Consider the following 72,089-nt stretch of genomic DNA (forward strand, 5'->3'; position numbering starts at 1 on the left):
AATGAGAGATATTGTGTCTGTGGTGTCTGGGAGAGAGGAGGGTGAGCGTGCTGTTGTGGATGTGAGTGATAGAGAATGTGTGAGTGAGCGTGTGGATGATGTGTCTGAGTGTAGTCGTGGCGTGGAGAGAAGAGGATGAGTAAAGTCCGAGCAGGTCCAATCGCAAGACAAAGTGGTTGGACAATATCGGACTCTGGCAGTGGCAGCCACACATCTGAGTCTGAGAGTCTGCACTCAGTGGGAGTCCCACTAGCCAAAAAACAAAGAGGGCCGAAATTCACGGAGGCTGAGAACGTAGCACTGGTGGCTGCTGTTAGCACAGAAAAATTTGTGTTATTCAACACGACAGTGGGCACCCAGGAGAAGATGGCCGCCTGGAGCCGGGTGAGGGAGAAAGTGTCCCAAGTTGGAAGTGGCACAGCGGACAGGACAGTTCTCAGCATCAGGCATCGGTGAGTAAATATTTCATTATGATATCATCATCAATGTGTTGGCAAAGACATATTGCAAAGCATAATCTATGCTTGTCTTGGTCTATGACAATACCATTCTATAACCTTTATTGTTTGTTACACATATGTCCTTTACATCTTAGATTTGTAATTACATCTAGTGTTTACCGATGTATCCGTGGTTTCGCCCCTAAAGCAAATGCTCCATAAGTGGGGAACCACCTTTCTTGCAAAAAAATAGTGGACTTGCTCATCTGCATAACTACCGGTAATTATGTATGCGTGACATGAGGATACACATATGAGGGGGCAATTTTTTTGTATTCTGACCCCTATAACTTTCTTAGTTCTCCTTATACGGTCCTGTATGATGCACCCCGGTCTGTAGTTTTTGACAGTACCATTTTTGTTTTAAAAGGGGTACTCTGGTTGAAAACTTTTTTTTTTTTTTTCTTAAATCAACTGGTGCCAGAAAGTTGATCATATTCCATAAACCTTACAGTACGTATTAAGTTGCTGCTGAATTCTACATAGGAAATTCATTAATATTTGTAACCCAGAGCTCTCTGCTGATATCACGAGCACAGTGCTCTCTGATGACATCTCTTTCCATTTTAAGAACTGTCCAGAGTAGGAGAAAATCTTAATAGCAAACATATGCTGTTCTGGACAGTTCCTAAAATGGACAGAGATGTCAGCAGAGAGCACTGTGCTTGTGATGTTAGCAGAGAGCTCTGTGTTTGAAAAAGAAAATAATTTCCTCTTTAGCAGCTAATAAGTACTGGAAGGAATAATATTTTGTTTTTTATTAAAATGTACACATCTGCCTAATTTTCTGGCACCAGTTGATTTAAAAAAAAGCACCCTTTTAATGTGACATTTTTTATGTATTTTTTATTTTTTTTTCAAGTCAGGAGTTGCAGTTAGTTACTACAACTACCATCATGCCCTCATACATGTGGCTCATCAGCTGCTCCAAATGAAATTCCAACTCCCAGCATGTTGGACTATACTAGTATATAGTCCATAGGTCAGTGTTTCCCAACCAGGGGTGCCTCCAGCTGTTGCAAAACTACAACTCCCAGCATGTTGGGAGTTGTAGTTTTGCAACAGCTGGAGGCACCCCTGGTTGGGAAACACTGACCTATGGACTATATACTAGTATAGTCCAACATGCTCAGATTTGTAGTTTTAAAACAGCTGGAGGCACCCCTGGTTGGTAAACACTGCTATAGTATATTTTGCCATTTTCCGGGACTTGAAGGATTGGTTTGATAAACTAGTAAAGATAAAGAGGATAAGTCTGACTATATCTGTGTAGTGTGGTATAAATGCAGAAATATGAGCATTCAAGCAAAAGAACAAAATTCTTTCTCAACAAAACTGTTTATTGTCATAAAACGGAAATGGTATGATAAACTTGAATAAACTATTTTATGTAAAACACAAACAGGTACTATGACTGCAGGGCATCAGTAGTCAAAAAAATAAAAAAGCAGCAGCAGAGGAGGAACATCAACTTCAAGAACTGGGAGCTGGAGTTGAAGAAGCACCTCCTGCCAGAGGCTCAGACATCCGAGGCAGAGAGATCTGGTGAGTAAAATGATATATATATATATATATATATATATATATATATATATATATATATATACACATACATGATTAATTATGTATTACAATAATATTAATTGATAAAACAACAAGAAAATAAAAATAAAAAATAACTATTTGAACTTATACAATAACTGTATTACTATATATTTGTATCCCCCCCCCCTAGCTCAATACTGATTCTTAAAGGGGTACTCCAGTGAAAACCTTTTTTTTCTTTTAAATCAACTGGAGGCAGAAAGTTAAACATATTTGTAAATTACTTCTATTAAAAAAATCTTAATCCTTCCAGTACTTATTAGCTGCTGAATGCTACAGAGGAAATTCCTTTCTTTTTGGAACACTGATGACATCACGAACACAGTGCTCTCTGCAGACATCTCTGTCCATTTTAGCAACCATGCATAGCAGATGTATGCTAAGGGCAGCATGGTGGCTCAGTGGTTAGCACTTCTTTGCAGTGCTGGGGCCTTGGGTTCAAATCCCACTAAGGACAAAAATAAATAAAGTGTTATAAGTGATAAGTGTTATAATAACGTCAGCAGAGAGAACTGTGGTCGTGATGTCATCAGAGAGCATTCCAAAAAGAAAAGAATTTCCTCTGTAGTATTTAGCAGCTAAGTACAGGAAGGATTAAGATTTTTTAATAGAAGTAATTTATAAATATGTTTAACTTTCTGCCACCAGTTGATTTAAAAGAAAAAAGGTTTTCACCGGAGTACCCCTTTAAAGCATTTATGCTATTTGTAATGTTGGGACATGCAGATGTCAGGGAATCTAGTCTACCCTGTTGTTGTCCTATACAGTAACCCCCCGACATGCGATGGCCCCGACATATGATCAAATCGACATATGATGGCCTCTTAGAGGCCATCGCATGTCGATGTCAGCATCGACATACGATGCTTTTATATGTCGGGGCCATCGCATTAACTGCTATCCGACAGTGCAAAATGCTTAAGCTGCTGTCGGATAGCAGTTTAAGCATCCCGGACAGGATCACTTGCCTATCCCCGCTGCTCCGGGTCCACTTCACGATCCTCCGGCGTCTTCTGTATCTTCTCCAGGGTCCGGGCCTCGCTTTCCGGTGTCGCTATTACGTCGTTACGCACGCCGTCCCGGCTCAACAACGTAATAACGTCACCAGAAAGCGAGGCCCGGACCCTGCAGAAGATGCAGAAGAAGCCGGAGGATCGTGAAGTGGACCCGGAGCAGCGGGACAGCATCGGGAACGGTGAGGATGCGGTCCGGAGTGGCGGGGAAGGTACAGCTTCCTATACTTTACATTGCACGGATCCCTCAACATACGATGGATTCGACAAACGATGGGTCGTTTGGAAAGAATTACCATCGTATGTTGAGGGACCACTGTACTATCAGACCAAATAATGAAGTAGAGCAGGCCCCCATAGAGATTAATTAAATAATTAACATAGAGCATATCAGACAAAATGGCTGAACTGAACAGCATATACAGTGGTCCCTCAACATACGATGGTAATCCGTTCCAAATGAACCATTGTTTGTTGAAACCATCGTATGTTGAGGGATCCGTGCAATGTAAAGTATAGGACAGTGGTCTACAACCTGCGGACCTCCAGATGTTGCAAAACTACAACACCCAGCATGCCCTGACAGCCAATTGTTGTCCGGGCACTGCAGGGAGTTGTAGTCTTGCAACATCTGGAGATCCGCAGGTTGAAGACCACTGGTATTGGAGGTTATACTCTCCTTTACCCGCCACTACGTACCGTCACCGCTTTTTACCGCTGCCCTGGATGTCACCTGCCATCGCTGTCGCTGTGTCCCCGACGCTCCGGCAAGGCCTCTGCTTCCTCGGCATCCTCGCTCGCCGCCATTACGCCGCTATGCAAGCCGCTCCTATTGGATGACAGGATGGCGTGCACAGCGACGTGATGACAACGATGGAGAGCGCTGACGATGCAGGGGATCCTGAAGAGGACGCGCCGGAGCCCCGAGGACAGGTAAGCTATGTTGAGAAATGGTCACATGATTGAAAGCCCGGAAGTAGAGTGATCTACGGCCACCCCTTTCCTTAAGAATAAGATGGCAGCGAGTCAAAGGAATGAGACACACTGTAATGTCATCTTTTGACATGTCCACACAACTCGTAAATTTGTACTTTCTAATTCTATATTGATAGCAATGTGGATATTATGTAAATTACTCAGCTAACCATGCTTTTTATCACAATAGGCAATTTAGCTATTTGCAATGGTGTATATTTGTGGTGTATAATGGTGTATAACATTTATAGGGTTAGATGACAAATATACACCAGTACAATAACTTAATTATTATATTGTTAAGCCTTAGGGAGAGTATTTTGTGTATCATGTAATGATCAACAACACAACTGCTTTCAGTCACTTGATTTTTATTTTAAAATACCTTTTTTTTATTTTTATTATTATTATTATTTTTTAGATCAACAAGGCCAGGCTTCATTAAGGAGTCACCATGACAGTTCCCCACCATCACCTGTCCTGTCACAATTGGAGAGCCGGAGGGCCGTTGAGGCAGATGATAATGTGCCAGTACCTGAGGAGGACATGGGCCAACCCCTGAGCTCAGCTGCCTGTTCACCAGCTATCCCCAGTCCACTATCTCCAACCCCAGCACCCGCATCTGTCCCAATGGACACCTACCTTAGGGTACTCCAAGAAAGGGACAGGTTGTCCAGGGAGACGAGGCACCTTGCACGGGAGATGCAACGCTTGAATAGGGCCATGCACCGACTTCACCGTCGGCAGGCTGACGACTTCCAAGTGATGTTGGCCCGGGTCAGCCAGCAGCACCTTCAGGCCACAGCACAGCTAAGGGTGGACCTCCTGATGGCAATATCAGGAATCAGCCAATCACCTCCATTGGCTGACACCAGCAGCAGCAACAACAGGGCACCTTCACAAACCTAAAAGATTAAAGAATCATTATTTTTAGGCTGGTTGACAGTTTTGTTATGTTAGAAATGTTGGCAATGTTCAGGTTTATTGTATTACCTCTGTATTCTATTACCAAAGTTTCATGTTGACTTGTATATTGTAACCTCATACAAAATGGTGCCAAATCCTTCCTACAATATAAACATGCAATTGGTATGATTATGCTGGCTGATTGTAGACAGCAGGCATACAAGGCAAAAAATGATGATTACAGTTGTTATTTATTGCTACATTTGCATTCAAGGCCTTTGCCATCAAAATATTAAAAAAATTGTAGGTAAGAAAAAATTCATCTCCTGTTGTGGTGTCTACATGATTGATGATAACTTTGATAGCAGAACACAGATTCCACCAGTGCATGAAATGTGTATTGCAATAGTACCTCTAATTTATTATTATTATTTACCTCAACAGTTGGAGAGGTGGGGTCCTGAGGCATTGTGAACCTGGGTGTAATGTCCATTTATTTATTTTTGCATTTTCCCGTTTCAGGCCCTGTTCAGACATTGTTTTTCATGCATTATATGTTTTCTGTGCTTTTCTTCCAGGTGTGGAAGAGTTAAGCCTTTCACACATGTGTTAGGCGAGTGTGTTAGGCGAGGATAGGGGATAAGATGTCTGATCGCTGGGGGTCCCAGCAGTGGGCCCCCACGATCAGACATCTTATTCCCTATCCTTTGGATAGGGGATCAAATGTTTTTGCCCGGAATACCCCTTTAAGGTACTAAAGCTATACTTTTATTACACTGTGACTTTTAATATGCTGCTGGGATCTGTGCTCCATTTAATAGAGGTCACTTAAGTGTCAGATGCATTGTAAAGCACTACTGTCATTTAAGGGGTACTCCGGCGCCTAGACATCTTATTCCCTATCCAAAGGATAGGGGATAAGATGCCTGATAGCGGGGGTCCCGCCGCTGGGGACCCCTGTGATCTTGCACGCTGCACCCCAGTTAAAATCAGTCCCCGGAGACTGATTTTAACTGGGGTGCCGCATGCAAGATGAGGGGGGTCCCCAGCGGCGGGACCCCCGCGATCAGGCATCTTATCCCCTATCCTTTGGATAGGGGATAAGATGTCTAAGTGCCGGAGTACCCCTTTAAGAAAAAAAAATTGTCATTTACTTACCACTGATTTGCTGATCTCCTTTACCACATAAATGGACGTCCTTGTTGTATCCACAAAAATGTCCACTAAATGTCCACTAAATCCTAAAAGAAGGAGGGAAAGATATAAATTAAATAGAAATTATTAGCATTCTAAATGTAATGTTAGGAGGCTAAGAAGAAAATTGACAGACCACTAACCTGTTTGATGGTGCTGTTCACTTTCTTAACTTTTTCAAACAACTGATAACACAACGGGATCCAACATTCCAATTTGTAACCAAGAACTTCAACTTTTAACTTGAACTGTAGAACTCATAACTAATTGGTGTCAAAGCTTAGGGCAGGGTATCCCAGCTTGGGCATGTTTACTTTAAGAAAAGTCATCTGCTCCATGAGCTGAGGGGCCAGCTGTGAACGCTGTGGGCAGAGAATATTGCCAGTGACTGAAAATACCCGTTCACTTTGCACAGAGGTTGGGGGGCAGGATAGGAGCTCCTGGGCCACCATGGAGAGAGCAGGCCAAATTGCCCTCCTTTCATCCCAGTACTTGAGACTATCCGCTGTAGGTGCCAGATGGGGTTCAGACAAATAACTTTTTACAGTCTCTGCAACCTTATCTCTGGGTATCCTTGAGGGTTGTCTGTTGTGTCCGACCAAGGTTTGCAAAGTTTCTGCCCAAAAGTCAGCAGCTCTTGATGAGTGTCCAGCAGTGTTTGTGATGGGTGATGATGATGACATAGCAGGCTCATCCTCCTCTTCTTCATCATCATCATCATCCTCATCGTCCCTCTCTGACGGCACAACCAAGTGTCTTTGCCTGTCACACACCCTGTTGATTAATTTCTCTCTCCAGCTTGTTAGGGAATTGGCTTGGAGTGCCATTTTGCCCTTAATTTGGGGGTCACACATGGTGGCAAGCATCAATTCAGGGCAAGCATCAGTGAGCTCTGGGATCCTCCGGTTTAATTGTCCATGCAGTCTTCTGACAAGTGTGGCAACATCAGGTACTATGTATCCTCCAGGCAAGTTTTCTCTATGGTTGAGGATGGCATCCATTTTGTTAACAAGATGGGTAAAGAGGGGGATGACTTGAGCCAAGCTTGCATTTTCTTGATTTAGGTTTTCTGTGGCTGCACGAAAGGGGCTTAGTACAGTCACCACCTGAGCTATTATTTTCCACTCCTCCCTGCTAAGTGGTCTGGTCACACCGATGACCTGCTCATGTGACATTGCATGTATTGCTTTTTGTTGCTCCAGAATTCTTTCAAGCATGTCCAATGTAGAATTCCACCTGGTGCTTACATCCTGCTTCAGGCGGTGTTGAGGAAGACCTGCCTTAATCTGCTCCTGCCTGAAAATGTGACTGTCCTTCACACTTCTATGAAAATGGCCTGCAATTTTCCTACAGGAGTCTAACACTTCAGAGAGCTTTGTATTGCTCTCAGTGGTGTCATCTATACCAGCCTTTACTACAAGATGGAGGACATGGGCGGAGCATCGGACACCAACAAATTTGCCATCCCGCAGTGCTTTTAACATATTGGCTGCCCCATCAGTGACCACAAACCCCATCTTTACCTGTGTATTTGCCTGCTCCCCAAGCCACTCTGCCACCATTTTCTGTAATGCACGGTTTATGTTATGCGAGCTGTGCTGCTCATCTAAAACCTCTGCATGCAGTAGGAATGAGCAGTGCCCCTGATTTTGGTTTTTCTACAACACCAGCTCCTGTGTTTCTTGGCCCTGATGTAATTTGGGCTGGTTCCATTACAATGGGCTGCCACCAGTGTGCTGTTAGTGATAAGAAGGCATGCTGCCCACTGGGAGCACTCCACAAGTCTGTGGTGAAATGTAAACACTGTCCTGTGGCTCTGCCTAGCTCCTGTTTTATTAACTCCACACAAGATTAATGTAAGGAGGGTACTATACTGCGACTAAATGTGGTACGGGATGGAATTACACACTGGGGTGCAACTGCCTGCATTAGACGTTTAAACGGTTCCCCCTCCACCATGTTAAAAGGAGCTCCCCCGACGGCTATGAGCTCGCCAATGAGGCGGGTAATTTTACGGGACTGCTGTCTTGAAATCCCCCTGGAATGAAATCCACTAAATTGATCCAAGGTGGGCTGTTTTGCTTGACTGGAGTCAACAGCTTCCCCTCTGTGCCCCTTGTCCAGGTTATCTGGGCTGATGGTAGCACTGGAACTAGCAATACTTGCCCTTTTTTTTACTGGGTGGAGGTGACAACAACCCACTGTCTTCTCTTAACAGGACTGGCTTGTGGTGTGTGCGCAAATGGTGATTCATGCCAGAATTAGTCAGATGCCCTATAACTCTACCACGACTGACTTCCCTGCCACATAGCTTACATTTAGCTGATCTACCATCACAACTATAGAAAAATGCTCCCAAACTTTAGATTTCCGGCTGGAACTGGAACCGGGTTGTGCAGATGGGGCATTTTGCGGGAGGCAATAGCTTTTGGAAGATGGAGGCCTTGTACTGGCGACGGTGGCACTACTTGAATGGGAGGGTGGTGTATCCATTACAACTAAAGAGCCAGAGGATGATGGGGGTGATGATGATTCTGGAAGGTCAGTTGTAAATAGGAGTTGCGATACAGGACTTTGATATTGTTCAGGACTGGACACATCATGAATGAAATCAAGGGGTACCTCCTCTTCTATGCTTCCAATGTCTACACCTTGAAGAGGCGTACTTAACTGCATTATGTCCATGTCTGATTGTGAACCCTGCTTCTTGTTTCCCTCTCCTTCTTGGTGTCTAACAGATTGCGAGACATTAAGGGCCACAGTAGCAGCACTGTTACGCCGAGCGCTCCGGGTCCCCGCTCCTCCCCGGAGCGCTCGCTTCACTCCCTCCGCTGCAGCGCTCCGGTCACGTCCTCTGACCCGGGGCGCTGCGATCCTGCTGCCAGCCGGGATGCGATTCGCGATGCGGGTAGCGCCCGCTCGCGATGCGCACCCCGGCTCCCCTACCTGACTCGCTCCCCGTCTGTTCTGTCCCGGCGCGCGCGGCCCCGCTCCCTAGGGCGCGCGCGCGCCGGGTCTCTGCGATTTAAAGGGCCACTGCGCCGCTGATTGGCGCAGTGGTTCCAATTAGGGTTTTCACCTGTGCACTTCCCTATATTACCTCACTTCCCTTGCACTCCCTTGCCGGATCTTGTTGCCTTAGTGCCAGTGAAAGCGTTCCTTGTGTGTTCCTTGCCTGTGTTTCCAGACCTTCTGCCGTTGCCCCTGACTACGATCCTTGCTGCCTGCCCCGACCTTCTGCTACGTCCGACCTTGCTTCTGCCTACTCCCTTGTACCGCGCCTATCTTCAGCAGCCAGAGAGGTGAGCCGTTGCTAGTGGATACGACCTGGTCACTACCGCCGCAGCAAGACCATCCCGCTTTGCGGCGGGCTCTGGTGAAAACCAGTAGTGGCTTAGAACCGGTCCACTAGCACGGTCCACGCCAATCCCTCTCTGGCACAGAGGGTCCACTACCTGCCAGCCGGCATCGTGACAAGCACTAGTGGTGGCTGTCTTATTTTTGGCCACTTGATGAAGCATGGGACTTTGCTGCAGGCCTTGCTGCTGATCCTCTTTTGTAAAAAAGTGCAGGTGTTACCTTAGCTTGTTTGCCTGTTGTCTCTGTGCCAGAAGCCAAGTTATCATCAGGTAAACCGTCCATTTCTGCAAATCCAGTGACTCACTCCACACACTGCAACTGTAACACCACCAGCCAAAGTCTCACAGGACTACCTCACAACTGAATAAAACAGCCTTACTGTCTGCAATACAGTAGGGATCAAATGGAATAAGTTAATTGGCTAAAAGTTACCATATGGTACCATGTGACAATGAACTCCGATCATGTGACCTCCCAAGGACCAATTAAAAGAATGTAGAATTATTTCTTTACTTTCGTTTACAGACAACGAATGCATTCGTTATTCCCCGAATGATTCGTTATTTAACGAATGCATTCGTTATTCACCGCATGATTCGTTATTTAACGAATGCATTCGTTATTCACCGCATGCATTCATTGTTCACCGAACGCATTCGTTGTTTGCCTGTTCGTATTTTCGGGGCTTTTCGGAGATGCTCAAGGTATGTTTTCGTGCATTCGGATCGCTCCAAATGTACGAAAACGGTAATATTCGTTAAATATAACATTTGTGCCGAACCGAATTGCACATGTCTATAATGTAATATATGTACACAGTGAACCCAGCAGAATAGTGCATACAGCTCTGGAGTGAGATTGGGTGTGTATGTGCTCCTGTGACTTCCAGCAGATATTCAGAGAAGCAGACTTTCCATCAGCCCCTCCTCATGTGTGTGGCAGACACCTGCTTAGGTTTTCCTGCTATGGAACCTCGGGAATCCAGGGCTTCATCTTCCATCCCCTTACCCGGCTGGCGGGGGGATGTGAGGGACCATGCAAGGCCAGTAGTCAGGACATTGGAAAGGAGGACATTCAGCTTCTGCGCCAGTTTTCGTGGAGTGAGCCATACTCCGATTTCTTGACGAATGAATTTTAGCAGTTCCTCCCCTGTGTGACTCCGTTTCGCCAAGGCAAAGCAGGTGAAGAACAGGGTGACACCTCCTTGCACTACACACATGGTACGATGAAGGGCCACTGAGATTTGTACGTGCAGTGGAGGTCAAGGACTCGGTGAAGGATGAGGAGGCGGAGTCGCACACTGTCACAGGACCAACTGCCTGAGAGCGAGCGCATGGAGGAGGAAGCGGTGTGACTTGTCCAAGTTGCTGTTGTGTCTGTGCAGGAACCACATTTACCCAGTGGCCCGTAAAAAACATGTATTTTCCCTGCCCGTAGTTACAGCTCCACACGTCGGCGCTGCCGTGCACTTTTGAACACACCGACAGGCTCAAGGACTGGCACACCTTCTCTTGAACAAAATTCTGCAGGGCTGGTACTGCCTTCTTCACAAAGAAATGACGGCTTGGGACTCTCCACCTCGGCTCGGCACAAGCCATCAATTCTCTGAAAGGTGCAGTCCAGCACTTGAAATGGGAGGGACTGCAGCACCAGCAACTTGGAAAGGAGGACATTCAGCTTCTGTGGCCTAGGATGAGTGGGCGCATACTGTTGTCTCTTGGACATGTCTTCGCCTATGGATTGTTGGAGTAATGGCTGACTACAAGTAGGAGGAGCAGAAGCATCTGGAGCGACAGAAGGAGGGTATGACACACAGCTCCCTTCGCCTGAGGTGGTGGACCTTTGGCTGGCTGAAAGAGGGAGTGGCGTGCCACTGGGTGATGCGGCAGGCTGGACCACCACATCTGAGCCACGGTTGTCCCAGGCCGCTTTATGGTGGCGCATCAGATGTTGACGCAGGGCTGTGGTGCCAACATTGCTACCCTGACACATCTTGCATGTGGCTGTGTTAACTTCCTCCGGATATTTGATGAAAAACTGCCAGACCGCCGAGTATCTGATTTTACCACCAAGGTAGGCTGCCGCGAAGCAGGTGGCCTATCCCTGGCACATTTGGCTCCTGAATTTCCACTTCTGAATTTCCAACCATGCTACCACCTTGCTGGCTCATCTGCTGCCTCACGGGCAGCCTGCAACCCTCTTCTGCTGATGATGATGAAGCCCCCTCTGCACCCGGCTTCCAAGTGCGATTCGCTTCATCATCATCGAGTTCTGTCTGCACGTCACTGATGTCCTCCTCAGGTTCCTCAACAGTGTATGATTCAGGACCCTGAATGCTAGAAACACCACCTCCCACGTCGCACTACTCATCAATAATTGCCTGCCTAGCGTAGGAAGTGGCAGATGCCTCCTCCACTTCTTGGCTGGGCAGTAGCTGCTGACTGTCGTCTAATACATCTTCCTGACTGAATAGTGGAGCTGAATCCACTGCGTAAGATAATTCTTTAGGGGAGGGAACAGCATAGGACAGAGGCAATTTGGGGACAGGGACTGCTCCCGGATCTGAGAGTTGTGGGGGTATCAGATGTTACTTGACGTGATGAAGTGGATGACCGCGTCAACCAATCAACGACGACAGATGGGTTGTCGGTAGAGACACGACCGGTAGCTGATACCGGGAGCTCAGGCCTCTCGCTACGACTCCTGCTGCTACTCGCCCCTAGTTGGCTGCGACCTCTGCCTGATAAATTTAGGCCTCTGCCATTCCTCTGAGCACATCCTGGCACTTCTCTGCCTGACATACTTAGGGCATATACAAGGGGAGTAAAATACGCTTCACTACACGCCTTTCACTGTATGTCGACTTGTTGCAGATTAACAGGCTCAAAAAAGTACACTACTTAGAGGTAGCTATGTGGTATGCACATATGACAGGAAAAAAAGGCTCTATAGTACACTTGGAAAACGTATTTTCGTAACACACCAGCCGGTTGTTACTATTCCCTAGCCTTTCACTGTATGTAGGTTTGTTTCAGATTAACAGGTACAAAAAAAGCACACTACTTATTTTTAGGTATGAGGCACACTGGTTTTGATGAATCTACCCCATAGAGGGAGATTTATCAAAACCTGTCCAGAGGAAAAGTTTCTGAGTTGCCCATAGCAACCAATCAGATAGCTTCTTTCATTTTTCAGAGGCTTTTCCAAAAATGAAAGAAGCAATCTGATTGGTTGCTATTGGCAACTCAGCAGCTTTTCCAGGAAAGTAAAGTTTAACCACAACACTGTAACACCCCGGGACTCGAAGCAGTGGTGGTCTCCCATTCCACTGTGCTGTTGAGATGGTCCTGCTTATCTTACTGTTTAAATGTATGCGCATATTCGCGAATATTGAGCCCTCCCTTCTTTAATGGTATAGGGAACTATGACTAGTGCATTAACTCTGTGATTTTTGCCTATTTAAACTAATAGGCCCATTTGTGGTCTATGGGGATCTCACAACATGTAAAACAGTAAGATAAGCAGGACTGTCTCAGCAGCACAGTTGAATGGGAGACCACCACTGGTTCAAGTCCTGGGGTGTTAAAGTGTTGTGGTTAAACTTTCCTGGAAAAGTTTCTGAGTTGCCCATAGCAACCAATCAGATTGCTTCCTTCTTTTTTCAGAGGCCTTTTCAAAAAAGAAAGAAGCAATCTGATTGATTGCTATGGGCAACTTCACAACTCTTCCTCTACACCGGTTTTGATGAACCTCCCCATTGAGGAAGATTTTTATCAAAACCTGTCCAGAGGAAAAGTTTCTGAGTTTCCGATAGCAACCAATCAGATTTCTTCTTTCAATTTTCAGAAATAAAAGAAGCAATCTGATTGGTTGCTATGGGCAACTCAGCAGCTTTCCAGGAAAGTAAAGTTTAACCACAACACTGTAACACTGTCCCACCCCAGGACTCAATCAAGTGGTGGTCTCCCATTCCACTGTGCTGCCAAGACAGTCCTGCTTATCTTACTGTTTAACATGTCATGAGATCCCCATAGACCACAATGGGCCTATTGATTTCAATGTGCAAAAAATCACAGAGTTAATGCACTAGTCACAGTTCACTGGAGGGCTCAATATTCCCGAATATGCGCATAAATTTTTGCATATGCGGAAAAAAGCAAATATAACGAATATGCGAGGAATATTCGTGAAATATCGTGAATTCAACTATGGCCTATGCCGCTCATCACTAGATCTAAGGAATGTGAACCAGTTGGTGGCTGGTTCTCGTCCCTTTTTTTAGATGTAAGTTTAGTCAAACCACAAACAGATCAAGGAGTTAGTTGCGGATCATAAAGGGATACTCCGGTGGAAAGCTATTCTTTTTTTAAATCAACTGGTGCCAAAATGTGTAACAGCTGTTGTCACCTTCTATCTCTCAATTCAGTCTCAGGGGGTTCAAGACTCAAACACACAACCTCTGCACTGCAAGGTGGCTGCTCTAACCACTAGGCTGTGGGACTCAAACTGTAACTGTGTTTGTGGCAAGCCTGGGCGGTCGCTCGGTCTTTGGTTCCAGTCCCTCGTGTGGGCCTTCTCTTTTTATCAAACAGGCCAAGACCACGACCGCGGTCGCAAAGTCTTGTTTCCAGGTAGCTCCCTTGGGCTTGTGGTTAGAGCTGCTGCTTTGGAGTGCAGAGGTTGTGAGTTCAGGTCCACACTCCATTACCCTGCTATCTGTTGGGCTTGCTGCACTCACTGGACCTCTCTGAATTAAATCATGGGAGCAGAGCAAGCCTGACAGGTAGAGTGTGGAAATGGAGCATGCAGAGGAAAGTGTGTTTGGGTAAAGTGGCTAACAGTCATGGATCCAGGTGTCAGAGAAACATATATGGTGCAGGTGAGTTGGTCATGCGGACGTGAGTGTTCCTGAGTGGGCAAGGGTGATGATTGTAGGGGTGTTGTTTGAAGGGCTGGAGGTAACACCAGCATATTAGTGTTAAAATCAAAATTTCCATTTTCACGTCTCACTTTAAAAAAAGTACGTCAATCACCTGTGGGGTATTAAGGCTCGCTGTACTTCTTGTAACGTTCCTTGAGGGGTTTAGTTTCCCAAATAGTATGCCATATGTTTTTTTTTGTTTTTTCTGTTCTGGCACCATGGGAGCTTTCTAAATGTGACATGCCCCCCAAAAATTATCAATGGAAATCTAATTGATCAACCCATGGAGGACTCAAAATCATGGTGGAAAACCACACTACAGGCTGATCCAACTTTGATGCAATGTCCTTAAAACAAGTCAAAATGAGGATCAGTAGTGTGTGAGACCTCCACGTGCCTGTTTGACCTCCCTACAACGCCTGGGCATGCTCCTGATGAGGTGGCGGATGGTCTGTTGAGGGATGTCCTCCCAGACCTGGACTAAAGCATCCACCAACTCCTATACAGTCTGTGGTGCCAACAGTGGTGGAGCAGCATATGTTGGCGCAGAGCCGTGGTGCTAACATTGGGACCCTGGCCACGCTTCACTTTCTGCCGACACATCTTGCATGTGGCTTTGTTAACCTCCTCCGGACGCTTGATGAAAAACTGCCACAACGCCGAGTAGCTGATTTTCCCACCAACAGTCCGCCCTAATTGACTGCCGCCGTCTCCAGGAACCCCTGTTCTATTACCTAACGGCAAGGTAGGCTGCAAGCAAAGCGGGTAGTCTACCCCGGGCACATTTGGCTCCAGAATTTCCACTTCTGCCACCATGCTGATTGCCAACCATTAGAGATGAGCGAATCAAAGCAGACAAACCCGAATTCTTTACGAATTTCATGATTTATTCAATTCGCAACAAAAGCGAATATTTTTTGGTGCAAATCGCTTAATTAAACTCCATTTTACAGCGTTCCAGGCTCCAGAAAACCTAAAATGGCGGATCCACATGTCATTACATGGGGCAGGGGATGCTGGGAAGGCGGGAAGGCAGGGCGGGAAGGGAGGTAGGCGGGATGACCCTGAATCGAATGCGGGATGCAGGCTATCAGCATTCATTGACCCCTGTGATGTCACAGCCCTACATAATCGGTAGCCATCTTGCGGCTGCTCATTTCATGCCATATACACTGCAGAGATAGGACGGACTGCGTGTTTGTGTGTGTTACACAGAGACGCTGAATTGTACCACAGCGTTCCACTGCCAAATGCTAGTTACATCAGCGTTGTGCACAGAGAGAAGTGCAGTGCTTGTTGTCACTGAGAAGGATTTTGATGCCAGCCATTAAGCTCCCAATCACTTCATTAAGCATTTTATCAGAGGGGCAGATAGCTTTTCGTTGCCTCATACATATAAACAAGCTGCCTGAACTTCATGAACCTTATCACAGGAGGCAGGAAAGAAACAGTTCACTCCAATCTTAACACCCTGTGACAGAGTGCAATTTAGGCTTTAATCCACGTTTATTTTTATTTTTTTTGTGGTGCTGCACTGTTGTGTCCTGCTGCTGTGCAAAAATACGTTATTTCAGCGGACTGTAGTGCATTTGTCTGCCCTCATACGTGCATACCAAATACCTACATCAAAGCAGTGTACTATTTTGTATCTGTAAATCTGTAACAAGTCTAGATACTGGCAAAGTCCTGGCAAAAGTAATCACCCAATGTAAGTAATGCAAGGCCCAAGCCCAAAAGCATCAATAAGCTAAGTAGTTCCTGAAACACACAGTCAGGAGCAGGCATCAGCAGTACCCAAGATACTTTCATAACCCCTTACATTGCACGATCAATTTTTAAATTTCAATTAAGCAGGTATGTAGCTAGTGCAAACATCCAAAAATTAAAGGCCCAAGGCCAGAAGTATCATTGATGCAAGTAGTTCCTGAAAGAAACAGAATCAGTCATGAGCAGGCATTCGCAGTACCCAAGAGGGTTTTTATAACCCCTTACATTTAAAGATCAATGTTGACATTTGCATTAAGCATGTATTTAGCCACTGCTAAACATCCCAAAATACACATGGAAAGCGTATTTTCATAAATCAACTGCCAGTGATTAGTTTTTCCTGGCCTTTCACTGTATGTAGAGGTAAGAAAATCTAGTAGAATTTTTAAAAATGAATTTTACTTGTCAGTTGTGGTATAACAGCATACATAGGACGAGACCACCCACTCAGGAACGCTCACTTTCATATCAGCAACTCACCTGCACCGTATATGCTTCTCTGACACCTGGATCCATGACTGTTAGCCACTTCTCCCAAAAACACTTTCCTCTGCATCCTCACTCTACCTGTCAGGCTTGCTCTGCTCCCACAATTTAATTCAGACAGATCTGAGGAGCAGAGCACGCACAACAGATAGCAGAGCTATAGAGTGTGGACTTGAACTCACAACCTCAGCACTCCTAAGCAGCAGCTCTAACCACTAACCAGTGTGAGCTGCAGGCAAGGCAAGGCAAGGCAAGGCAAGGCAAGGCAAGGCAAGGCAAGGCAAGGCAAGGCAAGGCAAGGCAAGGCAAGGCAAGGCAAGGCAAGGCAAGGCAAGGCAAGGCAAGGCAAGGCAAGGCAAGGCAAGGCAAGGCAAGGCAAGGCAAGGCAAGACCTAGCGACCGTGGTCTTGGCTTGTTTTGACAAAAAGAGAAAGCCCACACGGGGGACTGGAACCAAAGACCGAGCTACCGCTCAGGCTTGTCCTATATAGTCACACAGCCTAGTGGTTAAAGCAGCCACCTTGCAGTGCAGAGGTTGTGTTTTTGAGTCCTGTGAAGCCCCTGGGACTGAATTGGAGAGATAGAAGGTGACAACAGCTGTTATACTCTTTGGCACCAGTTGATTTAAAAAAAATAGCTTTCCATCGGAATATCCCTTTACAATCTTCAACTAACTCATTGATCTTTTTGTGGTTTGACAAAACTTACATCTAAAAAGTGGGATGAGAACCAGCCACAAACTGGTTCACATTCCTTAGATCCCTGACTCATATAGATTTGACTAGGATAGTACAGGTAATGCCATTTCCTCAGTCTTCTACCATGGGGTTGAAACCCATGATGCCTGCATTCAACCAATGTAGCAGACATCAGGGGATTCGAACCCATGAGCTTTGCGCTGCAAAATAGCAATGCTAACCAGTGGGCTGTCAGGGCTTTCAACAAGGCAAGCTGAGAGCTAGATTGGTCTTAGGTTCGAGTAACCCCTTCCCCCTCTGTGCAGTTTCTCTGTTTGCCAAAACGGGCCAAAACCTTGTTCAGAGGGAATGGATTGTTGCACCAGAGGTTGATGGACTAAGGTGAGGAGCATGTCAAGAAGAGCACATGGTGGTCCAGTGTCTTCGGAGTGTATGAAGTTGAGGTAAGTTGTTGGGGGGGGGATTGTGAAAGGTGTAGGTAGAAGTGGAGGCAGGTGCACTCCTTTCAGCCAAAAGTGATGTTGAGTCTGCTGAGGTGAGTAGAGCAGTGGGATTTGGCATAAGGTTGAAAAAGGCAGGCTTTAATTATTTTGTTAATATTTATATATCAAGAAAAGTGGATCCACTACCAACCACAATTGTCTGCAGCCCTTCAAGCCACACCCCCCCAATCCAAACCGTTGCACCATCAGCATCCCCCACTCTCCCACACCATTTACACTTCTCAAACACCTGGATCTGTCACCATCAGCTGCTTCTCCCAAAAATGCCTTCCTCCGCATACTCCATTTCCACATTCCATCCATCAGGCTTGCTCCTCTCCCACGATCTAATTTGGAGAGATTGGGCAAGCAGAGCAGGCCCGACAGATAGTATGGCAACGGAGTAGTATTGACTTGACCTCACAGCCTCTGCGCTCCAAGGCAGCAGCCCTAACCACTAGCCCGTAGGAGCTGCCTGGATAACATGACATAACATGACATAACATGACATAACATGACATAACATGACATAACATGACATAACATGACATAACATGACATAACATGACATGACATAGCGACCGTGGTCTTGGCCTGTTTTAACACAAAGATAAAGCCCACAGAGGAGGACTGGAGTAAAAGACAGAGCTACTACTCAGGCGTGCTAAAGCTACAGTTTGAGTCCCACAGCCTAGTGGTTAGAGGAGACAACTTGGAGCACAGAGATTGTGAGTTCAAGTCCTGTGAGATCCCAACAAATAGTCTGCTGGTTACACTAGTCTGTAGAATGTATAATACAATACATACCCAGCAATCTATTCCTAACTGTCTGTGCTACATACCATAACAACATTTTTATTCCCAGACTCTGCCCAGCAGCAGTATCAGTAAACCATATATTGCCTGAATGACACAGCCTGGAGTTGGCTAAAGCATGAAGAGACCATTGAAATGTATGATTTTTTTAATTTAAATTTAAGATTTTGAAATTTAAATTAATGATTTTGAAATTTAAATTTTAACTCCCAAGTTTTAGTGTCCCGGACCCCAGAGGGCCAAATCTAACAAGCCCCCACAGGGCTCATGTGGCCATGAGATGTAGGCGCAATGTCTCCATAGCCCTGACCAGCCATTGTTTCCAACACTTTGCGCCAAGGCAAACCATGTGAAGAACTGCGTGACACCGCCATACCCTGTACACATGGTATGCTGAAGGACCACTGAGACTTGTCCGGGCAGTGGAAGCTGAGGACATGGTGGAGGATGAGGAGGTGGAGTCAAACACTGTCACAGGACCAACGGGTTGACAGAGTGGAGCAGGAAGCAGCATGAGTACACAAGAGGGGTTAACAACCCCTAAAAGTAAAAGGTGAATGTTGAAATCTCTATTGAAGATGCATGTTAGGTAGTGCTACCCTCCAAAAATGTAAGGCCCAAGCTCAGAAGCATCAGTAAGCCAAGTAGTTCCTGAAAGACACAGTCAGGAAAAGGCATCAGCAGAACACAAGAGGATTATATAACCCCTAAGACTGAAAGATCAATGTTGAAATCTTAATTAAGCATGTATGTAAGCTAGTGCAAAACATCCATAAATTTAAGGCCCAAGCTCTGAAGCATCAGTAAGCCAAGTAGTTCCTGAAAGAAACAGGAGCAGTCAGGAGCAGGCATCAGAAGTACCTAAGAGGGTTTCATAACCCCTTACATTGAAATATCAATGTTGAAATTTATATTAAGCATGTTTTTAGCTCGTGCTAAACATCCAAAAATGTAAGGCCCAAGCCCAGAAGCATCAATAAGCTAAGTAGTTCCTGAAACACACAGTCAGGAGCAGGCATCAGCAGTACCCAAGAGGCTTTCATAACCCCTTACATTGCACGATCAATTTTGAAATTTCAATTAAGCATGTATGTAGCTAGTGCAAACATCCAAAAATTAAAGGCCCAAGGCCAGAAGTATCAGTGAGGCAAGTAGTTCCTGAAAGACACAGGATCAGTCAGGAGCAGGCATTCGCAGTACCCAAGAGGGTTTTATAACCCCTTACATTTAAAGATCAATGTTGAAATTTGCATTAAGCATGTATTTAGTCACTGCTAAACATCCAAAAATTAAAGGCCCAAGGCCAGAAGCATCAGTGAGGCAAGTAGTTCCTAAAAGACACAGGATCAGTCAGGAGCAGGCATTCGCAGTACCGAAGAGGGTTTCATAACCCTAATTGATAACCCAAGAGGGTTTCATAACCATAATTGTGAAGTGTTGGTGGAGAAGCATGGTCAATCTATTCTGAGGCATCTGACATTGGTGGGTGGAAATCCTGGCTGATCTATGCCTGATTCATCTGCACAAAGGTCTCTCCACATTTTTCGTGGACAGACGAGTTCGCCTTGGGGTGACTGTGGCCCCGGCGGCACTAAACACCCGCTCTGATGTCACACTACTGGCCGCGCAGGACAGCTTTTCCAGAGCAAACCCTGCTAGTAGTGGCCATAAATCAAGTTTGGCTGCCCAGAAGTCCAGCGGATCTTCAAGGTTTGTTGGCATGGCCATGTTAAGGTATGTCACCACCTGCTGCTTCAGGTCCTGCTCCATGTCTACCTGCTGCTGAGAAGTTGCTTCACTATGCGGATGAAGAAAGCTACTCATCAGTGACTGTAGACTTAGGCTGTTTATAATGGAGCTTGTACTGCTCCTGCCACCCCTCCCCTCCCCAGCAGCCATGGCAGTGGAAGGTGAGCGCAGAGGGCCCCCCGAGTCAGACCTGAGAGTGGATGGACCATGTCGCCGATAGGCATCGGCCAAGTGACTACGTAGTATCTTTCTGTAGTAGGTCAGTTTGTCCTCCCTCTCAGTGGGTGTAAAAAAGGCCCCCATTCTGTGAGGGTAGCGAGGGTCCAATAAGGTGGAGAGCCAGAAGTCATCCTGCTGACGAATTATGACAATTCGGGGGTCAGAACGCAAGCAACTCCCTGCCTCCATCTCCACTGCATACTGCCACGGTGTGTCTGGGTCCTCTGTCTCGCCTTCCTCATAATAACCCTTTAGCTCCTAAACACTGCCCATGTCATCAAACCTAAACTGTGCTCCACTTTGCCCCACATTCTCCTCCTCCAGTTCAGCCCCCACAGGGCTCATGTAACCATGAGATGTAGACACAACGTCTCCATTGCCGTGACCAGCCATCGTTTCAATAATTTGTTGTAGGCAATGAAGGAGGGGAATTACATTGATCATCCCGTGATCCAGGCAACTTACAAATAATGTGGCTTACTCAAAGGGCCTCAGCAAACGGCAGGTGTCATGTATGAGCTGCCACTGGTACACATTGAAGTTACACAGGGGAGTACCCCTGCTTGGATCATCAAGAAATCGGTGATGGCTTTTCTTTGTTCGTATAGTCTGTCCAACATATGGAGGGTGGAATTCCAACGTGTGGCAATGTCACAAATAAGACTATGTTGTGGGATACCGTTCTGACGCTGCAGCTCAAGGAGGGTGTGCTTTGCGGTGTACGAGTGGCTGAAGTGCATGCAGAGTTTCCTTGCCATTGTTAGGATGTCTTGCAAATGGGGTGAAGACTTCAGGAAGTGCTTGACAACCAGATTCAACACGTGTGCCATGCAGGGAGCATGTTTCACACTTCCTTGTCGCAGCACGGACATGATGTTCTTCCCGTTGTCGGTCACCATGGTTCCCATTTCCAGTTTTCGTGGAGTAAACCATACTCCGATTTCTTGCCGAATTAATTTTAGCAATTTCTCCCCTGTGTGACTCTGTTCGCCAAGGCAAAGCATGCCAAGAACAGCGTGACACCGCCGTGCCCTATACACATGGTACGATGAAGGGCCACTGAGATTTGTACGTGCAGTGGAGGCCAAGGACTCGGTGGAGGATGAGGAGGCGGAGTCGCACACTGTCACAGGACAAACTGCCTGAGAGCGAGAGCGTGGAGGAGGAAGCGGTGTGACCTTTCCAAGTTGCTGTTGTGGCTGTAAAGGAACCACATTTACACAGTGGGCCGTAAAAGACATGCATTGTCCCTGCCCGTAGTTACAGCTCCACACGTCGGCGCTGCCTTGCACTTTTGAACAAACCGACAGGCTCAAGGACTGGCACACCTTCTCTTGTACAAAATTAAGCAGGGCTGGTACTGCCTTCTTCGCAAAGAAATGACGGCTTGGGACTCTCCACCTCGGCTCGGCACAAGCCATCAATTCTCTGAAAGGTGCAGAGTCCACCACTTGAAATGGGAGGGACTGTAGCACCAGCAACTTGGAAAGGAGGACATTCAGCTTCTGCGCCAGTTTTCGTGAAGTGAGCCATACTCCGATTTCTTGACGAATGAATTTTAGCAGTTCCTCCCCTGTGTGACTCCGTTCACCAAGGCAAAGCAGGTGAAGAACAGGGTGACACCGCCTTGCCCTACACACATGGTACGATGAAGGGCCACTGAGATTTGTACGTGCAGTGGAGGTCGAGGACTCGGTGAAGGATGAGGAGGCGGAGTTCCACACTGTCACAGAACAAACTGCCTGAGAGCGAGAGCATGGAGGAGGAAGCGGTGTGACTTGTCAAAGTTGCTGTTGTGGCTGTAAAGGAACCACATTTACCCAGTGGCCTGTAAAAGACATGTATTTTCCCTGCCCATAGTTACAGCTCCACACGTCGGTGCTGCCGTGCACTTTTGAACACACCGACAGGCTCAAGGACTGGCCCACCTTCTCTTGAACAAAATTATGCAGGGCTGGTACTGCCTTCTTCACAAAGAAATGACGGCTTGGGACTCTCCACCTCGGCTCGGCACAAGCCATCAATTCTCTGAAAGGTGCAGTCCACCACTTGAAATGGGAGGGACTGCAGCACCAGCAACTTGGAAAGGAGGACATTCAGCTTCTGTGGCATTGGATGAGTGGGCGAATACTGTTGTCTCTTGGACATGGCTTCACCTATGCATTGTTGGAGTAATGGCTGACTACAAGTATGAGGAGCAGAAACATCTGGAGCGACAGAAGGAGGGTATGACACACAGCTCCCTTCGCCTGAGGTGGTGGACCTTTGGCTGGCTGAAAGAGGGAATGGCGTGCCACTGGGTGATGCGGCAGGCTGGACCACCACATCTGAGCCACGGTTGTCCCAGGCCGCTTTATGGTGGCGCATCATATGTTGACACAGGGATGTCGTGCCAACATTGCTACCCTGACATATCTTGCATGTGGCTGTGTTAACCTCCTCCGGATATTTGATGAAAAACTGCCAGACCGCCGAGTATTTGATTTTACCACCAACAGTGCGCAATAATCGACTGCTACTGCCGCCGTCTCCAGGAACCCCTGTTCCACTACCTCCCTGGAAGGTAGGCTGCCGCGAAGCAGGTGGCCTACCCCGGGCACATTTGGCTCCTGAATTTCCTCTTCTGAATTTCCAACCACGTTACCACCTTGCTGGCTCATCTGCTGCCTCAGGGGCAACCTGCAACCCTCTTCTGCTGATGGTGCGATCGGCTTCATCATCATCGAGTTCTGTCTGCACTTCACTGATGTCCTCCTTAGGTTCCTCAACAGTGTATGATTCAGGACCCTGAATGCTAGAAACACCACCTCCCACATCGCACTACTCATCAATAATTGCCTGCCTAGCGTAGGAAGTGGCAGATGCCTCCTCCACTTCTTGGCTGCTGACTGTCGTCTAAAACATCTTCCTGACTGAGTAATGGAGCTGAACCCACTGCGTAAGATAATTCTTTAGGGGAGGGAACAGCATAGGACAGAGGCAATTTGGGGACAGGGATCTGAGAGTTGTGGGGGTATCAGATGTTACTTGACGTGATGAAGTGGATGACCGCGTCAACCAATCAACGACGACAGATGGGTTGTCGGTAGAGACACGACCGGTAGCTGATACCGCAAGCTCAGGCCTCTCGCTACAACTCCTGCTGCCACTCGCCCCTAGTTGGCTGCGACCTCTGCCTGATAAATTTAGGCCTCTGCCACTCCTCTGAGCACATCCTAGCACTTTTCTGCCTGACATACTTAGGACGTATACAAGGGGAGTAAAATACGCTTCACTACACGCCTTTCACTGTATGTCGGCTTGTTGCAGATTAACAGGCTCAAAAAAGTACACTACTTAGATGTAGCTATGTGGTATGCACATATGACAGAAAAAAAAGGCTCTATAGTACACTTGGAAAACATATTTTCGTAACACACCAGCCGGTTGTTACTATTCCCTGGCCTTTCACTGTATGTAGGTTTGTTTCAGATTAACAGGTACAAAAAAGCACACTACAATTTTTAGTTATGTGGCACACTGGTTTAGGCACACTGGTTTTGATGAATCTACCCCATAGAGGGAGATTTATCAAAATCTGTCCAGAGGAAAAGTTTCTGAGTTGCCCATAGCAACCAATCAGATCGCTTCTTTCATTTTTCAGAGGCTTTTTCAAAAATGAAAGAAGCAATCTGATTGGTTGCTATTGGCAATTTAGCAGCTTTTCCAGGAAAGTAAAGTTTAACCAAAACACTGTAACACCCCGGGATTCGGAGCAGTGGCGGTCTTCCATTCCACTGTGCTGTCGAGACGGTCCTGCTTATCTTACTGTTTAAATTTATGGGCATATCCGCGAATATTGAGCCCTCCCTTCTTTAATGGTATAGGGAACTATGACTAGTGCATTAAGTCTGGGATTTTTTGCCTGTTTAGGCCCATTGTGGTCTATGGGGATCTCACAACCTGTAACACAATAAGATAAGCAGGACTGTCTCAGCAGCACAGTTGAATGGGAGACCACCACTGGTTCAAGTCCTGAGGTGGGAAAGAGTGTTAAAGTGTTGTGGTTAAACCTTACTTTCCTGGAAAAGTTTCTGAGTTGCCCATAGCAACCAATCAGATTGCTTCCTTCTTTTTTCAGAGGCCTTTTCAAAAATGAAAGAAGCAATCTGATTGGTTGTTATGGGCAACTTCACAACTCTTCCTCTAAACCGGTTTTGATGAATCTCCCGATAGAGGAAGATTTTATCAAAACCTGTCCAGAGGAAAAGTTTCTGAGTTTCCCATAGCAACCAATCAGATTTCTTCTTTCATTAATAAAAGAAGCAATCTGATTGGTTGCTATGGGCAACTCAGCAGCTTTTCCAGGAAAGTATAGTTTTACCACAACACTGTAACACCCCAGGACTCAATCCAGGACTCAATCCAGTGGTGGTCTCCCATTCCACTGTGCTGCCAAGACAGTTACTGTTTTACATGTTGTGAGATCCCCATAGACCACAAAGGGCCTATTGCTTTCAACGTGCTAAAAAATCACAGAGTTAATGCACTAGTCACAGTTCACTGGAGGGCTCAATATTCCCGAATATGCGCATACATTTTTGCATATGCGGAAAAAAGCAAATATAACGAATATGCGAGGAATATTCGCGAAATATCGCGAATTCAAATATGGCCTATGCAGCTCATCACTAGATCTAAGGAATGTGAACCAGTTGGTGGCTGGTTCTCGTCCCCTTTTTTAGATGTAAGTTTAGTCAAACCACAAACAGATCAAGGAGTTAGTTGCGGATCATAAAGGGATACTCCGGTGGAAAGCTATTTTTTTTAAATCAACTCGTGCCAAAAAGTGTAAGAGCAGTTGTCACCTTCTATCTCTCAATTCAGTCTCAGGGGGTTCACAAGACTCAAACACACAACCTCTGCACTGCTAGGTGGCTGCTCTAACCACTAGGCTGTGGGCCTCAAACCGTAACTGTGTTTGTGGCAAGCCTGAGCGGTAGCTCGGTCTTTGATTCCAGTCCCTTGTGTTGGCTTTCTCTTTTTGTCAAAACAGGCCAAGACCACGACCGCGACCGCGACCGCGACCGCGGTCGCTATGTCCTGTTTACAGGCAGCTCACACAGGCTTGTGGTTAGAGCTGCTGCTTTGGAGTGCATAGGTTGTGAGTTCAGGTCCACACTCCATTACCCTGCTATCTGTTGGGCTTGCTGCACTCACTGGATCTCTCTGAATTAAATCATGGGAGCAGAGCAAGCCTGACAGGTAGAGTGTGGAAATGGAGGATGCAGAGGATAGCGTGTTTGGGTAAAGTGATTAACAGTCATGGATCCAGGTGAAAGAGAAACATATATGGTGCAGGTGAGTTGGTCATGTGGACGTGAGTGTTCCTGGGTTGGCAAAGATGATGATTGTAGGGGTGTTGTTTGAAGGGATGGAGGTAACACCAGCATATTAGTGTGAAAATCAAAATCTCCTTTTTCACGTCACACTTTAACAAAAGTACGTCAATCACCTGTGGGGTATTAAGGCTTGCTGTACTCCTTGTTACGTTCCTTGAGGGGTTTAGTTTCCCAAATAGTATGCCATATGTTTTTTTTTTTGCTGTTCTGGCACCATGGGAGCTTCCTAAATGTGACATGCCACCGAAAAACCTTTTCAGCAAAATTCACTGTCCAAAAGCTCATTGTCGGTCCTTCCCTTCTGAGCCCTCTAGTGCACCCACAGAGCACTTTACATCCACATATGAGGTATTTCCTTACTCAAGAGAAATTGAATTAGAAATTTGGGGGTGGGGGCTTGTTCATCTTTTACCCCTTGTAAAAATGAAAAAAAAATGGGGCTACAAGAACATGTTAGTGTAAAAAATAAAGATTTGAATTTTCTCCTTCACTATGCTGCTATTCCTGTGAAACACTTAAAGGTTTATCAATTATTCTCAATGTCCTTTTGAATACCTAGAGGTTTGCAGTTTCCATATTTGGGTCCATTATGGTAGATTTCTTCAAACTTTCTTCAAATCTACTTCAAACTAAACATTTTTTGAGAAAATTTGGTAAATTGCTCTAAGATAACAAACCTTAGATCTGAATGAATGAACTAATCGTATAAAATACTTTCGTCTTTACATAGTTGAACGTGCTGACAACAAAATCCCTCAAAAATTATCAATGGAAATCAAATTGATCAACCCATGGAGGACTCAAAATCATGGTGGAAAACCACACTACAGGCTGATCCAACTTTAATGTAATGTCCTTAAAACAAGTCAAAAGGAGGCTCAGTAGTGTGTGTGACCTCCACGTGCCTGTTTGACCTCCCTACAACGCCTGGGCATGCTCCTGATGAGGTGGCGGATGGTCTGTTGAGGGATGTCCTCCCAGACCTGGACTAAAGCATCCACCAACTCCTATACAGTCTGTGGTGCCAACAGTGGTGGAGCAGCATATGTTGGCGCAGAGCCGTGGTGCCAACATTGGCACCCTGGCCACGCTCCACTTTCTGCCGACACATCTTGCATGTGGCTATGTTAACCTCCTCCGGATGCTTGATGAAAAACTGCCACACCGCCGAGTAGCTGATTTTCCCACCAACAGTCCGCATTAATTGACTGCCGCCATCTCCAGGAACCCCTGTTCCATTACCTCCCGGGAAGGTAGGCTGCCGCTAAGCGGGTAGTCTACTCCAGAATTTCCACTTCTGCTACCATGCTGACTGCCAACCATTAGAGATGAGCGAATCGAAGCAGACAAACCCGAATTCGTTAGGAATTTCATGATTTATTCAATTTGCAACGAAAGCAAATATTTTGTGGTGCAAATCGCTTAATTAAACTCCATTGTACAGCGTTCCAGGCTCCAGAAAACCTAAATGGCGGATCCACATGTCATTACATGGGGCAGGGGATGCTGGGAAGGCGGGAAGGCAAGGCGGGAAGGGAGGTAGGCGGGATAACCCTGAATCGAATGCGGGATGCAGCCTATCAGCATTCATTGACCCCTGTGATGTCACAGCCCTACATAATCGGTAGCCATCTTGCGGCTGCTCATTTCATGCCATATACACTGCAGAGATAGGACGGACTGCATGTTTGTGTGTGTTACACAGAGACGTTGAATTGTACCACAGTGTTCCACTGCCAAATGCTAGTTACATCAGCGTTGTGCACAGAGAGAAGTGCAGTGCTTGTTGTCACCGAGAAGGATTTTGATGCCAGCCATTAAGCTCCCAGTCACTTCATTAAGCAATTTATCAGAGGGGCAGATAGCTTTTCGTTGCCTCATACATATCAACAAGCTGCCTGAACTTCATGAACCTTATCACAGGAGGCAGGAAAAAAACTGTTCACACCAATCTTAACACCCTGTGACACAGTGCAATTTAGGGTTTAAGCCCCGTTTTTTTTTGTTTTTGTTTTTGTTTGGTGCTGCACTGCTGTGTCCTGCTGCTGTGCAAAAATACGTTTTTTCAGCGGACTGTAGTGCATTTGTCTGCCCTCATACGTGCATACCAAATACCTACATCAAAGCAAACAACTATTATGTATCTGTAAATCTGTAACAAGTCTAGATACTGGCAAAGTCCTGGCAAAAGTAATCACCGGCTGGTGTTTTACAAAAATACAGAGTTTTTTGGCATATTGTAGCAAATGTTTTTGCCTTAATATGTGCATACCACATACCTACATCTAAGTAGTGTACCATTTTGTACCTGTTAATCTGTCAAGGGCCTACATACTGTGAAAGTTCAAGCAAAATTACCCACCGGCTGGTGTTTTAAAGGGGTACTCCTCCCCTAGACATCTTATCCCCTAAGATGTCAGATCGCCGCGGTCCCACTGCTGGGGACCCCCGGGATCCCCGCTGCGGCATCCCACTGTCATTACTGCACAGAGCGAGTTCGCTGTGTGCGTAATGACTGGCGATACAGGGGATGGAGCAGCGTGACGTCATGGCTCCGCCCCTCGTGACATCACGGCTCGCCCCCTTAATACAAGTCTATGGCAGGGGCGTGACGAACGCCACGCCTCCTCCCATAGACTCGTATTGAGGGGGGTGGGCCGTGACATAACGATGCTCCGGCCCCTGTACTGCCCGTCATTACGTGCAGAGCGAACTCACTCTGTGCAGTAATGACAGCGGGGTGCCGCAGAGGCAATCCCGGGGGTTCCCAGCAGCGAGACCGCGGCGATCTGACATCTTATCCCCTATCCTTTGGATAGGAGATAAAATGTCTAGGGGCGGAGTACCCCTTTAAAAAATACAGAGTTTTTTTTGGCATATTGTAGCGTATTTTTCTGCCCTCATCAATGCATACCACATACGTACATTTAAGTAGTGTACCATTTTGTACCTGTTAATCTGTCAAGGGCCTACATACTGTGAAAGTCCAAGCAAAATTACTCACCGGCTGGTGTTTTTTAAAAAAATACAGAGTTTTTTGGCGTATTGTTGTGCATTTTTCTGACCTCATCAGTGCATACCGCATACCTACATCTAAGTAGTGTATCATTTAGTACTTCTTAATCTGTCAAGGGCCTACATACTGAGAAAGTCCAAGCAAAATTACTCACCGGTGGCTGGTGTTTAAAAAAAATAAAGGGGCGTTGCTGGGCGCTTGCCGGAGATGGCTGCCTGACTCTTGAGCACTGCTAGCAACCATAGCGACTCATAGCCCACTAATCTGAACAATTTTGGACTCTATCTGCACCTGCTGATCCACTATGTCATCCAGATCCCGTAGGAGGGGTATACCCGGGCACAAAGTCCGTTAGCTCACGGATTTTTACATCCCAGCAGACCAGGGAAGCTCCCAAGATGGCGCCGCTACACGTTCACCAGCGGGCCGTGCTTCCCCAGCTGCACATGCACCGATGCGCACTACAGTGGACGGTTGGCAGAGGAGCACCTCAATGCCACCAGCACCCCTCTTACCTGCTCCTGAGGGTGTTTTGCTGGACCCGAGATTCTCTGAAACTTTCAAGCGGAGGTCAGGTGGTAGCCTCCCAGCTTCTTCTCCAGCGACGCCATCTTCAGGAAGTCCAGCGAAGCAGAAGCAGCGCCTGCACAAGACGGACACGGACATCGCTGCTGACACTGAGGTGAGCGATTCTCTCTGTGCTGTGGTGGATTGTTTAGCGAGTCAACCCTCTTCAGATGCACCAGTGACTGAACTCACTCTAAAATATATGCTTTTAGCCCTCCATCAATCCATTCACTGTGATGTGGCCCGCTTACTGCAACCTGTTCAGGCGGACGTTGCTGAAGTCCAATCAAGGGTAGCGCATATTGAAAATAAGATGGGGGACCTGGTGCCATCCCATAAGACGAGGTCGTTACTATGAGAGCTAAAATTGCAGATCTTGAAGACCGGTCACGCCAGAACAATATTAAGTTCAGGGGCATCCCGGAAACAGTGGCCCCTTCTGCCCTTAAGCAATATTTGCAGGACTTTCTACAGCTAGTCCTCCCAAACTGCACCTCAGTGGACATGATGATCGAGAGGGCCCATAAGGTCCCTAGGCCGAAATATTTAGCATAGGACATCCTAAGGGAGGTTCTAGCTAGAATTCACTATTTCCACATCAAGGAAGAACTGATGTCCGCTGCTAGGAAAATGCCATCCCTTCTTGACAAGATTCGTGATGTCTTACTGTTTACAGATCTCTCTGCGGTGACACTGCAGCAGAGGTGCTTGCTAGCATCACAGCAGTACTACGTGACCATAAGATCCTATACCTTTGGGGATTCCCAGTTCGTCTCCTCATACAAAGAGACAATGTTCTCCATGTGGTCAGTGATATAGACGAAGGATTGAGACTCCTGGCTAAATAGAACTTACCTCCTCCTAAGGACCAGTTGGTCGGTCGCAGACCCCCTCCCAGTGTTGCTCAGGATTGGCAGGGAAGCTGGTTCTACTACTTAAGGGCCAGTGTTCATGCATTGTTGGCTGCTGTTGAGTGGTCGGTATGGCTCAAGTGAACTATGCTCCCACTTCACTTATGTGCTTTCTGCAATCTGCTGCAGGTTTTCCTGTCTTAACTGTTTTTTGTTTTTGACTCTTTTTGTTTTTTTCTTTCTGCTGTTACCATTTGTTCCAGGTGGTCCTTACTCTTAAACTCCTTTGCACCTCTTTAGTGCACTTAAATGGTGATTAAATTTCATTTTCTTCCATTATTGTCAGTGGGTTAAACTGTCCTCAAAAGAGGGACTCTTTGTGGAAGGAGGCGAAAATCCTGGGGAGTGATGTCATTTGTGCCAAGGAGACTCTTTTCTTGGCACCGGATGCTCACAGGCTTAGAAACAGGTTTTTCAAACCCATGCTGCCACTAAAGTCCGGGGGGGGGGGCTCCTAGCTATCAAACACAAGGTAGCCTTTAAACTAGTTGAGTCATATGCAAAACCTCAAGGGCGGTACTTACTTGTAGTGGGATAGTTCAACAATTTCCTGTACACCCTTGCTACGTTATATGCTACCAATCGCGGACAAATACGATTTGTTCGCAAGGCCCTTTCTAAGATTGAGAAAATGAAGAGGGGACGTGTTATCATATGTGGGGATTTTAACTCAGTAGTTGATAAGCACTGGGACTGCACAATAGGTTCTCATAGGAATTATCTAGACGTGGGTGAGGTGTTGCGTGCCTCGGAAATGTATAATGTCTGGTGCGCCATGCACACCTCTGAAAGGGATTATTCTTACTATTCACCAGCGCACAATACTTATGCCAGACTGGATATGTTTTGGGTAGACAGGGCAGTCCTACTAGATGCTGCATTATCCTCCATAGATCTGATAAAATGGTTGGATCATGCAGCAGTCACCCTGTCTGTGAGGGAACACAACAGAGTCCCAATGACTTATTTATGGCGCACCAATCTTTTTCTCCTCAATCACCCCACACATCACGCCACTCTGCTTAGGGACCTTTCAGAAATTTTCAAAATACATGCAGATGATCCCTCCAATGGAATGCCCATAGGGCTTTCATAAGAGGGACTTTTATTAAACTAGGAGCTAGGGTCAAACGGGAGAGAGAGGCGGCCTTAAATACCCTCTTGCTTGAGATTAGAAGAGTTGAGGCCCTCAATAAAACTTCCCTACACCTGACGGCCTTGAAAACTCTTAGAGACCAACTTAGAGAACATATTTTTGTGGACTATGAAAAAAGGAAATCAAAAGCAGTATATTACGCTTGCTCCGATGAAGCTGGGACACTTCTGGCATCTAAATTAAAGTGAAACACAGTAAAACCACAATTCCGTTTTTGTGGGATGTACATAGGAAGGGGAAACTGACAGACCCTAAAGCGATTGCTAATAGATTTATGGGCTTCTACGCTTCTCTCTATAACCTTCAACATGACTCCTCTACCCCACAACCCTCTATCTCACCTCCTTTCTTCTGTATGCCTTCCTACGCTAACTGCTCAACACTTACAGACATTGAACCAACCACTTAGTTGGGACGAACAAGCTAAAACGATCAGATCCCTCCCAGTAGGGAAGTCTCCAGGCCCTGATGGCCTAACTAATGAGTATTTTAAAAAATTTGCAGAGGTTCTTGGCCCCTCTATGCTCGCCTTTTTTCAGAAAGCCTGTAAATACGGCTCCTTTCCAGCAGAATACAAAGAAGCGATTATTGTCACCCTGCCTAAGGCTGGTAAGGACTCGGATGTCCTGCAAAACTTCAGGCCAATTTCGCTTCTCAACTGTGATGTTAAAATATATGCCAAGGTATTAGCGGCTAGGCTAGCGATAGTTTTACCTTTTTTATTCAAGTCAGATCATACAGGTTTTGGTAAAGGGTGCCATTCCTCAGATAATTCCCGAAGAATACTTAACTTGATCCATTGTGTAGCTAAAACGTCTACCCCGGCTCTCATGGTGGCATTGGACGCCAAAAAGGCGTTCGATCATCTCCATTGGAAATACGTCTTTTCGGTATTGGAACAGATGGGGTTCGATGGGCCAATCCTCTGTGTACTGAAAGCCTTATACTCTTGCCCATCTGCTAGGGTTTTCGTTAATGGTACCTTATCTTATCCCTTTCGCCTGTCCCATGGTACCTGTCAGGGGTGCCCCTTGTCCCCCCCGTTGGCTCAGGCAATTAGGGAATCGGGAATGATTTCCTTGTATGAGGACATTATTCTGTCTCTATTCAACCCCTCCACCTCGCTCCCGGCCGCCCTGTCCCTCTTGAATTGTTTTGGTGCAACTTCATATTACAAACTAAATGCTCTCAAATCACAAGTTTTACCTCTAAATATACCACCCTCTCTGCTACAGGCCCTGACTACTAGGTTTCCCTTGGATTGGCAACCTAAGATTTGGTATTTGGAAATTACCCTGACCCTGTCCATTTCACAGCTGTATTCCTTCACTTACCTCCCATTTTTAGCCACTATGGAGCGTGACCTAGCTGCTATGTCCAAGGTGGAGATTTCCTGGGTGGGTAGAGTAGCTGCTTTCAAAATGTCCACACTCCCAAAACTCCTCTATCTCTTCCGCACATTACCTATTTCACTTCAGGGGTGGATCCAGAGTCTAGTCTCGAGAGGGGCACTATTCGAGTATCAGGCGCTCACGCCCCCTCCGATAGACTTGCATTTGGGGGGTGTGGTGTGATGTCACAAGGGGCGTGGATATGATATCACAACCCCTGCAGCCTGCACCCAGGGTTTGGAGCAAAATGTTCAGAACGCTGGGGCAGTGGAGCACCCCTTTAACCCTTTAAGGACCAAGGGCATACAGGTACGCCTTTGCTCCCTGGTACTTAAGGACCAAGGGCGTACCTGTATCTATCAGCAGGCACCCCGCGCAAATGCCCAGGGGGGTCATCAGACCCCCCCCCCCCCCATGTCGGCGATCGCCGCAAATCGCAAGTGAATTCACACTTGCGATTTGCGGCTGTTCCGGGTCATACGGGTCAATAGTGACCCGGTGACCCAGAAAATAAAGGGTATCGCGGATGTCCCAGACACCCACGATCCCCTTGAAGCAATAGGAGTGAGGTGGCAGAGGTGCCACCCCTCCTATCTCTGCTATTGTTGGTCTAGACGCGACCACCAATAGCAGATCGGGGGCGGAGGAGTTTACTTTCGGTTTCCCCGTCCTGCCCTCCCACAATGATGGGGAAACCAACAGGGACCGGCGCCGAAGTTCCACTTACCCATCGGCGACGGCAGCGGGCGACGATCAGCGGCGGCAGCGGGCGACAATCGGCGGAAGAAGCTCTCCAGATGTTGCTAAACTGCAACTCCCAGCATGCCTAAACAGCAAACAGCTGTCTCTGCATGCTGGGAGTTGTAGTTGTGTACCTCCAGCTGTTGCATAACTACATCTCCCAGCATGCCTTTCGGCAATCAGTACATGTTGGGAGTTGAAGTTTTGCAACAGCTGGAGGCACACTGGTTGGAAAATACTGAGTTAGGTAACAGAACTTAACTGAAGGTTTTCCAACCAGTGTGCCTCTAGCTGTTGCAAAAGTACAACTCCCAGCATGCACGGTCTGTCAGTACATGCTGGGAGTTGTAGTTTTGAAACAGCTGGAGGTTTGTACAGGGTACATTCACACTGGCGTGTTCAGAGTAAGTTTTCTGCTTCAAGTATGAGCTGCGGCAAATTTTTCGCCGCAGCGCAAACTCCTAGCAGTAAATTCACTGTAACCCTCCGCCAGTGTGAACATACCCTAAAAACACTGCATTACACTACACTAACACATAATAAAGGGTAAAACACTACATATACACCCCCTTACACTGTCCCCCCAATAAAAAAAAAAAAACATATTGTACGCAGTGTTTCCAAAACAGAGCCTCCAGCTGTTGCAAAACAACAACTCACAGCATTTCCGGACAGCCACTGATTGTCCAGGCATGCTGGGAGTTTAGCAACAGAGAGATCCAGAGAGCGCAGCAACCTGAACAGATAGCAAGGAGCTAGGGTCAAACTGGAGAGAGAGGCGGCCTTAAATACCCTCTTGCTTGAGATTAGAAGAGTTGAGGCCCTCAATAAAACTTCCCTACACCTGACGGCCTTGAAAACTCTTAGAGACCAACTTAGAGAACATATTTTTGTGGACTATGAAAAAAGGAAATCAAAAGCAGTATATTACGCTTGCTCCGATGAAGCTGGGACACTTCTGGCATCTAAATTAAAGTGAAACACAGTATAACCACAATTCCGTTTTTGTGGGATGTACATAGGAAGGGGAAACTGACAGACCCTAAAGCGATTGCTAATAGATTTATGGGCTTCTACGCTTCTCTCTAGAACCTTCAACATGACTCCTCTACCCCACAACCCTCTATCTCACCTCCTTTCTTCTGTATGCCTTCCTACGCTAACTGCTCAACACTTACAGACATTGAACCAACCACTTAGTTGGGACAAACAAGCTAAAACGATCAGATCCCTCCCAGTAGGGAAGTCTCCAGGCCCTGATGGCCTAACTAATGAGTATTTAAAAAAATTTGCAGAGGTTCTTGGCCCCCCAATAAAAAAAAAAAAACATATTGTACGCAGTGTTTCCAAAACAGAGCCTCCAGCTGTTGCAAAACAACAACTCACAGCATTTCTGGACAGCCACTGATTGTCCAGGCATGCTGGGAGTTTAGCAACAGAGAGATCCAGAGAGTGCAGCAATCCGAACAGATAACAAGGCAACGGAGTGTGGACCTGAACTCACAACCTTTGCACTCCAAAGCAGCAGCTCTAACCACGAGCCCATAGGAGCTGCCTGGAAACAGGACATAGCGACCGCGGTCGTGGTCTTGGCCTGTTTTGACAAAAAGAGAAAGCCCACACGAGGGACTGGAACCAAAGACCGAGCTACCGCTCAGGCTTGCCACAAACACAAACACAAACACAAACACAAACACAGTTACAGTTTGAGTCCCACAGCCTAGTGGTTAGAGCAACCACCTTGCAGTGCATAGGTTGTGTGTTTGAGTCTTGTGAACCCCCTGAGACTGAATTGAGAGACAGAAGGTAACAACAGCTGGCACCAGTTGGTTTAAAATAAAAAAATAGCTTTCCACCAGAGTATCCCTTTATGATCCGCAACTAACTCCTTTATCTGTTTGTGGTTTGACTAAACTTACATCTAAAAAGTGGGACGAGAACCAGCCACCAACTGGTTCACATTCTTTAGATCTAGTGATGAGCGGCATAGGCCATATTCGAATTCACGATATTTCGCTAATATTCCTCGCATATTCGTTATTTGCTTTTTTTCTACATATGCAAAAATTTATGCGCATATTCGTGAATATTGAGCCCTCCAGTGAACTGTGACTAGTGCATTAACTCTGTGATTTTTAGCACATTGAAACCAAAAGGCCCGTTGTGGTTTATGGGGATCTCATGACATGTAAAACAGTAAGATAAGCAGGACTGTCTCAGCAGCACAGTGTAATGGGAGACCACCACTGGTTTGAGTCCTGGGGTGGGACAGGGTGTTACAGTGTTGTGGTTAAACTTTACTTTCCTAGAAAAGCTGCTGAGTTGCCCATAGCAACCAATCAGATTGCTTCTTTAATTTCTGAAAGAAGAAATCTGATTGGTTGCTATGGGCAACTCAGAAACTTTTCCTCTGGACAGGTTTTGATAAATCTTCCTCTATGGGGAGATTCATCAAAACCAGTGTAGAGGAAGAGTTGTGCAGTTGCCCATAGCAACCAATCAGATTGCTTCTTTCATTTTTGAAAAGCCCTCTGAAAAATGAAGGAAACTTTTCCTCTGGACAGGTTTTAATAAATCTCCCTCTATAAGGCCTCTGAAAAATTAAGGAAGCAATCTGATCGGTTGCTATAGGCAACTCAGAAACTTTTCCAGGAATGTAAAGTTTAACCATAACACTGTAACACTCTGTCCTACCCTGGGACTTGTACCAGTGGTGGTCTCCCATTCCAATGTGTTGCTGATCTTACTGTTTTACATGGTGCAAGATCCCCATAGACCACAATGGGCCTATTAGTTTAAATAGGCAAAAAATCACAGAGTTAATGTACTAGTCATAGTTCCTATACCATTAAAGAAGGGAGGGCTCAATATTCGCGAATATGCGCATACATTTAAACAGTAAGATAAGCAGGACTGTCTCGACAGCACAGTGGAATGGGAGACCACCACTGCTTCGAGTCCCGGGGTGTTACAGTGTTGTGGTTAAACTTTACTTTCCTGGAAAAGCTGCTGAGTTGCCAATAGCAACCAATCAGATTGCTTTTTTCATTTTTGAAAAAGCCTCTGAAAAATGAAAGAAGCGATCTGATTGGTTGCTATGGGCAAATCAGAAACTTTTTCTCTGGACAGGTTTTGATAAATCTCCCTCTATGGGGTAGATTCATCAAAACCAGTGTGCCTAAACCAGTGTGCCACATACCTAAAAATAAGTAGTGTGCTTTTTTGTACCTGTTAATCTGAAACAAACCTACATACAGTGAAAGGCCAGGGAATAGTAACAACCGGCTGGTGTGTTACGAAAATACGTTTTCCAAGTGTACTATAGAGCCTTTTTAGTACACTTGCTACATCTAAGTAGTGTACTTTTTTGAGCCTGTTAATCTGCAACAAGTCAACATACAGTGAAAGACGTGTAGTGAAGGGTATTTTACTCCCCTTGTACACGCCCTAAGTATGTCAGGCATAGAATCGCCAGGATGTGCTCAGAGGAGTGGCAGAGGCCTAAATTTATCAGGCAGAGGTCGCAGCCAACTAGGGGCGAGTGGCAGCAGGAGTCGCAGCGAGAGGCCTGAGCTCCCAGTATCAGCTACCGGTCGTGTCTCTACCGACAACCCATCTGTCGTCGTTGATTGGTTGACGCGGTCATCCACTTCATCACGTCAAGTAACATCTGATACCCTCACAACTCTCAGATCCGGGAGCAGTCCCTGTCCCCAAATTGCCTCTGTCATATGCTGTCCCTCCCCTAAAGAATTATCTCAGCTCCACTAATCAGTCAGGAAGATGTATTAGATGATGTCAGCAGCTACTGCCCAGCCAAGAAGTGGAGTAGGCATCTGCCCTTTCCTACGCTAGGCAGGCAATTATTGATGAGTAGTGCGACGTGGGAGGTGGTGTTTCTAGCATTCAGTGTCCTGAATCATATACTGTTGAGGAACCTGAGGAGGACATCAGTGACGAGCAGACAGAACTCGATGATGATGAAGCCGATTGCACTTGGGAGCCGGGTGCAGAGGGGGCTTCATCATCATCAGCAGAAGAGGGTTGCAGGTTGCCCGTGAAGCAGAAGATGAGCCAGCAAGGTGGTAGCATGGTTGGAAATTCAGAAGTGGAAATTCAGGAGCCAAATGTTCCCGGGGTAGGCCACCTGCTTCGCGGCAGCCTACCTTCCAGGGAGGTAGTGGAACAGGAGTTCCTGGAGACGGCGGCAGTAGCAGTCGATTATTGCACACTGTTGGTGGTAAAATCAGATACTCGGCGGTCTGGCAGTTTTTCATCAAATATCCGGAGGAAGTTAACACAGCCACATACAAGATGTGTAGTCAGAAGGTGAAGCGTGGACAGGGTAGCAATGTTGGCACCACAGCCCTGCGTCAACATATGATGCGCCACCATAAAGTGGCCTGGGACAACCGTGGCTCAGATGTGGTGGTCCAGCCTGCCGCATCACCCAGTGGCACGCCACTCCCTCTTTCAGCCAGTCAAAGGTCCACCACCTCAGGTGAAGGGAGCTGTGTGTCATACCCTCCTTCTGTCGCTCCAGATGCTTCTGCTCTTCCTACTTGTAGTCAGCCATTACTCCAACAATCCATAGGCGAAGCCATGTCCAAGAGACAACAGTATGCACCCACTCATCCAATGCCACAGAAGCTGAATGTCCTCCTTTCCAAGTTGCTGGTGCTCCAGTCCCTCCCATTTTACGTGGTGGACTGCACCTTTCAGAGAATTGAAAGCTTGTGCCGAACCGAGGTGGAGAGTCCCAAGCCGTCATTTCTTTGTGAAGAAGGCAGTACCAGCCCTGTAGAATTTTGTACAAGAGAAGGTGTGCCAGTCCTTGAGCCTGTCGGTGTGTTCAAAAGTGCACGGCAGCGCCGACGTGTGGAGCTGTAACTAAGGGCAGGGAAAATACATGTCTTTTACGGGCCACTGGGTAAATGTGGTTCCTTTACAGCCACAACAGCAACTTTGACAAGTCACACCGCTTCCTCCTCCATGCTCTCGCTCTCAGGCAGTTGGTCCTGTGACCAACTCCGCCTTCTCATCCTTCACCGAGTCCTCGACCTCCACTGCACGTACAAATCTCAGTGGCCCTTCATCGTACCATGTGTGTAGGGCAAGGCGGTGTCACCCTGTTCTTCACATGCTTTGCCTTGGCAAACGGAGTCACACAGGGGAGGAACTGCTAAAATTCATTAGTCAAGAAATCGGAGTATGGCTCACTCCACAAAAACTGGCGCAGAAGCTGAATGTCCTCCTTTCCAAGTTGCTGGTGCTGCAGTCCCTCCCATTTCAAGTGGTGGACTGCACCTTTCAGAGAATTGATGGCTTGTGCCGAGCCGAGGTGGAGAGTCCCAAGCCGTCATTTGTTTGCAAAGAAGGCAGTACCAGCCCTGCATAATTTTGTACAAGAGGTGTGCCAGTCCTTGAGCCTGTCGGTTTGTTCAAAAGTGCAAGGCAGCGCCGATGTCTTTTACGGCCCACTGGGTAAATGTGGTTCCTTTACAGCCACAACAGCAACTTGGAAAGGTCACAGCGCTTCCTCCTCCACGCTCTCGCTCTCGCTCTCAGGCAGTTGGTCCTGTGACAGTGTGCGACTCCGCCTCCTCATCCTCCACCGAGTCCTCGGCCTTCACTGCACATACAAATCTCAGTGGTCCTTCATCGTACCATGTGTCTAGGGCACGGCAGTGTCACGCTGTTCTTGACATGCTTTGCCTTGGCGAACGGAGTCACACAGGGGAGAAACTGCTAAAATTCATTCGGCAAAAAATCGGAGTATGGCTTACTCAACGAAAACTGGAAATGGGAACCATGGTGACCGACAACGGGAAGAACATCGTGTCCGCGATGCGACAAGGAAGTGTGAAACATGCTCCCTGCATGGCACACGTGTTGAATCTGGTTGTCAAGCACTTCCTGAAGTCTTCACCCCATTTGCAAGACATCGTAACAATGGCAAGGAAACTCTGCATGCACTTCAGCCACTCGTACACCGCAAAGCACACCCTCCTTGAGCTGCAGCGTCAGAACGGTATCCCACAACATAGTCTTATTTGTGACATTGCCACACGTTGGAATTCCACCCTCCATATGTTGGACAGACTATACGAACAAAGAAAAGCCATCACCGATTTCTTGATGATCCAAGCAGGGGTACTCCCCTGTGTAACTTCAATGTGTACCAGTGGCAGCTCATACATGACACCTGCCGTTTGCTGAGGCCCTTTGAGTAAGCCACATTATTTGTAAGTTGCCTGGATCACGGGATGATCAATGTAATTCCCCTCCTTCATTGCCTACAACAAATTATTGAAACGATGGCTGGTCACGGCAATGGAGACGTTGCGTCTACATCTCATGGTTACATGAGCCCTGTGGGGGCTGAACTGGAGGAGGAGAATGTGGGGCAAAGTGGAGCACAGTTTAGGTTTGATGACATGGGCAGTGTTTAGGAGCTAAAGGGTTATTATGAGGAAGGCGAGACAGAGGACCCAGACACACCGTGGCAGTATGCAGTGGAGATGGAAGCAGGGAGTTGCTAGCGTACTGACCCCCGAATTGTCATAATTCGTCAGCAGGATGACTTCTGGCTCTCCACCTTATTGGACCCTCGCTACCCTCACAGAATGGGGGCCTTTTTTACACCCACTGAGAGGGAGGACAAACTGACCTACTACAGAGAGATCCTACGTAGTCACTTGGCCGATGCCTATCGGCGACATGGTCCATCCACTCGCAGGTCTCATTCGGGGGGCCCTCTGCGCTCACCTTTCACTGCCATCGCTGCTGTGGAGGGGAGAGTTGGCAGGAGCAGTACCAGCTCCATTATAAACAGCCTAAGTCTACAGTCGCTGATGAGTAGCTTTCTTCATCCGCATAGTGAAGCAACTCATCAACAGCAGGTAGACATGGAGCAGGACCTGAAGCAGCAGGTGGTGACATACCTTGACATGGCCATGCCAACAAACCTTGAAGATCCGCTGGACTTCTGGGCAGCCAAACTTGATTTATGGCCGCAACTAGCAGGGTTTGCCCTGGAAAAACTGTCCTGCGCGGCCAGTAGTGTGCCATCAGACCAAGGCGAACTCGTCTTTCCACGAAAAATGTGGAGAGACTGACCTTTGTGCAGATGAATCAGGCATGGATCAGCCAGGATTTCCACCCACCAATGTCAGATGCCTCAGAATAGATCGACCATGCTTCTCCACCAACACTTCACAATTATGGTTATGAAACCCTCTTGGGTTATCAATTAGGGTTATAAAACCCTCTTCGGTACTGCGAATGCCTGCTCCTTAGTGATCCTGTGTCTTTTAGGAACTACTTGCCTCACTGATGCTTCTGGCCTTGGGCCTTTAATTTTTGGATGTTTAGCAATGGCTAAATACATGCTTAATGCAAATTTCAACATTGATCTTTAAATGTAAGGGGTTATAAAACCCTCTTGGGTACTGCGAATGCCTGCTCCTGACTGATCCCGTTTCTTTCAGGAACCATGTGCCTCACTGATACTTCTGGCCTTGGGCCTTTAATTTTTGGATGTTTGCAGTAGCTACATAAATGCTTAATTGAAATTTAAAAATTGATTGGGCAATGTAAGGGGTTATGAAAGCCTCTTGGGTACTGCTGATGCCTGCTCCTGACTGTGTGTTTCAGGAACTACTTGGCTTATTGATGCTTCTGGGCTTGGGCCTTACATTTTTGGATGTTTAGCACGAGCTAAAAACATGCTTAATATAAATTTCAACATTGATATTTCAATGTAAGGGGTTATGAAACCCTCTTAGGTACTTCTGATGCCTGCTCCTGACTGCTCCTGTTTCTTTCAGGAACTACTTGGCTTACTGATGCTTCAGAGCTTGAGCCTTAAATTTATGGATGTTTTGCACTAGCTTACATACATGCTTAATTGAGATTTCAACATTGATCTTTCAATCTTAGGGGTTATGAAATGTGTTCTGCTGATGCCTTTTCCTGACCGTGTCTTTCAGGAACTAATTGGCTTACTGATGCTTCTGAGCTTGGGCCTTACATTTTTGGAGGGTAGCACTACCTAACATGCATCTTCAATAGAGATTTCAACATTCACCTTTTACTTTTAGTGGTTGTGAGCCCCTCTTGTGTACTCATGCTGCTTCCTGCTCCACTCTGTCAGCATGTTGGTCCTGTGACAGTGTTTGACTCCACCTCCTCATCCTCCACCATGTCCTCAGCTTCCACTGCCCAGACAAGTCTCAGTGGTCCTTCAGCATACCATGTATACAGGGTATGGTGGTGTCACGCTGTTCTTCACATGGTTGGAAACAATGGCTGGTCAGGGCTATGGAGACATTGCGCCTACATCTCATGGCCACATGAGCCCTGTTGGGGCTTGTTAGATTTGGCCCTTTGTAATCACACGCCGGGGTCCGGGACACTAAAACTTGGGAGTTAAAAGTTCAATTTAGAAATCATTAATTTAAATTTCAAAATCTTAAATTTAAATAAAAAAATCATACATTTCAATGGTTTCTTCATGCTTCAGCCAACTCCAGGCTGTGTCATTCAGGCAATATATGGATTACTGATACTGCTGCTGGGTCTGGGACAGAAAATTTTGTTATGGTACCACGAGCTATCCAAAATCTTCATTTTAAATTTCAAAAATTCTTGTGTTTTTTTTCTTGGGGATTGTAAAGCCCTGGGGTGTCCTCATGCTTCAGCCAACTCCAGGATGTGTCATTCAGGCAATATATGGCTTACTGATACTGCTGCTGGGCAGAGTCTGGGAATAAAAATGTTGTTATGGTATGTAGCACAGACTGTTAGGAATGGATTGCTGGGTATGTATTATACATTCTACAGACTAGTGTAACCAGCAGACTATTTGTTGGGACCTCACAGGACTTGAACTCACAATCTCTGTGCTCCAAGTTGGCTGTTCTAACCACTAGGCTTTGGGACTCGAACTCTAGCTATAGCACGCCTGAGTAGTAGCTCGGTCTTTGATTCCAGTCCTCCTCTGTGGGCTTTCTCTTTTTGTCAAAACAGGCCAAGACCACGGTCGCTATGTCATGTCATGACATGCTGATGATGGTGCAACGGTGATGGTTGGGTGGGGGTGTGGTTTGAAGGGCTTGAGACAATTGTGGTTGGTAGTGGAGCCACTTCTCTTGATATATAAATATTAACAAAATAATTAAAACCTGCCTTTTTCAACCTTATGCCAAATCCCACTGCTCTACCCACCTCAGCAGACTCAACACCACTTTTGGCAGATCTACAACCTCAACATCCTCCATCAGTGAAAGGGGTGCACCTGCCTCCACCTTTCACAATCCCCTCCAACAACTTACCTCAACATCATATGCTCCCAAGACACTGGACCACCATGTGCTCTTCTTGACATCAACCTCTGGTGCAACAATCTATTCCCTCTGACTGCTGCTGTTGCCTTTTATAGCTCGAGATCACTTTCAGAGTCTTCACAGTACTTGAACTAACAACCTGTGTGTTCCAAGGGAGCTGCTCTAACCACAAGGATATGGGAGCTGCCTGTAAACTAAATGGGGCGAACAAGGTTTTGGCCCGTTTTGGCAAACAGAGAAACTGCACAGAGGGGGAAGGGCAACCTAAGACCAAGCTAGCTCTCAGCTTACCTTATTGAAAGCCCTGACAGCCCATTAACCTTGCCATTTTGCAGCGCAAAGCTCATGGGTTCAAATCCCCTGATGTCTGCTACATCGGTTGAATGCAGGCATCATGGGTTTCAACCCCATGGTAGAAGAATGTGAACCAGTTTGTGGCTAGTTCTCGTCCCACTTTTTAGATGTAAGTTTTGTCACACCATAGAGAGATCAATGAGTTAGTTGTACTGCACTGCAAGGTGGCTGCTCTAACCACTAGGTTGTGTGACTCAAACTGTAGCTACATAGGACAAGCCTGAGCGGTAGCTCGGTCTTTGGTTCCAGTCCCCCGTGTGGGCTTTATCTTTTTGTCAAAACAAGCCAAGACCACAGTCGCTAGGTTATGTTTCCAGGTGGCTCACACTGGTTAGTGGTTAGAGGTGCTGAGGGTGTGAGTTCAAGTTCACACTCTATAGCTATGCTATCTGTTGTGCTTGCTCTGCTCCTTAGATCTGTCTGAATTAAAATGTGGGAGCAGAGCAAGCCCGACAGGTAGAGTTTGGAAACAGAGGATGCCGAGGAAAGCCTTTTTGGGGGAAGTGGCTAACAGTCATGGATCCAGGTGTCAGAGAAGCATATACGGTGCAGGTGAGTTGCTGATATGGAAGTGAGTGCTCCTGAGTGGGTGGTCTCGTCCTATGTATGCTGTTATATCACAACTGACAAGTAAAATTAATGAAAAAATTTTTACTAGATTTTCTTACCTCTACATACAGTGAAAGGCCAGGGAAAACCAATCACTGGCAGTTGATTTATGAAAATACGGTTTCCAAGTGTACTGTAGCGCATATTTTTGCCTTCATATGTGCAAACCACATACCTACATCTAAGTAGTGCACTTTTTTGTACCTGTTAATCTTTAACAAGCCTACATACAGTGAAAGGCCAGCGAAAACGAATCACTGGCTGTTGTTTCATGAAAATACATTTTCCAAATGTACTGTAGTGCATTTTTTTGCCCTCAAACATGCAAACCACATACCTACATCTAAGTAGTGCACTTTTTTGTACCTGTTAATCTGTAACAAGCCTACATACAATGAAGGGCCAGGGAAAACTAATCACTGGCTGTTGTTTTATGAAAATACGTTTTCCAAGTGCGATTTTTTTTTGCCCTCATACGTGCAAACCACATACCTACATCTAAGTAGTGCACTTTTTTGTACCTGTTGATCTGTAACAAGCCTACATACAGTGAAGGGCCAGGGAAAACTAATCACTGGCTGTTGTTTTATGAAAATAAGTTTTCCAAGTGCACTGTAGCGATTTTTTTGGCCCTCATACGTGCAAACCACATACCTACATTAGTGTTGAGTGGCATAGGCTATATTCAAATTCGCGATATTTCACGAATATATGGACGAATATTGGTCATATATATACGCAAAATTCGCATATTCGCAATATTCGCGTCCTTTTTTTTATTATGTGCCATAAAATTTGCATTCACATTGACCATAAAATTGGCATGCGCATGCGCAATATCGCGTGATAAAAGAGCTATAAGAAGGGAGGGATCAATATGCATGAAAATTTGCATATGTGAATATTCACATACGCGAATTTCCGCATATGCTAATTTTCGTATATGTGAATTTTCGGGTGCCCGCTGTTCTGACACAGTAACTTGTATTGGAGCCTTGTTTACTCCATAAGCTGGAAGCAGGGAGGGATAATCACTGTGATGTGTACTGGAAAAAAAATTTGAATATTTTAATTGCGAATATTTAGCGCTATATTTGCAATATTCGAAAATTCGCGAATATGCGATATTCACGATAAATATTCGTATTGCTAATATTCACACCCAACACTAACCTACATCTAAGTAGTGCACTTTTTTGTACCTGTTAATCTGTAACACGCCTACATACAGTGAAAGGCCAGGGAAAACTAATCAATGGCTGTTGTTTTATGAAAATACGTTTTCCAAGTGTACTGTTGCACATTTTTTTGCCTTCATCCGTGCATAACACATACCTACATCTAAGTAGTGTACCATTTTGTACCTGTTAATGTGTCAAGGGCCTACACACTGTGAAAGTCCAAGCAAAAGTAAACACTAGCTAGTGTTTTAGAAAAATACATTTTCCAAGTGTACTGTAGCGCATTTTTTTGCCCTCATACGTGCATACTACATAGCTACATCTAAGTAGTGTACCATTTTGTACCTGTTACTCTGTCAAGGGTCTACATACTGTGAAAGTCCAAGCAAAAGTAATCAAAGTCTGTTTTTTTTAACAAAAATACAGTTTTTAGGCTTATTGTAGGTAATTTTTCTGCCCTCATCAGTGCATATCACATACCTACATCTAAGCAGTGTACTATTTTGTACCTGTTAATCTGTCAAGGGCCTACATACTGTGAAAGGACAGAAAAATGTATTCACGGGCTGGTGTTTTACAAAAATACAGAGTTTTTAGGTGTACTGTAGCGCATTTTTCTGCTGCCCTCATCAGTGCATAAATCATACGTACATCCAAGTAGCGTACTATTTTGTACCTGTTAATCTGTTAAGGGCCTACCTACTGTGAAAGTCCAAGCAAAAGTAATCACCGGCTGGTGTTTTGCAAAAATACGTTTTCCAAGTGTACTGTAGTGCATTTTTTGCCCTCATACGTGCATACCACAACCTACATCTAAGTAGTGCACTTTTTTGGACCTGTTAATCGGTAACAAGCCTACATACAGTGAAAGGCCAGGGAAAACTATTCACTGGCTGTTGTTTTATGAAAATACGTTTTCCAAGTGTACTGTAGCGCATTTTTTTGCCCTAAGTAGTGTACCGTATTGTACATGTTATCTGTCAAGGGCCTACATACTGTGAAAGGACAACTAAAAGTAATCACCGGCTGGTGTTTTACAAAAATACTGAGTTTTTAGGCGCATTGTAGCGCATTTTTCTCATAAGTGCATACCGCATATGTGCATGTAAGTAGTGTACTATTTTGTACCTGTTAATCTGTCAAGATCCTACATACTGTGAAAGTCAAGCTAAAAGTACTCATCGGCTGGTGTACTCAGATACAGTGATACCTCGGTTCACAAACTTAATTCGTGAACTGACTCTGGTCGCGAACCGAATTGGTCGCGAACCGAGGCACATTTTCCCATTTTCATGACTAAGAGCGCATTCAGCGCTTGAAACGCCTTACTTGTATCCTCCTTGTATCCTCCTTGTCTTATGGATTAAAATTCTTTTATCTGCACGAGCTGGATCCATCTCTCTCTGTTCTTCACATTTTCCCATAGGGTTCAATGTAAATCCGGTTAATCCGTGCTGACCTTTTTTGGGGGGTTTTTGAAGCACAAAAATATGAAACTAATTACAATACACATTATAACAGTATAGTAATGTATAAAGAGAGGACACTAACCTTGCTTGAGATGACTTCTGGCATGGAGGAAGGCAGGTGGGAGGCAGTTATTGTTTGGAGGGAGAGTCCCCCTCCATAAGGACATCAGGGGGATCTCCTTCAGGGGTTTCCTCTCTCCTTTGTCTCCTAGCTGCAGGCTCAGTTTTTCTGAAAAATCTGTCCAATGTCACTTGTCTCTTCCTGCGCTGCATAACCCTCCAGAAATGAGAGACCACATTATCATTCATAAGATTTAACACTCTGTTCGTGACGGTTATGTTGGGGTGGTGCTTTTCAAAAAAATCATGGCACTCATTCCATTTTTGCATAATAGATTTTATGGTATCACTGCTAACCTCCTCCCTTTCTTCCTCTTCCTCAGTGGAATGCTCCTCAAGAAGTGCCTTCTGCTGCTCACTGTTGGGTTCAGAAAGTTCTTCCGTGGTCTGCTCCTCCCTATGTTCCTCAACAAGCTCTTCCACATCAGCACCATCAACGTCCAGACCCATACTCTTGCCCATGGACACAATTTCCTCCAATACCTCTGCATCAGACCCTTCAAAGTCATGTTCACGTTCAGCGACACATTCTGGCCACAGTTTCCTCCAGGCTGAATTTAGGGTTCGGGGAGTGACCTCTTCCCAGGCTTTGTCAATGAGGTAAATGCAGTGGACAACATTGAAATGTTTCTTCCAGAAGTCTTTCAAAGTCAAAGACGTCTCTTCGGTGACATTAAAACACCTAGTGAAGAGCGCATTTGTGTACAGCTTCTTGAAGTTGCAGATGACTTGCTGGTCCATGGGCTGCAGAAGTGGTGTTGTGTTGGGGGGGAGGAACTTTACCTTGATGAAGTCATACTCAGCATCCACCAAGGCTGGAGGGTGTGCCGGGGCATTGTCCATCAGAAGAAGGCACCTTTCAGGCAGCTGGTTATCAGAAAGAAATTTTCTGACGGTGGGTGCAAACACCTCGTGCAGCCATTCCATAAACAATGGCCTTGTGACCCAAGCTTTGGCATTGGCTCTCCACATGACGGGCAGTCTGGCCTTGTTCACATTTTGTTCCCTAAATACACGAGGGGTCTGAGAATGGTACACCAGTAGTGGTTTAATTTTCAGATCGGTGCTTGCGTTGGCACACAGCAAAAGGGTCAATCTGTCCTTCATGGGCTTGTGTCCTGGTAGTGCCTTTTCCTCCTATATAGGTTCTGTTCGGCATTTTTTTCCAGAAGAGCCCTATTTCATCACAGTTGAACACTTGTTGAGGGACGTATCCTTCTGTCTTCATGAATTCCGCAAAGTTTAACTTGTAGGCTTCTGCTGCTGCCTTGTCAGAACTGGAAGCCTCACCATGTCTAATCACACTGTGGATGCCACTTCTCCTGTGGAATTTTTCAAACCACCCCTACTGGCTTTAAATTCGTCACTTGCTGCACTTGTAGAGGGGCTTCTTTGCAGTAAATCCCTGTGCAATTTCCTGGCTTTCTCACAGATCATAGCTTCACTAATGCTATCACCTGCCAGCTGTTTCTCATTCAACCACACCAACAAAAGTTTTTCCACCTCTTCCAGCACTTGCGTCCTCTGCTTGGTTAACATTGTTACTCCTTTTGCAACATCAGCTCCTTTGATGGCGGCTTTGTTTTTCAGAATAGTCGAGATTGTTGACTTTGCCATCTTGTACTCCGAGGCCAGATCAGTCACACGAATACTACGGTCATGCTTTTCTATAATTTCCTTCTTCAGCTCAATGGTTATTTTCTTCACAACCTTGCTGTCACCTTTACTACTGCTCTGTACTTTCTTTTTGCCACCATGCTTGTGCTGCACATTCTTGTCACCTGCATTTCCACTTTGCACATTGTCACTTGCATTTCCACTTTGCACATTGTCACCTGCATTTCCACTTTGCACGTTGTCACTTGCATTTCCACTTTGCACATTGTCACTTGCATTTCCACTTTGCACATTGTCACCTGCATTTCCCCTTTGCACATTGTCACTTGCATTTCCACTTTGCACATTGTCACCTTCATTGCTGCTTCTTGTGTCCAGTGAACTGTACAATACAGTAAGTACAGTACTGTAGTACAGTACAGTACTGTATGTGCTAAAAAGCACACCAAAAATCAAAAAATCACTTAAAATGTTTGCAGAGTATTCACAGTACTTCTTTCTGTTTCCTTCTCTCCACGGTCTTCCTACAGCAAGTCACGACCATGTGACAGCCTGGAAATAGCATTAAAATGGCCGCGGCTCCTGTTCGTGAACCGAGGCGGAGTTCGTGAACCGGAGCACTTTTTTATGAACTTTTCTGTTCGTGAACCGAGTTGTTTGTAAACAGAAGAGTTCGTGAACCGAGGTATCACTGTACTTTTTAAGTGTACTGTAGAGCATTATTCTGCCCTCATCAGTGCATACCACATGCCTACATCTAAGTGTTGTACTATTTTGTTCCTGTTAATCTGTTAGGGCCTACATACTGTGAAAGGCCAGCCAAAGTGCACACCTGCTGCTGTTCTAGACAAATACTGTTTTAAGCGTACTGAAGCATATTGTACTCCCCTCATATGCACACTAAGTATGTCAGGCAGAGAAGTGCCATGACGTGCACAGAGGAGTGGCAGAGGCCTAAATCCTTCAGGCAGAGGTCGCAGCAGACTAGGGGCGAGTGGTCGCAGGAGTCGCTGCGAGAGGCCTGAGCTCCCGTTATCAGCTAGCGGTCGTGTCTCAACATGCAACCCATCTGCCGTCGTCGATTGGTTAACACTTATTTAATCACAAGTGACATCTGACACCCCCAGTCAACAGTCAGTGGTTTCTTCAGACACAACCCTCAGTTGGCATGGCCTGGGAGCAGTCCCTGTCCTCCCATTGCCTCTGTCCTATGCTGTTCCCTCTCCTACAGAAGTATCTCTGTCCTATGCTGTTCCCTCTCCTACAGAAGTATCTCTGTCCTATGCTGTTCCCTCTCCTACAGAAGTATCTTATGCTGTGGGTTCAACTCCACTATTCACTGAGGACAATCTAATAGAGGACAGTCAGCAGCTACTGCCCAGCCAAGAAGTGGAGGAGACTTGCGCGGCTTCCTCCTCTAGGTGGGCAAGTAGTGATCAGGAGAGTTACATGGGAGCGATTATTTTTATGTATTGAGCGTGCATAGCATGCTTGCTCAATACATGATATTAAGCGTGCATAGCATGCTGGCTCATTGCATGTATTGAGCAAGCATGCTATGCATGCTCAATATCTGGTATTGAGCCAGCATGGTATGCACGCTCAATTTCATGTAATTAGCCAGCATGGTATGCACGCTCATTTTCATGTAATGAGCCAGCAGGCTATGCACGCTCATTATAAGGAATTGAGCAAGCATGCTATGCACGTTTATTTTCATGTATTGAGCGTACATGTAATGAGCCAACATGGTATGCACGCTCAATTTCAGGTATTGAGCCAGCATGGTATGCACGCTATAGATGAGCGAACTTTTCAAAAATTCGATTCGGCCGAAAAGTTCGTTTCGATCCGAATTTGTTTACGGCGAATCGAAATTAAAAAAGGCTATTTCTAGCCTACATACAGCCTCTATGGGGGTATAGAACACTTTGCTGTGTCCTAAAACGCATATGGAATATGCTGGGGTAGTGAAATAATACTGTTATTCAGAATAGCATGCAGATTACCGGCATCGCTCTTAGAATCACTGCCCCACAGCAGCACAATGACAGAGCCTGGTGGTGGCATCAGTGTCAGGAGACCATATAGTGACTGAATGACATAGCATGGACATGTTGGCAGCAAGAGGAGACCATTTAGTGGCTGAATGGCACAGCGTGGAGTTGGCTGATGCACTAGTACACTACACACCAGGGCTTCACAATCCCCCCCCCCAAAAAAAAAAAACAACACAATATATGACATTTTTGACAAATATTTCTCATTGGTAGCACCCACTATCCAAAAATTTGAAATTAACAGACCCAGGCCCCACCTCTGCGGCATCAGTAACCCATATATTACCTGAAGGACACAGCCTGGAGTTGGCTGATGCACCAGTACACACCAGGGCTTCACAATCCCCCCTCCTAAAACAACACAATGAGAAATTTTGTCAAAGATTTCTCATTGGTAGCACCCGCTATCCAAAAATGTGAAATTTCCAGAACCAGGCCCCACTCCTGCGGCATCAGTAACCCATATATTGCCTGCATGACACAGCCTGGAGTTGGCTGATGCAAGAGTACACACCAGGGCTTCACAATCCCCCCCCCCCCCCTCAAAAAAAACAACAACACAATATATAAAATTTTTGACAAAGATTTCTCATAGGTAGCACCCGCTATCCAAAAATGTTCAATTTCCAGACCCAGGCCCCACCTCTGCGGCATCAGAAATCCGTATATTGCCTGAAGAACACAGCCTGGAGTTGGCTGATGCACCAGTACACACCCGGGCTTCACAATCCCCTCCAAAAAACAACAAAATTTTTGAAATTTTTTTAAAGAAATACCTTTGTGTAAGAACAAGCGCATATCCAACAGTTCACAATACTCTATAATGCAGGACGGTGGACCACCCAAAGACATTCTTCTCAAAAATAATAAACCACACAATGTTTGAATTTTTTTTTTACAAAAACTAATTCAATATGTGTGTAAGCGCATCTGTCTCCAAAAGATCAGATCACCAAAGGACTTTTTTCGCCCAAAATGATGAAGCAGAGTTAATCCCTGTCCGTTTTTTTATTATTAAAAAATCACACGCAACAAGTGTTCCGTTGAGTAACGATTAGCATTATTGAAAATTAAATTTTATTACTGAAAAAATTATCAGTAAATAAAAAAAAAAACACTACTCAAGAGTGTTTAATTACCCCATACATTACACCAGGAGCAGTCAAGAGTAGGCCTCAGCAGTACCCAAGAGGCTTTAATAACCCCCTACCTTTGCACGATCAATTGTGAGATCGAGCAATACCAGGTGTGTTATGCCCTCAGATTTCCGGGGCCACCGGCGCGCTGCACTAAACGGATTACCGTGTCTCTATCTTTCATCGACCGGTGCTGGTAACCCGCTAACTCCCGGAAAGGTAAGCTGCCGCGAAGCAGGTGGTCTCCGCCGGGCACGTTTGGCTCCAGAATTTCCACTACTGCCACACCACGCTGACTGCCAACCGTGCTACCGCCTTGCTGACTCAAGGGCAACCTGCAACTCTCTTCTACAGATGATGAACCCCCCTTCTCCTGAGATCGAGCAATAACAGGTGTGTTATGCCCTCAGATGTCCGGGGCCGCTGGCACGCTTCACTGAACGGATTAGGGAGTGTCCATCTTTTTTGGTAGCACCCGCAATCCAAAAATTTTTTATTCCCAGACCCAGGCCCCTCCTCTACGGCATCAGGAACCCATAGATTGCCTGAAAGACACAGCCTGGAGTTGGCTGATGCAAGAGTACACACCCGGGCTTCACAATCCACCCCAAAAAAACGCAAAATGTTATTGAAATTGTCTGACAAAATACCTGTTCTTTTAAAACAAGCGCATATACAGCAGTTCAGAAGACTCTATAATGCAGGATGGTGGACCACCAAAAGACATTCTTCTCAAAAATAATAAACCACACAATGTTTGAAATTTGGTTAAAAAAATTATTACATGTGTGTAAGCGCATCTGTCTCCAAAAAATCAGATTACAAAAGGATTCTAATTCGCCAAAAATGATTAAGCAGAGTTAATCCCTCTCCATCTATTTATTTTTTTTCTCATTAAAAAATCACACGCAACAAGCGTTCTGTTGTGTAACGGTTAGTATTCTGCAAAATTCAATTTTATTACTGATAAAATTATCAGTAAATTTAACAATAACGCTACCCAAGAGTGTTTAATTACCTCATACATTGCACCAGGAGCAGTCAGGAGTAGGCCTCAGCAGTACCCAAGAGGCTTTAATAACCCCTTACTTTGCCTGATCAATTGCGAGATCGAGCAATAACAGGTGTGTTATGGCCTCAGATGTCCTGGGCCGCATTAGCGCTCCACTGAACGGATTAGCGTGTCTCTATCTTTCAAGGACAGGTGCGCGTTGCACGCTGAAACCAGTTTGTGATAGGGATCTGGGATTGCAATTATTTATCCTTTAAACGAGGAATTACCAGTAAGTGAGGGTCATAAACTGGCGTTGATTAAGTCCCTGCCATTTGTACACACCGCCCGTCGCTATAAGCGATTGGATTAGTTAGTGAGTTGGTTAGTGAGGTCCTCGGATCGGCCCAGGCAGGGTAGGAGAAGGCCCTGGCAGAGTGCCGAGAATTTAACGATCATTGTTGAAATTTGCATTAAGTATGTATTTAGCTACTGCTAAACATCCAAAAATTTAAGGTCCAAGGCCAGAGGCACCAGGGAGGCAAGTAGTTCCTGAAAGACACAGAATGAGTCTGGATCATGCATTTGTATCCAAGAGGTTTTCATAACCCCTTACATTTAAAGATCAATGTTTACATTTGCATTAATCATGTATTTAGCTACTGCTAAACTTCAAAAAATTATAGGCCCAAGGCCTGAGGCACCAGGGAGGCAAGTAGTTTGTGAAAGACACAGAATGAGTCTGGAGCAGTCATTCGCAGTACCCAAGAGGGTTTCATAACCCCTTACATTTAAAGATCAATGTTGACATTTGCATTAAGCATGTATTTAGCTACTGCTAAACTTCAAAAAATTATAGGCTTAAGGCCAGAAGCATCAGTTATCCCCATATTAGGAGCATAGTTGTCCCCCAGATTAGGCAGCATAGATGTCCCCCAGATTAGGCAGCAAATTTCTGAATTCATCTTTTAATCTTAGGGATTGTGAAGGACTAGTGTCTACTCATGCTGCTGCCAACTCCTGGCTGTGCCATTCAGCCACTATATGGTCTCCTCATGCTGCCAGCACCTCCACGCTGTGTCCTTCAGCCACTATATGGTCTCCTCATACTGATGCCACCTCCAGGCTCTGTCATTGTGCCGCTCTGCGGCAGTGATTCTAAAAGTGATGCCGGTAATCTGCATGTTATTCTGAATAACAGTATTATTTCACTACCCCAGCACACTCCATATGCGTGTTAGAACACAGCGAAGTGTTCTATACCCCTATTGAGGCTCTCTGTAGGCCAGAAATAGCCGTTTTTAATATAGTTTTGCCGCGAATAAATTCGTATCGAAACACATTTTTTCGGAAAATTATAGTTCATGATAGTACACTACTCAGGTATAGGTATGTGATATGCACTTATCAGGACAGAAAAATGCGCTACAGTAAGCTTTAAAAAAGTATTTGAGTACTATACCAGCCGGTGAGTACTTTTGCCTTTCACAGTATCTTGGCCCCTGACAGATTAACAGGTACAAAATAGTACACTACTTAGACTTGGGTATGTGGTATGCACTCATTAAGGCAGAAAAAATGCCCTAGAGTATGCTTAAAAAGCTTATTTTTGCACAACAACAGCAGTACACAGTCGCTGTGTACTAAACCCAAAATTGCATACTCTCACAGACTGTTAGGAATGGATAGCTGTATATGTATTATACATTCTACAGACTAGTGTAACCAGCAGACTATTTGTTGGGACCTCACAGGACTTGAACTCACAATCTCTGTGCTTTAAGATGGCGGCTCTAACCACTAGGCCGTGGGACTCGAACTCCATCTACTCCACGCCTGAGTAGTAGCTCGGTCTTTGGTTCCAGTCCCTCCTCTGTGGGCTTTCTCTTTTTGTCAGGCAAAGACCACGGTCGCTATATGGTCTTCTCATGCTGCCAACACCTCCACGCTGTGTCATTCAGCCACTATATGGTCTCCTCATGCTGCCAACACCTCCATGCTGTGTCATTCAGCCACTATATGGTCTCCTCATGCTGCAACACCTCCACGCTGTGTCATTCAGCGACTAAATGGTCTCCTCATGCTGCCAACACCTCCACGCTGTTTCATTCAGCCACTATATGGTCTCCTCATGCTGCCAACACCTCCACACTGTGTCATTCAGCCACTATATGGTCTCCTCATGCTGCCAACACCTCCACGCTGTGTCATTCAGCCACTATATGGTCTCCGCATGCTGCCAGCACCTCCATGCTGTGTCATTCAGCCACTATATGGTCTCCTCATACTGCCAACACCTCCATGCTGTGTCATTCAGCCACTATATGGTCTCCTCATACTGCCAAAACTTCCACACTGTGTCATTCAGTCACTATATGGTCTCCTCATACTGATGCCACCTCCAGGCTTTGTCATTGTGCCGCTCTGCGGCAGTGATTCTAAAAGCGATGCCGGTAATCTGCATGTTATTCTGAATAACAGTATTATTTCACTACGCCAGCACACTCCCTATGCGTGTTAGAACACAGCAAAGTGTTCTACACCTCTATTGAGGCTCTCTGTAGGCCAGAAATTGCCGTTTTTAATATAGTTTTGCCGTGAATAAATTCGTATCGGAACACATTTTTTCGGAAAATTATAGTTCATGATAGTACACTACTCAGGTATAGGTATGTGATATGCACTTATGAGGACAGAAAAATGCGCTACAGTATGCTTTAAAAAAAGTATTTGAGTACTACACCAGCCGGTGAGTACTTTTGCCTTGACTTTCACAGTATCTTGGCCCTTGACAGATTAACAGGTACAAATTGTACACTACTTAGACTTGGGTATGTGGAATGCACTTATTAAGGCAGAAAAATGCGCTACAGTATGCTTAAAATACGTATTTTTGCACAACACCAGAAGTACACAGTCGCTGTGTACTAAACCCAAAATTGCATACTCTCACATACTATTAGCAATGGGTTGCTGTGTATGTTATTACATTCTACAGACTAGTGTAACCAGCAGACTATTTGTTGGGACCTTACAGAGCTTGAACTCACAATCTCTGTGCTCCAAGTTGGCTGCTCTAACCACTAGGCTGCGGGCCTCAAACTCTAGCTATGGCACGCCTGAGTAGTAGCTCAGTCTTTGGTTCCAGTCCCCCAAACACTGCCCCCCCCCCCCATCTGTGGGCTTTCTCTTTTTGTCAAAACAGGCCAAGACCACGGTCGCTATCTTTTGTTTCCAGGCAGCTACTATGGGCTAGTGGTTAGGGCTGCTGCCTTGGAGTGCAAAGGTTGTGAGTTTAAGTCAATACTCAATTGCCATTCTATCTGTCGGGCTTGCCTGATCTCTTCGAATTAGATCATGGTAGCGGAGCAAGCCGGATGGAATGTGGAAATGGAGTATGCTGAGGAAAGCATGTTTGGGAGAAGCAGCTGATGGTGACGGATCCAGGTGTTTGAGAAGCGTATATGGTGTGGGAGAGGCAGGGAGGCTGATGGTGAAGTTGGGGGTGCAACGGTGTTGGGAAGGGGTGTGGTTTGAAAGGCTGGAGACAATTGTGATTGGTAGTGGAGCCTCTTCTCTTGATATGTATAAAGCCTGATGGGCTGTATTTGTGCGAGGGGCGGAAGTAATTATCGCTCCCTGCACTTCCAGGTGGGGCTCATTGGGAACAGGTGGGGGCGTGTGTATATAACTTCCCCCTCTCCTACAGGGGCGGAGCACGTGTCGTTTGTGGAACCCTCCCAACCCTCCCTTATCTTATTCCTTCACTATAGTGCATGCCCTCTATAGGCGTGCCCTCATTGCGCGGTTATGGCACAACTCAGACCGCTATGCTAGGGTAAGATCTTGTATAGGTATGTAGGCAATCTTTCCTGTCACTAGTACACGTATGGAGCCCCGATCACAAATAAATATTAACAAAAGAATTAAAGCATGCATTTTTCAACCTTATGCCAAATCCCACTGCTCTGCTCACCTCAGCAGACTCAACACCACTTTTGGCATACCTACAACCTTACATCCTCCATCAGTGAAATGGGTGCACCTGCCTCCACAATCCCCTCCAACAACATACACTCCCAAGACCACCATGTGCTCTTCTAGACATCCTCCTCACCACAGTCCATCAACCTCTGGTGCAACAACCCATTGCCTCTGACTGCTGCTTTTGCCTTTTCTAGCTCCAGATCACTTTGAGGGTCTTCACATGACTTGAACTCACAACCTGTGTGTTCCAAGGTAGCTGCTCTAACCACAAGGATATAGGAGCTGTTTGTCAGCTAGATGGTGCGAACAAGGTTTTGGCCTGTTTTGGCAATCAGAGAAACTGCACAGAGGGGGGAAAGGGGGGTTACTCGAACCTAAGACCAAGCTAGCTCTCAGCTTGCCTTATTGAAAGCCCTGACAGCCCACTGGTTAGCCTTGCCATTTTGTAGTGCAAAGCTTATGGGTTTGAATCTCCTGATGTCTGCTACATCGGTTGAATGCAGGCATCATGGGATTCAGCCCCATGGTAGAAGACTGAGGAAATGGCATTACCTGTACTATCCTAATCAAATGTATATGAGTCAGTGATCTAAGGAATGTGAACCAGTTTGTGGCTGGTTCTCGTCCCACTTTTTAGATGTAAGTTTTGTCAAACCACAAAGAGATCAATGAGTTAGTTGCAGATTGTAAAGGGATATTCCGGTGGAAAGCTATTTTTTTTAAATCAACTGGTGCCAAAAAGTATAACAGCTGTTGTCACCTTCTATCTCTCCAATTCAGTCCCAGGTGCTTCACAGGACTCAAACACACAACCTCTGCACTGCAAGGTGGCTGCTCTAACCACTAGGCTGTATGACTCAAACTGTAGCTATATATGGCAAGCCTGAGCGGTAGCTCGGTCTCTGGTTCCAGTTCCCCCGTGTGGGCTTTCTCTTTTTGTCAAAACAGGCCAAGACCACCGTCGCTAGGTCTTGTTTTCAGGCAGCTCACACTGGTTAGTGGTTAGAGCTGCTGCTTATGAGTGCTGAGGTTGTGAGTTCAAGTCCACACTCTATTGCCATGCTAACTGTTGTGCTTGCCCTGCTCCCCAGATCTGTCTGAATTAACTTGTGGAGAAGAGCAAGCCCAACAGGTAGAGTGTGGAAACAAAGGAAGCCTTTTGGGAGAAGTGGCTAACAGTCATGGATCCAGGTGTCAGAGAAGCATATGTGGTGCAGGTGAGTTGCTGATGTGGAAGTGAGCGTTCCTGAGTAGGTGGTCTTGTCCTATGTATGCTGTTATACCACAACTGACATGTAAAATTCATTAAAAAAAATTCTACTAGATTTTCTTACCTCTACATACAGTGAAAGGCCAGGGAAAACTAATCACTGGCTGTTGTTTCATGAAAATGGGTTTTCCAAGTGTACTGTAGTGCATATTTTGAATTCATACATGCAAACCACATACCTACATCTAAGTAGTGCACTTTTTTATACTTGTTAATATGTAAAAAGCCTACATACAGTGAAAGGCCAGGGAAAACTAATCACTGGCAGTTGATTTATGAAAATACGTTTTCCAAGTGTACTGTAGCGCATATTTTTGCCTTCATACGTGCAAACCACATACCTACATCTAAGTAGTGAACTTTTTTGTACCTGTTAATATGTAACAAGCCTACATACAGTGAAAGGCCAGCAAAAACGAATCACCAGCTTTTGTTTCATGAAAATACGTTTTCCAAGTGTACTGTAGCGCTTTTTTTTTTGCCCTCATATGTGCAAACCACATAACTACATCTAAGTAGTGCACTTTTTTGTACCTGTTAATCTGTAACAAGCCTACATACAGTGAAGGGCCAGGGAAAACTAATCACTGGCTGTTGTTTTATGAAAATACGTTTTCCAAGTGTACTGTCATGAATTTTTTTGCCCTCTTACATGCAAACCACATACCTACATCTAAGTAGTGCACTTTTTTGTACCTGTTGATCTGTAACAAGCCTACATACAGTGAAGGGCCAGGGAAAACTAATCACTGGCTGTTTTCTTATGAAAATATGTTTTCCAAGTTTACTGTAGCGAATTTTTTTGCCCTCATACGTGCAAACCACATACCTACATCTAAGTAGTGCACTTTTTTGTAACTGTTGATCTGTAACAAGCCTACATACAGTGAAGGGCCAGGGAAAACTAATCACTGGCTCTTGTTTTATGAAAATATGTTTTCCAAGTGTACTGTAGCAAAATTTTTTGCCCTCATACGTGCAAACCACATACCTACATTAGTGTTGAGTGGCGTAGGCCATATTCAAATTCGCGATATTTCATGAATATATGGACGAATATTCGTCATATATATATGCAAAATTTGCATATTCGCAATATTTGCTGCAACCCATATGCCGTCGTCGATTGGTTAACACGGTCATTGAATTAATCACAAGTGACATCTGACACCCCCCAGTCAACAGTCGGTGGTTTCTTCAGACACAATCCTCAGTTGGCATGGCCTGGGAGCAGTCCCTGTCCTCCCATTGCCTCTGTCCTATGCTGTTCCCTCTCCTACAGAAGGTTCAGCTCCACTATTCACTGAGGACAATCTAATAGAGGACAGTCAGCAGCTACTGCCCAGCCAAGGAGTGGAGGAGACTTGCGCGGCTTCCTCCGCTAGGTGGGCAAGTAGTGATCAGGAGAGTTACATGGGAGCGATTATTTTTATGTATTGAGCGTGCATAGCAGGCTGGCTCAATACATGATATTGAGCGTGCATAGCATGCTGGCTCATTACATGTATTGAGCCAGCATGCTATGCATGCTCAATATCTGGCATTGAGCCAGCATGGAATGCACGCTCAATTTCATGTAATTAGCCAGCATGGTATGCACGCTCATTTTCATATAATGAGCCATCATGCTATGCACGCTCATTATAGGGAATTGAGCAAGCATGCTATGCACGTTTATTTTCATGTATTGAGCGTGCATAGCATGCTGGCTCAATACATGTAATGAGCCAACATGGTATGCACGCTCAATTTCAGGCATTGAGCCAGCATGGTATGCACGCTCATTTCCATGTATTGAGCGTGCATAACATGCTGCTTCAATACATGAAAATGAGCGTGCATACACTTCAAAGGGTTTAGAAATCGGCACTGTATAATATAGAGCTTATAGCTCCCCAGCGGGTGCTCTGCTTCTCAGGTCTTGACCCCAAACCAAGGAAACTCCAGCATAATATGCCACTTAATGTGGACTAATTAATGCCACATAATGTGGACTAGTTTACAATTATATATACATTAGACTACATAAGTTTATGGAACCCTCCACACACATCCATATACATTCATACATGAAAGTAGTGTGTCAGGCTCCCCCCATAATCAGTCTATCACCAAAAATGGGAAGAGGACCCATAACCCCTGGTCCGTCAAACAGCCACATCGGGCCCATCCTTGAGGTAATAATTAACACTTATTAGATGATATCACCTGGACAACATAGTCCTAGCACCATCTGGACCAAACAGTCCTATCGGTGTTTGGTTCACATCTTAAAGTCACACAAAATATTAGTATAGGGGAACATAAACTATAATCAATGTTTAATATCAAGTAATACTTTATAATTCGGGATGACCACCTGTGGGCCTACCGCTCACCAGTACAAGGCCGCCACTCCACATATCTCAATCATCACACCATATGTCGTGAAAACCATTTTATTATGGTTTCACTAATTAACATACATCACTCAAGTGGATATCACAGTAAATTATCAAATTATCATGGCCTTAGGATTGCACATATATATATATATATATATATATATATATATATATATATATTGTAAGGATTCCTCCTTGGGGATTAGCTCGGGGATCGTCCTGGACCACGCCACAGGATGCGTTTCTTCTCAATAAACCAGCAAGCAAACGGTTCTAATGCAAATCTGGCACCTTGCCAGTTTTATTACACAGGTTGCAGGGAAAGAAATAAACAAAAAGCAGGAACAAACAAAATCCTAGACCGTCTGGTCACTGACTACACAGATCAGCTTGTCCTGACTAACAACCGCTGAGCTACCCTCAGCCGGTTAAACATATGTCCCCTGCAACCTTTTACTCACAATTCATGTCACTCTCTTTGAGCCACTCAGTTCGGGCTGTGTACTCCTCAGCAGGCTCTGTCTCTTCCCTACAGCCCACATGCTGTCTCCTAGGAAGAGCCCCAACTATTCTGTTCCTTTTCCTTTTAAACACACACTTTCCCTTCCTGATACCTCATTAATCAGGCCACAGGTGGAGCATTCTGCAGAGATAGCAAGGGAAATACACCCTTTCCTTGCCACACTGCCACAATATATATATATTTATATATATATATATATATATATATATATATATATATATATATATTTATATATATATATATATATATATATATATATATATATATATATAAAACACACATAATTATAAGGCGGTCTTCAAATAACTATCTTCGTGGTTCTGGCGTGGAGGACATTCGGTGGTAGAGCAGAAGACATTCCAATGAGGCGATCACAAAGAAAGTGCACTAAAAAAGAAAAGAAAATAAATAAATATAAAGATGTAAAAACTATAAACCTGTACAACAGAGGAATGCACAATGACAAAACTCAGGAGGGCACAGAAGGTCAGACACCTATTCAATTCACTTCATTAATGGTTTTAAAGAGAAATCAATATTGAGTCCATAAGGTTGCAAAGCCTTCATTTTGTCTATTCAGAACAATTCTTTTGTTTTTAGTATCTTTTCTCTATCACCGCCCAAACGTAATGGTGGGACGTGATCGATGATCATGAACCTCATTTGCTCTATTGTGTGGTTATGCTCTATGAAATGTCTAGGTATTGGAAGTTCTGTTTTTTTGTTCGTATGGAAGATTTGTGGTTATTTAATCTTACTCTACATTCTGTGGTAGTTTCACCAATATAGATGAGAGAACAAGGACAGTACATAAATTACATATTCTGATTTACACGTTAAATGATGCTTAATATTGCATGCAATGTTCAGAGTAGGGTGTTTGAAGACATTACCTTTGAATGTCTTTTTTTAAAATTACATTACCTTACCTAACGTATATATAATTGTAAACTAGTCCACAATATGTGGCATTAATTAGTCCACATTAAGTGGCATATTATATGGGATGTCCACTTGATGGAATATACATACTCACCTGGAGTTTATGGTTGCCCTATCCAGTTACTCACTGCACACAGATTGTTGTGATGCCCTATAGTTTTGGTTTCACTTGATAATACAGACTTGTTGGTGGTCAAACAGTTTGTTCTTTATATTTAATATAGCCTATTGATATTGCACATGTACTTTGTTGATAGATGGGATCGCCTCCCTGGCTTAAGATGGCCGAGAAGGACATGGATGAGCGGTGCGCATGCGCCAGATGACGGCGCCGTGCGGCCATGTTAAGGCCGACTTGTTACAGGCATAGTGTTCCATTACATTGAATCCGCACATGCGCGAGTATGGAGGTCCGCGATGCATCTGATATGACGTTGAAGGGAGCATCCATACTTGCTCAGTTTGTTTGTATACAAACGAATAATCTCGTGGCGACATGACAGCGGAGGAGGAGGAGGTGAGCAGTATTAGGACGGCCCACTGAGGTGAAATTATACAATAATTATGTATGAGTTATATGCGATGACGCTTTATACAGCATAATATATATTGGAATATGATGTTTTATAATGTCACTGTACACTGGGTTTATATATATGGAAAGGTATTGCCACTGATGGTGAATATTTGCACTTTAACTGTTTTGTTATTATATGTATATGAGACAATGATGTCAAACTGTTTTTTTATATAAAAGGAAGTGATGTAACACATGATAATTGCTTAAGAAAAGCCACATTGTGAGGCTGAAACGTCGCATCTTTGCACATGATGGGTGAATAAACACAGCCTTCATTTGACTCTGGAGTGCCGCTTCTTTACTTTTTTGCTGATAATGAGTGTGCATACCATGCTGACTTATTACATGATATTGAGCGTGCATAGCATGCTGGCTCAATACATGTAATGAGCCAGCATAGTATGCACGCTCATTAACAGGTTATAATTATTATGCATATTTTTGGATGAAACAAATTCACTGTTATCATCACCATCTATACTGTAAGGCTGCAGTTTTACCTTCTACATAAGCTTACTAAGTAAAACATCAGCAATACAGTATAAATAATGATGAAAATAGAGAATTTATTCCATCCAAACTATAAATGTACAAGCAAGTAGAATCAGCTCCACCCCAGGCTTCTGCACACGGACAGGACCAGGACTAGTCCAAACATATGCAAGAAAGGAAGAATGTCCAGCGCACACACCTGTAAAACCGAGCTGCTTTATTGCATGGTTGCCATAGGATACATCGGACACTCAGGTAACGTGGAGCGTTTCGGCCCGCAGGGCCTTAGTCATACACATGTTACTAGCACTTAGATCATTTATATATGCAGGGTGAGAATGTCCTGGGCGGAGCTTAGCCCCGAATCACGTGACATCACGTCTGCACACATAATTACAAACAATGTTAAAAGGTACGTACCATATCTTTATTTCATCATACTTATAACAAAATTATATAAAAAAGAAAAAGAAGAAAAATGAAACATTGTAAAATAAATCCTATGCATTAGTTGTACATATCTGGTTCCAAAACCTGGAAAACCAGACTCCATCCATTTAAACATAGACCTAGACCTAATATTTAGACCTAAAATATTCTGATGATGATGAAGCCCCTTCTGCACCCGGCTCCCAATTGCAATCGACTTCCTCCTCATCAACAAGTGTCTGCATATCACTGATGTCCTCCTCAGGTTCCTCAACAGTGTCTGCTTCAGGACCCTGAACGCTGGCAACACCACCTCCCATGTCACTCTACTCATCACTACTTGCCCGTCAAGCATAGGAAGCCGCGGATGTCTCCTCCATTTCTTGGCTGGGCAGTAGCTGCTGACTGTCCTCTATTAGATCATCCTTGTGAATAGTGGAGCTGAACCCATAGCATAAGATACTTCTTTTGGGGAGGGAACAGCATAGGACAGAGGCAATGGGAGGACAAGGACAGCTCCCGGGCCATGCCAACTGAGGGTTGTGTCTGAGGAACCCACCGACTGTTGACTGGGGGTATAAGATTTCACTTGTGATGACATGGATGACCATGTCAACCAATCGATGATGGCAGATGGGTTGCTGGTCGAGACACGACCGCTAGCTGATACCGTCAGCTGAGGCCTCTCACTGCGACTCCTGCTGCCACTCGCCCCTACTCTGCCACTCCTCTATGTACGTCCTGGCACTTCTCTGCCTGACACATATATATATATACGTATATGAGGGGAGTACAATACACTTCACTACTGTCAAAACAGCAGCAGGTGTGTACGGTTGGCTGTCCTTTCACAGTATCTAGGCCCTTGATGGATTAACAGGTTCATGATAGTACATTACTCATTTATAGGTATGTGATATGCACTTATGAGGGCAGAAAAATGTGCTACAGTATGCTTGACTTTCACAGTATCTTGGCCCTTGAGAGTTTAACAGGTACAAAATGGTACACTACTTAGATTTGGGTATGTGGTATGCACCTATTAGGGCAGAAAAATACACAGTTGCTTTGTATTAAACCCAAAATTGCATTCTTTCACAGACTAGTAGAAATGGATTGCTGGGTATGCCTTCTACAGACTAGTGTAACCAGCAGACTATTTGTTGGGACTCCAAGGTGGCTGCTCTAACCACTAGGCTGTGGGACTCGAACTCTAGCTATGGCATGCCTGAGTGGTAGCTCGGTCTTTGGTTCCAGTCCCCCCTCTGTGGGCTTTTTCTTTTTGTCAAAACAGGCCAAGACCACGGTTGCTATGTCCTCTTTCCAGGCAGCTCCTACAGGCTCGTGGTTAGAGCACCTGCTTTGGAGCGCAGAGGTTGTGAGTTTAAGTCAATACTCCATTGCCATGCTATTTGTCTGGCTTGCTCTGCTTTACTGATCTCTCTGAATTAGATTTTGGGAGTAGAGCAAGCCTGTTGGGTGGAAATGCAGGATACTGAGGAAAGTGTGTTTGGGAGATGCAGCTGAAGATCACAGCTTCAGGTGTCAGACAAGTGTATATGGTGTGGGAGTGTTGGGGATGTTGATGCTAAAGTGGTTGGGTTGAGTGATGGTTTGCAGAGACAATGGTGGTTGGAAGAGGAGCCACTTCTCTTGATATACAATAACCCCTTGACATGCGATGGCCCCAACATATGATAAAATCGACATACGATGGCCTCTCAGAGGCCATCGCATGTTGATGTCAGCATCGACATGCGATGCTTTTATATGTCGGGGCCATCGCATTAACTGCCATCCGACAGCGCAAAATGCTGAAGCTGCTGTCGGATAGAAGTTTAAGCATCCCGGGCAGGTTCGCTTACCTATTCCCGCTGCTACGGGTCCACTTTGCGATCCTCCGGCGTCTTCCGCATCTTCTCCAGGGTCCGGGCCTCGCTTTCCGGCGTCGTTATTACGTCACTACGCACGCCGCGCCGGCGCAGCTGCGTAATAACGTCACCAGAAAGCAAGGCCCGAACCCTGCAGAAGATGCGAAAGAAGCCGGAGGATCGCGAAGAAGACACCGGAGCAGCGGGACAGCATCAGGAGCCCCTCGGACAGCATCGGGAGCGGTGAGGACCTGGTCCGGAGCGGCGGGGAAAGGTGAGTACAGCTTCCTATACTTTACATTGCACGGATCCCTCAACATACGATGGATTTGACAAACGATGGGTCGTTTGGAACGATTTACCATCGTATGTTGAGGGACCACTGTATTAACAAAATAAATAAAGCCTTCCTTTTTCAACCTTATGCCAAATCCCACTGATCAAATCTACAACCTAGGATCCTCCATCAGTTGTAGGGGTGCACCTGCCTCTACTTCCAAATACACCATCTACAATCCCCACCAACAACATACACTCCTAAGACACAGGACCACCATGTGCTCTTCTTGACATCCTCCTCAGCTGAGTCCATCAACCTCCAGTGCAACAACCCATCATCTCTGACTGCTGCTGTCACCTTCTATATCTCCAGATTGGTTTCAGGGTTTTCACAAGACTCAAACTCCCAACCTGTGTGCTTCAAGGCAGCTGCTCTAACCACAAGGCTGTGGGAGCTGTTTGTCAACTGGATGGGGTGAATAAGGTTTTGACCTGTTTAGGCAAACAGAGAAACCGCACAGAGGGGGGTGGGTACTCGAACCTAAGACCAAGCTAGCTCTTAGCCTTTCTTCTTGAGACTCCATGCCAGCCCACTGGTTAGCCATGCTTTTTTGCAGCGCAAAGCTCATGGGTTCAAATCACCTGATGTCCCTGCTACATTGGTTGAATGCAAGCTTCATGGGTTTGAAACCCATGGTAGGAGACTGAGGGAATGGCATTGCCTGTACTGTCCCAGTGAAATGTATATGAGTCAGTGACCTAAGTAGTGTTCCTCGTGAATATCGCATATTCACGAATATAGCACTATATATTCGTATTCGCTTTTTTTTGGCGCATATGTGAAAATGTATGTGCATATTCGCGAACTCAGCAGCTTTTCCAGGAAAGTAAAGTTTAACCACAACACTGTAACACCCCGGGACTCGAAGCAGTGGTGGTCTCCCATTCCACTGTGCTGTCGAGACGGTCCTGCTTATCTTACTGTTTAAATTTATGTGCATATTCGCGAATATTGAGCCCTCCCTTCTTTAATGTATAGGGAACTGTGACTAGTGCATTAACCCTCTGATTTTGTGCTTATCGAAACCAATAGGCCCATTGTGGTCTATAGGGATCTCACGGAATGCAAAACAGTAAGATAAGCAGCACCATCTTGCCAGCACAGTGGAATGGGAGACCACCACTGGTATGAGTCCCGGGGTAGGACACAGTGTTGTGGTTGAACTTTACTTTTCTGGAAAAGTTTCTGAGTTGCCCATAGCAACTGATCAGATTGCTTCCTTCATTTTTCAGAGGCCTTTTCAAAAATGAAAGAAGCAATCTGATTGGTTGCTATGGGCAACTGCACAACTGTCCCTCTACACACTGGTTTTGCTGAATCTACCCAATAGAGGGAGATTTATCAAAACCTGTCCAGAGGAAAAGTTTCTGAGTTACCCATAGCAACCAATCAGATCGCTTCTTTCATTTTTCAGAGGCTTTTTCAAAAATGAAAGACGCAATCTGATTGGTTGCTATTGGCAACTCAGCAGCTTTTCCAGGAAAGTAAAGTTTAACCACAATACTGTAACACCCCAGGACTCGAAGCAGTGGTGGTCTCCCATTCCACTGTGCTGTCGAGACGGTCCTGCTTATCTTACTGTTTAAATGTATGCGCATATTCGTGAATATTGAGCCCTCCCTTCTTTAATGGTATAGGGAACTATAACTAGTGCATTAACTCTGTGATATTTTTCCCATTTCTGTACTAATATGCCCATTGTGGTCTATGGGGATCTCACAACATGTAAAACAATAAGATAAGCAGGACTGTCTCAGCAGCACTGTGGAATGGGAGACCACCACTGGTTCAAGTCCTGGGGTGGGAAAGAGTGTTAAAGTGTTGTGGTTAAACTTTACTTTCTTGGAAAAGTTTCTGAGTTGCCAATAGCAACCAATCAGATTGCTTCCTTCTTTTTTCAGAGGCCTTTTCAAAAATGAAAGAAGTAATCTGATTGGTTGCTATGGGCAACTTCACAACTCTTCCTCTACACCGGTTTTGATGAATCTTCCCATAGAGGAAGATTTTATCAAAACCTGTCCAGAGGAAAAGTTTCTGAGTTTCCCATAGCAACCAATCAGATTTCTTCTTTCATTTTTCAGAAATAAAAGAAGCAATCTAATTGGTTGCTATGGGCAACTCAGCAGCTTTTCCAGGAAAGCAAAGTTTAACCACAACACTGTAACACTCTGTCCCAACCCAGGACTCAAACTAGTGGTGGTCTCCCATTCTACTGTGCTGCCAAGACAGTCCTGCTTATCTTACTGTTCTACATGTCATGAGATCCCCATAGACCACAACAGGCCGATTGATTTCAACGAGCAAAAAATCACAGAGTTAATGCACTAGTCACAGTTCACTGGAGGGCTCAATATTCACGAATATGCGCATACATTTTTGCATATGCGGAAAAAAAGCAAATATAACAAATATGCGAGGAATATTTACAAAATATCGCAAATTCAAATATGGCCTATGCCGCTCATCACTAGATCTAAAGGAATGTGAACCAGTTGGTGGTTGGTTCTCGTCCCACTTTTATAGATGTAAGTTTAGTCAAACCACAAACAGATCAAGGAGTTAGTTGCGGATCATAAAGGAATACTCCGGTGGAAAGCTATTTTTTTTTAATCAACTGGTGCCAAAAAAGTATAACAGCTGTTGTCACCTTCTATCTCTCAATTCAGTCTCAGGGGGTTCACAAGACTCAAACACACAACCTCTGCACTGCAAGGTGGCTGCTCTAACCACTAGGATGTGGGACTCAGCCTGTAACTGTGTTTGTGGCAAGCCTGAGCGGTAGCTCGGTCTTTGGTTCCAGTCCCTCGTGTGGGCTTTCTCTTTTTGTCAAAACAGGCCAAGACAACGACTGCGGTCGCTATGTCCTGTTTCCAGGCAGCTCCTACGGGCTCGTGGCTAGAGCTGCTGCTTTGCAGTGCAGAGGTTGTGAGTTCAAGTCCACACTCCATTGCCCTGCTATCTGTTGGGCTTGCTGCACTCACTGGATCTCTCTGAATTAAATCATGGGAGCAGAGCTAGCCTCAGTGTGGAAATGGAGGATGCAGAGGAAAGTGTGTTTGGGTAAAGTGGCTAACAGTCATGGATCCAGGTGTCAGAGAAACATATATGGTGCAGGTGAGTTGGTCATGCGGACGTGAGTGTTCCTGGGTGGGCAAGGATGATGATTGTAGGGGTGTTGTTTGAAGGGCAGGTGGTAACACCAGCATGTTAGTGTTAAAATCAAAAATTTCCATATTCACGTCTCACTTTGAACAAGAATACATCAATCACCTGTGGGGTATTAAGGCTCGCTGTACTTTTTTTTTTTTTTCTGTTCTGACACCATGGGAGCTTCTTAAATGTGACATACCACCCAAAAACCTTTTCAGCAAAATTCACTGTCCAAAAGCTCATTGTCGGGCCTTCCCTTCTGAGCCTTCTAGTGCACCCACAGAGCACTTTACATCCACATATGAGGTATTTCCTTACTCAAGAGAAATTGAATTACAAATTTGGGGGTGGGGGCTTGTTTGGGGGTAAAACCCTTGTAAAAATGAAAAAAAAATGGGGCTACAAGAACATGTTAGTGTAAAAAAAAAAAATTTGAATTTTCTCCTTCACTTTGCTGCTAGTCCTGTGAAACACTTAAAGGGTTATCAATCATTCTCAATGTCCTTTTGAATACCTAGAGGTTTGCAGTTTCCATATTTGGGTCCATTATGGTAGATTTCTTCAAACTTTCTTCAAATCTACTTCAAACTAAAAAAAATTTGAGAAAATTTGGTAAATTGCTCTAAGATAACAAACCTTAGATATGAATGAATGAACTAATCGAATGAAATACGTTCGTCTTTACATAGTTGAACGTGCTGACAACAAAATCCCACAAAAATTATCAATGGAAATAAAATTGATCAACCCATGGAGGACTCAAAATCATGGAGGAAAACCACACTACAGGCTGATCCAACTTTGATGTAATGTCCTTAAAACAAGTCAAAATGAGGCTCAGTAGTGTGTGTGACCTCCACGTGCCTGTTTGACCTCCCTACAATGCCTGGGCATTCTCCTGATGAGGTGGCGGATGGTCTGTTGAGGGATGTCCTCCCAGACCTGGACTAAAGCATCCACCAACTCCTATACAGTCTGTGGTGCCAACAGTTGTGGAGCAGCATATGTTGGTGCAGAGCCGTGGTGCCAACATTTGGACCCTGGCCACACTTCACTTTCTGCCGACACATCTTGCATGTGGCTATGTGAACCTCCTCCGGATGCTTGATGAAAAACTGCCACACCGCCGAGTAGCTGATTTTCCCACCAACAGTCCGCACTAATTGACTGCCGCCGTCTCCAGGAACCCCTGTTCCATTACCTCCCGGGAAGGTAGGCTACCGCGAAGCGGGTAGTCTACCCGGGGCACGTTTGGCTCCAGAATTTCCACTTCTGCCACCATGCTGACTGCCAATCATTAGAGATGAGCAAATCGAAGCAGACAAACCCGAATTCATTACGAATTTCTTGATTTATTCAATTCGCAACGAAAGCGAATATTTTATAGTGCAAATCACTTAATTAAACTCCATTTTACAGCGTTCCAGGCTCCAGAAAACCTAAAATGGCGGATCCACATGTCATTACATGGGGCATGGGATGCTGGGAAGGCGGGAAGGCAAGGCGGGAAGGGGGGTAGGCGGGATGACCCTGAATCGAATGCGGGATGCAGCCTATCAGCATTCATTGACCCCTGTGATGTCACAGCCCTACATCATCGGTAGCCATCTTGCGGCTGCTCATTTCATGCCATATACACTGCAGAGGTAGGACAGACTGCGTGTTTGTGTGTGTTACACAGAGACGCTGAATTGCACCACAGCGTTCCACTGCCAAATGCTAGTTACATCAGCGTTGTGCACAGAGAGAAGTGCAGTGCTTGTTGTCACCGAGAAGGATTTTGATGCCAGCCATTAAGCTCCCAGTCACTTCATTAAGCAATTTATCAGAGGGGCAGATAGCTTTTCGTTGCCTCATACATATCAACAAGCTGCCTGAACTTCATGAACCTTATCACAGGAGGCAGGAAAAAAACAATTCACACCAATCTTAACACCCTGTGACAGAGTGCAATTTAGGGTTTAAGCCCCGTTTTTTTTCTTTTTTGTGTGGTGCTGCACTGTTGTGTCCTGCTGCTGTGCAAAAATAAGTTTTTTCAGCGGACTGTAGTGCATTTGTCTGCCCTCATACGTGCATACCAAATACCTACATCAAAGCAGTCTACTATTTTGTATCTGTAAATCTGTAACAAGTCTAGATACTGGCAAAGTCCTGGCAAAAGTAATCACCGGCTGGTGTTTTACAAAAATATAGAGTTTTTTGGTGTATTGTAGCAAATGTTTTTGCCCTAATATGTGCATACCACATACCTACATCTAAGTAGTGTACCATTTTGTACCTGTTAATCTGTCAAGGGCCTACATACTGTGAAAGTTCAAGAAAAAATTACCCACCGGCTAGTGTTTTAAAGGGGTACTCCGCCCCTAGACATCTTATCCCCTAAGATGTCAGATCGCCGCGGTCCCACTGCTGGGGACCCACGGGATCCCCGCTGCGGCATCCCGCTGTCATTACTGCACAGAGCGAGTTCGCTCTGTGCGTAATGACTGGCGATACAGGGGACGGAGCAGCGTGAAGTTATGGCTCCGTCCCTTGTGACATCACGGCCCGCCCCCTTAATTCAAGTCTATGGCAGGGGCGTGACAACCGCCACACCCCCTCCCATAGACTTGCATTGAGGGGGTGTGGTGTGATGTCACAAGGGGCGTGGCTATGACATCACAACCCTCACAGCCTGCACCCAGGGTTTGGAACAAAATGTTCAGAATGCTGGGGCAGCGGAGTATCCCTTTAAGTATGCAGCATAGTGCCCCCACACTAGGTAGGCAGCATAGTTCCCCTACATTAGGTTGTAGTCCCCCCCCCATTAGGTTGGCAGTATAGTTCCCCCACATTAGGTTGGCAGTATAGTTTCCCCACATTAGGTTGTAGTTTCCCCACATTAGGTTGGCAGTATAGTTCCCCCACATTAGGTTGGCAGTATAGTTTCCCCACATTAAGTTGTAGTTCCCCCACATTAGGTTGGCAGTATGTTCCCCCACATTAGGTTGTAGTCCCCCCCCATTAGGTTGGCAGTATAGTCCTCCTACATTAGGTTGGCAGTATAGTTCCCCCACATTAGGTTATATTTCCCCCACATTAGGTTGGCAGTATAGTTGTGATGCCCGCAGTGTAGCAGGTTGCAGAAAATAATTTCCAGCATAATAATCAAATTTACAAATTGCTACAGAATGGGAAAGTGCTAAATAAGTTTTTACCATTTAAAACTACAGTTCCCAGTATGACCTAAGTAGTGGTAAGGGTATGCTGGGAGTTGCTGTTTCACCCATGAAAACTGCAAAACTTACATGTGGCTACAGCTTTGATGGGACATAGTGAGGCGTATACACAATGATATCAGTCCCTACAGGTGACAGCTTCGATGGTACATACCGCTGTGACCT

General features: G+C 45.4%; 3 protein-coding genes across 6 annotated transcripts; 1 reads left to right on the top strand and 2 right to left on the bottom strand.

The window, feature by feature from the left end:
- Nucleotides 1–95: 95 nt before the first annotated feature.
- LOC130368011 (uncharacterized) lies at nucleotides 96–5,002 on the top strand. Its single transcript, XM_056571173.1, has 3 exons — nucleotides 96–452; nucleotides 1,906–2,045; nucleotides 4,515–5,002. The coding sequence occupies exons 1-3, from the start codon at nucleotides 136–138 to the stop codon at nucleotides 5,000–5,002; spliced, it is 945 nt and encodes a 314-aa protein (XP_056427148.1). The 5' UTR covers nucleotides 96–135.
- On the bottom strand, nucleotides 4,860–8,153 carry LOC130367993 (zinc finger BED domain-containing protein 4-like). 4 transcript variants are annotated; one of them, XM_056571158.1, is made up of 3 exons: nucleotides 6,337–8,153; nucleotides 6,158–6,240; nucleotides 4,860–4,998 (listed from the first exon to the last, which is right to left on the bottom strand). In XM_056571158.1, the coding sequence occupies exon 1, from the start codon at nucleotides 7,753–7,755 to the stop codon at nucleotides 6,457–6,459; it is 1,299 nt and encodes a 432-aa protein (XP_056427133.1). In that variant the 5' UTR covers nucleotides 7,756–8,153; the 3' UTR covers nucleotides 4,860–4,998; nucleotides 6,158–6,240; nucleotides 6,337–6,456. The 4 variants fall into 4 exon arrangements, with proteins under 4 accessions (XP_056427133.1, XP_056427124.1, XP_056427116.1 ...); XM_056571141.1 differs by adding an exon at nucleotides 5,087–5,160 and having other exon boundaries at nucleotides 4,866–4,998; nucleotides 6,158–8,153; XM_056571132.1 differs by lacking the exon at nucleotides 4,860–4,998 and adding an exon at nucleotides 5,085–5,160.
- A 38,521-nt stretch (nucleotides 8,154–46,674) lies between these two features.
- LOC130358027 (tigger transposable element-derived protein 1-like) lies at nucleotides 46,675–48,041 on the bottom strand. The gene is made up of 2 exons (XM_056560854.1): nucleotides 46,897–48,041; nucleotides 46,675–46,804 (listed from the first exon to the last, which is right to left on the bottom strand). The coding sequence occupies exon 1, from the start codon at nucleotides 48,039–48,041 to the stop codon at nucleotides 46,944–46,946; it is 1,098 nt and encodes a 365-aa protein (XP_056416829.1). The 3' UTR covers nucleotides 46,675–46,804; nucleotides 46,897–46,943.
- Nucleotides 48,042–72,089: the final 24,048 nt, after the last annotated feature.

Source organism: Hyla sarda, chromosome 1, assembly GCF_029499605.1.
Source record: "Hyla sarda isolate aHylSar1 chromosome 1, aHylSar1.hap1, whole genome shotgun sequence".
NCBI classification, from domain to species: domain Eukaryota; kingdom Metazoa; phylum Chordata; class Amphibia; order Anura; family Hylidae; genus Hyla; species Hyla sarda.

Bases quoted from the DNA above. Each gene is read 5' to 3' on its own strand.
- LOC130368011 (XM_056571173.1), top strand. From the start codon at position 136: ATGAGTAAAGTCCGAGCAGGTCCAATCGCAAGACAAAGTGGTTGGACA. The intron at 453-1,905 runs GTGAGTAAATAT...AAACACAAACAG, and splicing joins GTTCTCAGCATCAGGCATCG to GTACTATGACTGCAGGGCAT. The intron at 2,046-4,514 runs GTGAGTAAAATG...ATTATTTTTTAG, and splicing joins ATCCGAGGCAGAGAGATCTG to ATCAACAAGGCCAGGCTTCA.
- LOC130367993 (XM_056571158.1), bottom strand. From the start codon at position 7,755: ATGGTGGCAGAGTGGCTTGGGGAGCAGGCAAATACACAGGTAAAGATG.
- LOC130358027 (XM_056560854.1), bottom strand. From the start codon at position 48,041: ATGAAGGACAGATTGACCCTTTTGCTGTGTGCCAACGCAAGCACCGAT.